This window comes from Hyperolius riggenbachi, chromosome 8 (genome assembly GCF_040937935.1).
Source record: "Hyperolius riggenbachi isolate aHypRig1 chromosome 8, aHypRig1.pri, whole genome shotgun sequence".
NCBI classification, from domain to species: domain Eukaryota; kingdom Metazoa; phylum Chordata; class Amphibia; order Anura; family Hyperoliidae; genus Hyperolius; species Hyperolius riggenbachi.
The window spans coordinates 18,330,504-18,398,227 of NC_090653.1; the positions used below are offsets into that span (position 1 = coordinate 18,330,504).

The 67,724-nt window shown below is 45.2% G+C and overlaps 1 protein-coding gene across 3 annotated transcripts; it reads right to left on the bottom strand.

Annotated features, from left to right (window-relative positions):
• Positions 1-218: 218 nt before the first annotated feature.
• On the bottom strand, positions 219-56,184 carry ZNF711 (zinc finger protein 711). Of its 3 annotated transcripts, XM_068250043.1 has the most exons (10): positions 56,032-56,184; positions 44,539-44,642; positions 42,702-42,706; positions 35,177-35,704; positions 33,434-33,589; positions 29,717-29,866; positions 26,348-26,485; positions 20,464-20,511; positions 5,910-6,050; positions 219-2,471 (listed from the first exon to the last, which is right to left on the bottom strand). In XM_068250043.1, the coding sequence occupies exons 2-10, from the start codon at positions 44,631-44,633 to the stop codon at positions 1,291-1,293; spliced, it is 2,442 nt and encodes an 813-aa protein (XP_068106144.1). In that variant the 5' UTR covers positions 44,634-44,642; positions 56,032-56,184; the 3' UTR covers positions 219-1,290. The 3 variants fall into 3 exon arrangements, with proteins under 3 accessions (XP_068106144.1, XP_068106142.1, XP_068106143.1); XM_068250041.1 differs by lacking the exon at positions 42,702-42,706 and having other exon boundaries at positions 44,527-44,642; XM_068250042.1 differs by lacking the exon at positions 42,702-42,706 and having other exon boundaries at positions 221-2,471.
• Between the last annotated feature and the right edge of the window lie 11,540 nt (positions 56,185-67,724).

The window sequence follows — 67,724 nt, forward strand, 5'->3', positions numbered from 1 at the left end:
AGTGTGTGGAAAATTATTGATGATGAACCGCACATGTCTAAGGTGACTGCATGTTGGGCTCCACGTCTGCTAACCCCTTTCCACGAACAAACAAGGCGTGGTCTTTCAAGACAGATGTTGACAGAGTTGGAACAGGATGAAGAGGATTTTTTGGGCCGGGCACCATTACTCTTCAAATACAGGAACTTAATCACACTGCCAGCCTCAATCTTTTTCATCTCACACTTTAGGGCCTGTTTCCACTATCGCGAATCTGCATGCGTTTCCTGCATGCAGATCCGCACAGCCAATACAAGTGAATGGGACTGTTTACACTTGTCAGTTTTGCTGTGCGTTTTTCTGTGCAGGATTTTTCTGCACGGCAGAGCCCTCAGAATTCGCCTGCGTGTGGAATGCAGGCGAATCGCACGCAATGTGTTTAATAGGGAAATCGCATGCGTTTTCCCCATGCGTTTTTTGCCGCGAATTCGCATGCGATTTCGCATAGGTACCCATGTTAATTCACACAGGCAGTGACATGGTTAAAATCGCATTACCCTAACATATGCGAATTCGCATGCGAAATCGCGACAAAAACGCATGCGATTTCGCCTGCGGTCATTTGCCGGCGATTCCGCAACGCTATAGTGGAAACGGGCCCTCACTCACTTCTGGCACCATCTGTAAAGGAGAGAATGAGCTGATTTTCTAAATATCATGCACTTAGGGACCAATGAGGACACTGACATAAGTTCATCAACACACCATAATAACTTGTGGGTGATAATAAAACTTTATGATACCCCCTTGTATACAAAATTCAACTGTGATAAAGTTTAACTTAAAGTAAATGAGAACTGAAAAAAACATAAAAACAGATACTGTTTTTTGTTTTTCTGATTTACATTAGCTTGAAGTTCCATTTTAAAAAAAGTGTGATGACTTACGTAGATGGGCGAGAGGAAGCGCGGGATTACAATAAAATGGGTACAAAGCACATAGAACTTACTTAGTGACGACATTAAAATGCAACTGCGTTGGAATCTCTCGACTGCTGTTGATAACTGAGTGAAAATTGCATGAGGGTTACACATACAGCCCCTGAACTATTGCACAATGCCACACATTTTTCATTGCATCGAAAGGAGTTTTCAGGATCGTTATTTTCAGCCACACTTCTGAGAATCGCTTGCGCATTCTGGACCAGAGGGGGCCGCCATGTTCCCTTCCGTCCCTCACACAAACAGTGCTACATATTCTGCTGTGCAGCTAGTCGCCATCCGCGAGTTTTTAAAGCGTGACCCTCCATAATTACAAGATGGCCTCTTTGTGGTGGCGCATAATATGCTGATTCTTCTCGGACGGGCGACGGAACCCCTTCTTGCAGAATTCGCAGCGGTGCGGGTAGTCCTTGGTGTGTATGGAAATGACGTGGCGCTTGAAGCCGGAAGCGTCCGTCGTGCTGTATTCACAGTACTGACACTGGTAGACCTTTTTGCCGCTGTGCGTTTTCATGTGCTTCTTGAGCTCCGGCTGCAGGCGGAAGCAGCGTTTGCATTTCTTGCACTTGAAGGGCAAGTCTTTCGTGTGAACGGACAGGATGTGGCCGCTCAGGACGAAGGGGTCGGAGGTGTCGAAGTCGCAGTGTCGGCACTGGTGGACCTTCTTACCTTTGTGGGTCTCGTTGTGTTTCTTCAGTTCGGAGGGCCGGTGGAAGCCCTTTTCGCACACGTCGCACTTGTGGGGGAAGTCCTTGGTGTGGACGGAGATGACGTGACGTTTCAGGTCGCTAGAATTGGTGCTCTTGTGGTCGCAGTGCGGGCACAGGTGAGTTTTGTGGCCCTGAAAGAGCTCCGTGTGCCGCAGGAGTTCCTTCTCGTCGGTGAACGCCTGGGGGCACTGCTCGCACTTGAAAGGCAAGTCCGTGCCGTGGCGGCTTTTGATGTGTGTCTTTAAGTTAGACTGGTCGGCGCAGCGGAATTCGCAGAAGTGGCATGCGTAAGGTTTTTCGCCCGTGTGGGTCCTAAGGTGCTTCTTAAGCTCGGAAGGGTGTCTAAAGCCCTTGCCGCATTCGACGCACACGTGGGGGAAGTTCTTGCTGTGGACGGCCAGCAGATGGCGGTTGAGGAGCCCCTGCTCGGCTGTCTCGTAGTCGCAGTATTTGCACTTGTGAACTTTGGGTTCTTTGTCCCGCAGGATGAGTTTGTTGGAGCTTAGCGGGCTGGCCTCCCGGTAGCGCCGCGTATACTCTGTGAACTCGTGGGTCTTGTCCACTTTGCTGGTCAGTTTATGGCCCTCCAGGTGGTTGTGGAAGTTGACCTTCTTGTTGGTGGTGAAGTCGCAGTCTGTGCATTGGTACTTCTTCTTCATCATCATGTGGTCCGGATGGTTCTTCATGTGTCTCTTAAGGAAGCCCCGAGACTTAAACTTCTTCCCGCAGATGTGACACGGGTACACGGTCAACGGCTGACCATCGGGACCGATGATGACAGCTGGGAGGGGTGAACAGAAGGCAAGATTATTGGAAGTCACACATACTGCAGCTACATTTCATCAAGTAGCATAGATCAGCACCAGGGCTGTGGAGTCGGAGTCGGGGCAATTTTGGGTGCCTGGAGTCGGAGTCGAAAAAAAATGCACCGACTCCTAATGAATTTAAACTGTAATTAAAATAGAAAATATGATACAATTTTCTATTTCTCAGATAATAGTCATCATAAATAATTTATACATACAGTAATAGCTGTGCTTAGTCCACAAAAATGAAATAAACCAATCAAAATTAGTTACTTGTGCTGCTTGAATAAAGCAGTCCCCATATTTTTAAGGTCAGATATACATATCTGATTGTGACTGTATATATGATATGTACACAGGAATCTCTTATATATACTAAATAACATCTATGCTGTAAGAATAAAGCCTGATGTGTAGCCGTGTCACTAATACAGATTGTCAATGAGATGGAAATAAGTCTGCATTGATTCTGATTTATGCAAATGTATGCATTCCCTTTGCTGATGAAATCAAATAATTTGATATGTTGTTAAAATTTGGTTTGGTGACTACGAATTAAATGGTACCTGAGAAGGATGAAAAGAAAAGTTTTATACATACCTGGGGCTTCTTCCAGCCCCCTTCAGGCTAATCAGTCCCTCGCTGTCCTCCACCACCTGGATCTTCTGCTATGAGTCCTGGTAATTCAGCCAGTCAGCGCTGTCCAGCCGCATGCCGCTCCCACAGCCAGGAGCATTCTGCACCTGCGCAATAGGGCTGCGCAGGTGTAGTACACTCCCGGCGGCGGAGTGTGTGCATGCGCACTACGCCAGACTGGCTCAAGTACCTGGACTCATAGCAGAAGATCCAGATGGCGGAGGAGGACAGCGAGGGACTGATTATGATTAGCCTGAAGGGGGCTGGAGGAAGCCCCAGGTATGTATAAAACTTTAATTTCATCTGTATCAGGTTTACTTTGTTACACAGTAGTACTATACTCTACATATGCACTCCCCACACAGCTGCAGGGAATCCACTGAGAATGCTGTGCACATTGAACACAGAGGTGTTGTCTGTCACCCATAAACCTGGTTCAGATTGTGCATGAAGAATGTGTAATAGAGGAAGAATCTCCTCATTCCCCTGCAGAGTACCTGCACATCACCCTTACATGTACCCACAGTTACATTGCCTAGTGCCTGATAGATGTTCTTTGTTCCGGTCTGTACCTTTTACAAGTACTCTTACCGAGGACTAGTTTTAGTCTGACTAAAGGGAATAAATATGGCAGTCTCCATGTCCTTCTCACTTCAGTTGTCTTTTAAAATTCCTAAGCGTTGGCAGTTAAGAGACGAATTTCATGTTACATACTTTCAATCAACAAGATTGTAATATGCAAATTAGAGGAGTCGGAGTCGGTGGAATCCTAAACTGAGGAGTCGGAGTCTGAGTCGGAGTCGGTGGATTTTTGTACCGACCCCACAGCCCTGATCAGCACACACTGCAGTTAGTTTACTATCAGTACAGGAAAAGTAACAGCGTAAACTGTACATAATGGAAGTAGCAGAGATCAGCACACACTGTAGCCAGTTTACTATCAGTACAGGCACAGAGTAACAGCTTATACTGTACATACTGGAGGTAGCAAAGAAGCACACACTGCAGCTAGTATACTATCAGTACAGGTACATAGTAACAGCTTATACTGTACATACTGAAGACAGCAGGGAGTAGCACACACTGCAGCTAGTTTACTATCAGTAGAGGGACAGAGTAACAGCTTATACTGTACATACTGGAGGTAGCAGAACAGCACACACTTCAACTAGTATACTATCAGTACAGGCACATAGAAACAGCTTATACTGTACATACTGGAGGTAGCAGAGATCAGCACACACTGCAGCCAGTTTACTATCAGTACAGGCAAAGAGTAACAGCTTATACTGTACATACTGGAGGTAGAAGGAATCATCACACACTGCAGCTAGTTTGCTATCAGTACAGGCACAGAGTAACAGCTTATACTGTACATACTGGAGGCAGCAGAGATAAGAACACACTGCAGCCAGTTTACTATCAGTACAGGCACAGAGTAACAGCTTATACTGTACATACTGGAGGCAGCAGAGATCAGCACACACTGCAGCTAGTTTACTATCAGTACAGGCACAGAGTAACAGCTTACACTGTAAATTCTGGAGGCAGCAGAGATCTGCACACAATGCAGCTAGTTTTACTATCAGTACAGGCACTGCTTATGCCAAAAAGATCAACAGGATAGCCAGGCAATGTGTATTGTTTAAAATGAACTATATACAGCAGCCTCCACATCCCTCTCAGTTTAGGTGTGCTTTAAAGGACAACTGAAGTGAGAGGGGTATGGAGGCTGCCATGTTTATTTCCTTTTAGGCAATACCAGTTGCCTGGCAGCCCTGCTGATCCTCTGCCACTAATACTTTTAGCCATATACCCTGAACAAGCATGCAGCAGATCAGGTGTTTATGACATTACTGTCAGATCTGACAAGATTAGCTGCATGCTTGTTTCAGGTGTGATTCAGCCACTACTGCAGCCAAATAGATCAGCAGGACTGCCAGGCAACTGGTATTGGTTAACAGGAAATAAATATGGCAGCCTCCATAGTCTTCTCTCTTCAGTTGTCCTTTAACAGGAAATAAATATGGCAGCTACCATATCCCTTTCACTTCAGGTGTCCTTTAAAGGGGTTCTCTGGTATGTTTAAAAAAGCTAGAACTGCAGCTGTAATGTCCCGTGCCGTCCTCCTATGATCCTCCGTTCCTCTCCACTGGTTTTATTCGGCATCTGATCCAACTGTGCGTGCTCGCTCCCGCGCGCGTCATCGGGTGCTTACTACGCAGGCGCAGTACAAGTAAACTACGTACTGCACCTGCACAGTAAGCTCCCGATGACGTGCACAGGAGCGATCACTATTCCTCTATTTAGACAAATAATAGACCGGTGCCGGCAGCAGGGAACGGAGGAGGACGGCGCGGCGGGACATGACAGCTGCAGGGGCCGATAGAAGCCCCAGGTAAGTGTCTGTTTTAGCTTTTTTAAACATACCAGAGAACCTCTTTAACACTGGTACCCAGAGGATGATGGGAGTGATGACAGACTCCACCGTGTACACCCAGAGGACATAGGTGTACAGGTGCGTACATATAAAATTGGTGCAGCCAAATTTACGCACAGGGTGAAGCTGAAAGACAGCTCGCCCTGCGCCTGCTGAGAGTCTTGGGTGGCGTTAATGCATCTTGGGGGTGGGGAGGAGGGGGAACGACACATAATTCAGGCACCGGCTATTGCCAGCGGCATAGTCACCTCATTTTTTTCAAATTCACTCTACGGCCTATGGTGGCGCCCAAATCATTGGCGCAACTCTGCAACCAAACCATCTCGGTACAGGTTACCTGTCTGCCACTGCCTGGCGTCCCCTCTCCTTCTCTTCTTGGCTTTCTGCTTGAGGGCTCTGCTGGTGGCGATGGAGTCGCAGATCTGCAGATATTGCGTGGCTGCGCCATTCTTTGTCTCCAGACGAGATTCCACGTTTCCTGATGGATAAAGAAGGACTATGGTCATAGAGGGATGACAGAAGGCATACAATTGGTTTTCTCTGACCCCGCCCCCTCTGTCCATAATGAGCGACTATCAGCATCATTATAAAAAGGCTGAGCACAGTGAATGTGGAGTAAGGGCTAGGTACCACTAAAAATTGGAAAACGCTAAAAAACAGCAATTTAAAGAGCGAAATGGCGTGCGCCACGTTTGCGAATTCGTCAAATTGCAATCACTCCTGTAGAATCATAGCCACACTAGTGAAGACATTTCAGTATCACCAGCGTTTCCTAGAAAGCGGAAAACATACTGCAAGTCCTCTAGTGTTGATGCAGGAAAAAGAGAGTTGGACATTTGGACGCTGCTGGGCGTGGCCATAGGCTGTAATGTGAATCATGGCTATGGCGGCACTTAGAGGACAATTTGGGAGCTGGCAAAGGAGGGAAAAAAACAGCGCATTACGGCCGCCAGCAAAAGCTGGCAGCCAAATTACATCTTTCCCCGATTCCAAGGCAGCCTGGAGGGGGAATAGTAATTAACGCCCCCGATACTTGTGCAGGAGCACGGTGAGCCGTTTTACGGCTTCTCCCTGTGCCCAAATTTCCTGGTGCCGTTTTTGGATGAATGCCTCTAGTGTGCCCCTGGCCTTAGGCAGGGTTCACACTTTCCTGAGTTCCGCAGCACAGAATGCAAACAGCCACACACCGAAAAACGTGTGATTTTTTTTGTTCACGTCGTTTTTTTTTTTTTCACATCATGCGCATTCTTTCTATATTTTACACTAGCTGATTGCCCGGCGTTGCCCGGGTATGTATTTGGCTGGTGTTGGCTCCGCCTACTTTTTCTAACCCTAACACATAATTACTCACCGACCAAGTTTGTGAGCTTTGCGGTCTTTGGTATCAATAATCTGCATTGAAATGAAACAAATCTGATTGGCTGTGTGTGGCTCCACCCCTCTTCTGAATTTGAACCCCAGTCACACAATAACCAACTGTACCAGGTTTGAGGCCTGTGCCATTAACAGTTCAAGAATGGTAGCAATTAAATATTCCCCTTGAAAAGCAACAGGTGAAGTTTGATTCACTTTTGTAGGCTCCACCCACTTTTCTGAATATTAATCCCAGTAACCAACTGTGCAAAGTTTAAAAACCCTGGCATTAACAGTGTAAGAATGGCTGCAGTTTACATTTTCCCAGTGAAATGTGTATTTGTCTCCACCCACTGATGACCCGGCGTTGCCCGGGTATGTATTTGACTGGTGTTGGCTCCGGCCACTTTCTAACCCTAACGCACAAACACTCAATGACCAAGTTTGTGAGCTTTGGGGTCCTTGTCATCAATAATTTGCATATTCCCATAGAAATGAAACAAATCAGATAGGCTGTTTGTGGCTCCGCCCCTCTCCAGCATTCAAACCCCAGTCACCCAATGACCAACTGTAGCAGGTTTGAGGCATCTGCTATTAACAGTGTAAAAATGGCAGCAATTTAAATATTCCACTTGAAAATCAACAGGTGAATTTTGATTGGCTATTATAGGCTCCACCCACTTCCCTGAATATTAATCTCAGTCACCCAGTGACCATCTGGGCAAAGTTTGAGAACCCTGCCATTAACAGTGTAAGAATGGCTGCAGTTTATATTTTCCCAGTGAAATTTGGTTTTGGTTCCGCCCACTATTTGTAACCTAGACACACAGTCACTCAATGACCAATTTTGTGAGCTTTGGGGTCCTTGGCATCGATAATTTGTACTTTCCCATGAAATGAAACAAATCTGATTCACTGTTTAAGGCTCTGTCCCCTTTTCTGAATTTGAACCTCAGTGACCCAATGACCAACTGTACCAGGTTTGAGGCTTGTGCCATTAACAGTGCAAGAATTGCAGCAATTTTAATATTCTCCTTGAAAAGTGACATGTGATTTTTGATTGGCATTTTTAGGCTCCACCCACTTTTCTGAATATTAATCCCAGTCACCCAGTAACCAGCTATGCTAAGTTTGAGAACCCTGCCATTAACAGTGAAGAAGGGCTGCAGTTTACAATTTCCCAGAAAAATCTGTTTTTAACTCCACCCACTTTTTATAACCTTGACACAGTCACTACTCAATGACCAAGTTTGTGAGCTTTTGGGTTCCTGGCATCAAAATTGTGCTAATGGAAGCAGTTTATCCAGCAAAGAAATCTGGTTCTTTTTGGCTCCGCCCCTTTACTGAATTTGAACCCCAAACACTTAACAACCGACTGTAGCAGGTTTGAGGCCTCTGCTATTAACAGTGTGAGAATGGCTGCAGTTTCAATATTCCCCTTGAAAATCAATAGGTGAATTTTGATTGGCTCTTGTAGGCTCCACCTACTTTTCCGAATATTAATCCTAGTCACCCAGTGACCAACTGTGTGAAGTTTGAGGACCCGGGCATTAACAGTGTAAGAAAAGCTGCAGTTTACATTTCCCCATGTAAAAAGTTAGTTGTTTTTGGCTCCGCCCACTATTTCTAATCTTGACATACAGTCACTTAATGACCAAGTTTATGAGCTTTGGGGTCTTTGGCATCAATAAGTTGCATTTTACCTTTGAAATTAAACAAATCTGATTGGCTGTTTTTGGCCCGCTCCCTTCAGAATTTAAATCCCAGTCTCCCAGTGACTGACTGTAGCAAATGTTAGGCCTCTGCTATTAAGAGTGTATGAATGGCAGCAATGTTAATATTCCCCTTGAAAATCAAAAGGTGAATTTTGATTGGCTGCTGTAAGCTCCACCAACTTTTCTGAACATTAGTCCCAGCCACCCAGTGGCCAACTGTGTCACGTTTGAGAACCCTGCCAATAACAGAATGGCTGAAATCAATCTAACAAATCTGATTGGCTGTTTGTGGCTCCACCCCTTTAGTGCATTTGGACCCCAGTCACCCAATGACTGACTGTATCAGGTTTGAGGCCTCTGCCACTAACAGTGTAAGAATGGTAGCAATGTGAATATTCCCCTTGAAAATCAATAGGTACATTTTGATTGGCTGTTGTAGGCTCCACCCACATTTCTGAATGTTCATCCCAGTCACCCAGTGGCCAATTGTGTAAAGTATGAGAACCCTGCAATGTAAAAAATGAAGTTGTTGGCACCGCCCACTTTTTCTAACCTTGACATACAGTCACTCAATTATCAAGTTTATCAGCTTTGGGTTCCTTGGTATCAATACTTTGTATATTCCCATTGAAAAATAAACAAATCTGGCTGTTTGTGGCTCTGCCCCCTTCCTGAATTTGGGCCCCAGTCACCCAGTGACCAACTGTACCAGGTTTGAGGCATCTGCTTTTACCAGTATAAGAGAATGGTAGCAGATGAAATATTCCCTTTGAAAATCAAATGGGGAATTTTTATTGGCTGTTGTAGGCTCCACCCACCTTCCAAAATCTTAATCTGTCACCCAATGACCAACTGTGCAAAGTTTGAGAACCCTGCCATTAACGGTGTAAGAATGGCTGCAGTTTATATTTTCCCAGTAAAAGTTGTTTTGGCTCCGCCCACTTTTTGTAACCTCAACACAGTCACTCAATGACCAAGTTTGTGAGCTGTCAGGTTCCTGGCATCAAAAATGTGTGAATGGAAGCAGTTTATCCACCAAGGAAATCTGATTGGCTGTATGTGGCCCCGCCCCTTTAGGGAATTTGGACCCCAGTCACCCAATGACCGGCTGTAGCAAGTTTGAAGCCTCTGCAATTAAAAGTGTAAGAATAGCAGCAGTTTAAATATTCCCCTTGAAAATCAATAGGTGAATTTTGATTGGCTGTTGTAGGCTCCACCCATTTTCTTGAATCTTAATCGCAATAACCCAGTGACCAAGTGTGGCAAGTTTGAGAACTCTGTGATTAACAGTCTAAGAATGGCTGCAGTTTACATTTTCCCATTTAAAATGAACGGCTGAAATTTGATTGGCTGTTTTATGATCCACCCACTTTTCCTGGATTTGTAACCTCGGTCACCAAGTGACCAACTGTGCCATGTGTGGGGACTCTGGCTTGATTACTGTGAGAATGGCAGCCTTTTACATTTTTTCCATTGACTTGAATGGGTGGAATCTGATTTGCTGTTTGTAGCTCCGCCCAGGTGTGCAGGGGGGACCCGAGACCCCCAGAACATATCATCCCAGGTAGTAAGGGATCTGTGTACCAAGTTTCGTTCAAATCGGTCAAGCCGTTTTCGCGTGATCGCGGCACATACACACACACACACATACATACACACACACACACATACATACATACATCCGATTTTATATATATAGATTGTACTGCTGTGGACAGATGCAAACGTTATTTTGTGTACGAGTGTATGTAAAAGAAAAAAAATGCATGCAAAAAATATGCCGCAATATCCATCTATCCAAGTGTAAACCTACCCATAGGCAAAGATCACACTTGTTACTGCGAAAATGTATGCAACACAAAACAAATGTGTCCCACTGACAAGGTCAGATCGCAAATTTGTCGTGTAATTTAACCACTTCACCTTGAAGAGTTTTTCCCCTTAAAAAAAACAGAGCAATTTTCACCTGTCAGCGATCCTTCCATTCATTCGCCTATTACTTTATTACTACTTATCACAAAGAAACAATCTATATCTTGTTGTTTTTTTTTGCCACCATTTAGGCTTTCTTTGGGAGGTACTTTTTGCTAAGAATTATTTTATTCTAACTGCGTTTTAATGGGAATAATAAGAAAAAAAATTGAAAAAATGTATTATTTCTCAGTTTTCGGCCATTATAGTTTTAAAATAATACATGCTACCATTAATAAAACCCACACATTGTATTTGCCCATTTGTCCCGGTTATTGCAACATTTAACATTTTCTAGTACAATGTATGGCGCCAATATTTTCTTTGGAAATAAAGGTGCATTTTTTCAGTTTTGCTTCCATCCCTAATTACAGGCCCATCTATATATATAAAATCGGATGTATGTATGTATGTGTGTGTGTATGTGTGTGTGTATGTGCCGCGATCACGCGAAAACGGCTTGACCGATTTGAACGAAACTTGGTACACAGATCCCTTACTACCTGGGATGATATGTTCTGGGGGTCTCGCGGCCCCCCTGCACACCTGGGCGGAGCTACAAACAGCAAATCAGATTCCACCCATTCAAGTCAATGGAAAAAATGTAAAAGGCTGCCATTCTCACAGTAATCAAGCCAGAGTCCCCACACATGGCACAGTTGGTCACTTGGTGACCGAGGTTACAAATCCAGGAAAAGTGGGTGGAGCATAAAACAGCCAATCAAATTTCAGCCGTTCATTTAAAATGGGAAAATGTAAACTGCAGCCATTCTTAGACTGTTAATCACAGAGTTCTCAAACTTGCCACACTTGGTCACTGGGTGAATGCGATTAAGATTCAAGAAAATGGGTGGAGCCTACAACAGCCAATCAAAATTCACCTATTGATTTTCAAGGGGAATATTTAAACTGCTGCTATTCTTACACTTTTAATTGCAGAGGCTTCAAACTTGCTACAGCCGGTCATTGGGTGACTGGGGTCCAAATTCACTAAAGGGGCGGGGTCACATACAGCCAATCAGATTTCCTTGGTGGATAAACTGCTTCCATTCACACATTTTTGATGCCAGGAACCTGACAGCTCACAAACTTGGTCATTGAGTGACTGTGTGTTGAGGTTACAAAAAGTGGGCGGAGCCAAAACAACTTTTACTGGGAAAATATAAACTGCAGCCATTCTTACACCGTTAATGGCAGGGTTCTCAAACTTTGCACAGTTGGTCATTGGGTGACAGATTAAGATTTTGGAAGGTGGGTGGAGCCTACAACAGCCAATAAAAATTCCCCATTTGATTTTCAAAGGGAATATTTCATCTGCTACCATTCTCTTATACTGGTAAAAGCAGATGCCTCAAACCTGGTACAGTTGGTCACTGGGTGACTGGGGCCCAAATTCAGGAAGGGGGCAGAGCCACAAACAGCCAGATTTGTTTATTTTTCAATGGGAATATACAAAGTATTGATACCAAGGAACCCAAAGCTGATAAACTTGATAATTGAGTGACTGTATGTCAAGGTTAGAAAAAGTGGGCGGTGCCAACAACTTCATTTTTTACATTGCAGGGTTCTCATACTTTACACAATTGGCCACTGGGTGACTGGGATGAACATTCAGAAATGTGGTTGGAGCCTACAACAGCCAATCAAAATGTACCTATTGATTTTCAAGGGGAATATTCACATTGCTACCATTCTTACACTGTTAGTGGCAGAGGCCTCAAACCTGATACAGTCAGTCATTGGGTGACTGGGGTCCAAATGCACTAAAGGGGTGGAGCCACAAACAGCCAATCAGATTTGTTAGATTGATTTCAGCCATTCTGTTATTGGCAGGGTTCTCAAACGTGACAAAGTTGGCCACTGGGTGGCTGGGACTAATGTTCAGAAAAGTGGGTGGAGCCTACAGCAGCCAATCAAAATTCACCTTTTGATTTTCAAGGGGAATATTTACATTGCTGCCATTCATACACTCTTAATAGCAGAGGCCTAACATTTGCTACAGTCAGTCACTGGGAGACTGGGATTTAAATTCTGAAGGGAGCGGGCCAAAAACAGCCAATCAGATTTGTTTAATTTCAAAGGTAAAATGCAACTTATTGATGCCAAAGACCCCAAAGCTCATAAACTTGGTCACTAAGTGACTGTATGTCAAGATTAGAAATAGTGGGCGGAGCCAAAAACAACTAACTTTTTACATGGGGAAATGTAAACTGCAGCTTTTCTTACACTGTTAATGGCCGGGTCCTCAAACTTCACACAGTTGGTCACTGGGTGACTAGGATTAATATTCGGAAAAGTAGGTGGAGCCTACAAGAGCCAATCAAAATTCACCTATTGATTTTCAAGGGGAATATTGAAACTGCAGCCATTCTCACACTGTTAATAGCAGAGGCCTCAAACCTGCTAAAGTCGGTTGTTAAGTGTTTGGGGTTCAAATTCAGTAAAGGGGCGGAGCCAAAAAGAACCAGATTTCTTTGCTGGATAAACTGCTTCCATTAGCACAATTTTGATGCCAGGAACCCAAAAGCTCACAAACTTGGTCATTGAGTAGTGACTGTGTCAAGGTTATAAAAAGTGGGTGGAGTTAAAAACAGATTTTTCTGGGAAATTGTAAACTGCAGCCCTTCTTCACTGTTAATGGCAGGGTTCTCAAACTTAGCATAGCTGGTTACTGGGTGACTGGGATTAATATTCAGAAAAGTGGGTGGACCCTAAAAATGCCAATCAAAAATCACATGTCACTTTTCAAGGAGAATATTAAAATTGCTGCAATTCTTGCACTGTTAATGGCACAAGCCTCAAACCTGGTACAGTTGGTCATTGGGTCACTGAGGTTCAAATTCAGAAAAGGGGACAGAGCCTTAAACAGTGAATCAGATTTGTTTCATTTCATGGGAAAGTACAAATTATCGATGCCAAGGACCCCAAAGCTCACAAAATTGGTCATTGAGTGACTGTGTGTCTAGGTTACAAATAGTGGGCGGAACCAAAACCAAATTTCACTGGGAAAATATAAACTGCAGCCATTCTTACACTGTTAATGGCAGGGTTCTCAAACTTTGCCCAGATGGTCACTGGGTGACTGAGATTAATATTCAGGGAAGTGGGTGGAGCCTATAATAGCCAATCAAAATTCACCTGTTGATTTTCAAGTGGAATATTTAAATTGCTGCCATTTTTACACTGTTAATAGCAGATGCCTCAAACCTGCTACAGTTGGTCATTGGGTGACTGGGGTTTGAATGCTGGAGAGGGGAGGAGCCACAAACAGCCTATCTGATTTGTTTCATTTCTATGGGAATATGCAAATTATTGATGACAAGGACCCCAAAGCTCACAAACTTGGTCATTGAGTGTTTGTGCGTTAGGGTTAGAAAGTGGCCGGAGCCAACACCAGTCAAATACATACCCGGGCAACGCCGGGTCATCAGTGGGTGGAGACAAATACACATTTCACTGGGAAAATGTAAACTGCAGCCATTCTTACACGGTTAATGCCAGGGTTTTTAAACTTTGCACAGTTGGTTACTGGGATTAATATTCAGAAAAGTGGGTGAAGCCTACAAAAGTGAATCAAACTTCACCTGTTGCTTTTCAAGGGGAATATTTAATTGCTGCCATTCTTGAACTGTTAATGGCACAGGCCTCAAACCTGGTACAGTTGGTTATTGTGTGACTGGGGTTCAAATTCAGAAAAGGGGTGGAGCCACACACAGCCAATCAGATTTGTTTCATTTAAAAGCAGATTATTGATACCAAAGACCGCAAAGCTCACAAACTTGGTCGGTGAGTAATTATGTGTTAGGGTTAGAAAAAGTAGGCGGAGCCAACACCAGCCAAATACATACCCGGGCAACGCCGGGCAATCAGCTAGTAATTTATAAAGTAGCAGTAATAATTCCGCTTTACATACATATTAAAAAAGTTCAGTCCCTAAAGTAACTATTTATGTATTTTTTTAAATTTGTAATTTAAAAATAAATAAATTGGTAGCTAGTGAGAAGTGTGTGAGGTCATGGGTTAATCTATATATATAAAATCGGATGTATGTGTGTGTGTGTGTGTGTGTGTATGTATGTATGTATGTGCCGCGATCACGCGAAAACGGCTTGACCGATTTGAATGAAACTTGGTATACAGATCCCTTACTACCTGGGATGATATGTTCTGGGGGTCTCGCGGCCCCCCTGCACACCTGGGCGGAGCTACAAACAGCAAATCAGATTCCACCCATTCAAGTCAATGGAAAAAATGTAAAAGGCTGCCATTCTCACAGTAATCAAGCCAGAGTCCCCACACTTGGCACAGTTGGTCACTTGGTGACCGAGGTTACAAATCCAGGAAAAGTGGGCGGAGCATAAAACAGCCAATCAAATTTCAGCCGTTCATTTTAAATGGGAAAATGTAAACTGCAGCCATTCTTAGACTGTTAATAGCAGGGTTTTCAAACTTGGCACACTTGGTCACTGGGTAAATGTGATTAAGATTCAAGAAAATGGGTGGAGCCTACAACAGCCAATCAAAATTCACCTGTTGATTTTCAAGGGGAATATTTAAACTGCTGCTATTCTTACACTTTTAATGGTAGAGGCTTCAAACTTGCTACAGTCGGTCATTGGGTGACTGGGGTCCACATTCACTAAAGGGGCGGGGCCACATACAGCCAATCAGATTTCCTTGGTGGATAAACTGCTTCCATTCACACATTTTTGATGCCAGGAACCTGAAAGCTCTCAAACTTGGTCATTGAGTGACTGTGCGTCAAGGTTACAAAAAGTGGGTGGAGCCAAAACAACTTTTACTGGGAAAATATAAACTGCAGCCATTCTTACACCGTTAATGGCAGAGTTCTCAAACTTTGCACAGTTGGTCATTGGGTGACAGATTAAGATTTTGGAAGGTGGGTGGAGCCTACAACAGCCAAACAAAATTCACCTTTTGATTTTCAAAGGGAATATTTCATCTGCTACCATTCTCTTATACTGGTAAAAGCAGATGCCTCAAACCTGGTACAGGTGGTCACTGGGTGACTAGGGTCCAAATTCAGGAAGGGGGCGGAGCCACAAACAGCCAGATGTGTTTATTTTTCAATGGGAATATACAAAGTATTGATACCAAGGACCCCAAAGCTGATGAACTTGATAATCGAGTGACTGTATGTCAAGGTTAGAAAAAGTGGGCGGTGCCAACAACTTCATTTTTTACATTGCAGGGTTCCCAAACTTTACACAGTTGGCCACTGGGTGACTGGGATGAATATTCAGAAATGTGGGTGGAGCCTACAACCGCCAATCAAAATGTACCTATTGATTTTCAAGGGGAATATTCACATTGCTACCATTCTTTCACTGTTAGTGGCAGAGGCCTCAAACCTGATACAGTCAGTCATTGGGTGACTGGGGTCCAAATTCACTAAAGGGGTGGAGCCACAAACAGACAATCAGATTTGTTAGATTGATTTCAGCCATTCTGTTATTGGCAGGGTTCTCAAACGTGACACAGTTGGCCACTGGGTGACTGGGACTAATATTCAGAAAAGTGGGTGGAGCCTACAGCAGCCAATCAAAATTCACCTTTTGATTTTCAAGGGGAATATTTACATTGCTGCCATTCATGCACTCTTAATGGCAGAGGCCTAACATCTGCTACAGTCAGTCACTGGGAGACTGGGGTTTAAATTCTGAAGGGAGCGGGCCAAATACAGCCAATCAGATTTGTTTAATTTCGATGGTAAAATGCAACTTATTGATGCAAAAGACCCCAAAGCTCATAAACTTGGTCATTAAGTGACTGTATGTCAAGATTAGAAATAGTGGGCAAAAACAACTAACTTTTTACATGGAGAAATGTAAACTGCAGCTTTCCTCACTGAGGCGCTACACCTGCTATTGCTGGAATTCTGTTTTGTCCCCACGTTTATTGCCTGATGAAGCGGGCTCGGCCTGCGCAACGCGTTGCATTTTTGGGGTACTATATAATAAATGTGATTGCTACTTTTCAGACAGTCTTTCGTGTCTGCTTTATGGAGGTAAGTCCACCACTTCCTCCTAGCAAATTTTAAAAATTGTATCCACTTTTATTCTGCTGCCGCCTCTGTTCTCCTACTGCAGCTTTTCTTACACTGTTAATGGCAGGGTTCTCAAACTTCACACAGTTGGTCACTGGGAGACTAGGATTAATATTCGGAAAAGTAGGTGGCACCTACAAGAGCCAATCAAAATTCACCTATTGATTTTCAAGGGGAATATTGAAACTGCAGCCATTCTCACACTGTTAATAGCAGAGGCCTCAAACCTGCTACAGTCAGTCGTTAAGTGTTTGGGGTTCAAATTCAGTAAAGGGGCGGAGCCAAAAACAGCCAGATTTATTTGCTGGATAAACTGCTTCCATTAGCACAATTTTGATGCCAGGAACCCAAAAGCTCACAAACTTGGTCATTGAGTAGTAAATATTCAGAAAAGTGGGTGGAGCCTAAAAATGCCAATCAAAAATCACATGTCACTTTTCAAGGAGAATATTAAAATTGCTGCCATTCTTTCACTGTTAATGGCACAAGCCTCAAACCTGGTACAGTCGGTCATTGGGTCACTGAGGTTCAAATTCAGAAAAGGGGACAGAGCCACAAACAGTGAATCAGATTTGTTTCATTTCATGGGAAAATACAAATTATTGATGCCAAGGACCCCAAAACTCACAAACTTGGGCATCGATTAGTGACTTTGTGTTCAGGTTACAAAAAGTGGGCGGAACCAAAAACAAATTTCACTGGGAAAGTGTAAACTGCAGCCCTTCTTACACTGTTTATTTCAGGGTTCCCAATCTTTGCCCAGATGGTCACTGAGTGACTGAGATTAATATTCAGGGAAGTGGGTGGAGCCTATAATGGCCAATCAAAATTCACCTGTTGATTTTCAAGTGGAATACTTAAATTGCTGCCATTTTTACACTGTTAATAGCAGATGCCTCAAACCTGCTACAGTTGGTCATTGGGTGACTGGGGTTCAAATGCTGGAGAGGGGTGGAGCCACAAACAGCCTATCTGATTTGTTTAATTTCTATGGGAATATACAAATTATTGATGCCAAGGACCCCAAAGCTCACAAACTTGGTCATTGAGTGTTTGTGTGTTAGGGTTAGAAACTGGGCGGAGCCAACACCAGTCAAATACATACCCGGGCAATGCCGGGTCATCAGTGGGTGGAGACATATACAAATTTCACTGGGAACATGTAAACTGCAGCCATTCTGTTAATGGCAGGGTTTTTAAACTTTGCACAGTTGGTCACTGGGTGACTGGGATTAATATTCAGAAAAATGGGTGGAGCCTACAAAAGTGAATCAAACTTCACATGTTGCTTTTCAAGGAGAATATTAAAATTGCTGCCATTCTTGAACTGTTAATGGCACAAGCCTCAAACCTGGTACAGTTGGTCATTGGGTCACTGAGGTTCAAATTCAGAAAAAGGGACAGAGCCACAAACAGTGAATCAGATTTGTTTCATTTCATGGGAAAATACAAATTATTGATGCCAAGGACCCCAAAACTCACAAACTTGGGCATTGATTAATGTCTTTGTGTCCAGGTTACAAAAAGTGGGCGGAGCCAAAAACAAATTTCACTGGGAAAGTGTAAACTGCAGCCCTTCTCAGGGCCCGTTTCCACTATTGCGAATCTGCATGTGTTTCCTGCATGCAGATTTGCACAGCCAATACAAGTGGATGGGCCTGTTTCCACTTGTCAGTTTTCCTGAGCGTTTTTCTGTGCAGGATTTTTCTGCACGGCAGAGCCCTCAGAATTCGCCTGCGTGTGGAATGCATGCGAATCGCCGTTAATGTATTTAATAGGGAAATCGCCTGCGGCTTTGGTATGCAAATTTTCATGCAAATTCGCATGGAAATCAATGGAAAAGCACACCGGCACTGCCATGGTTAAATTCGCATACAGCGTCATCCATGCGAATTTTCATGCAAATTCGCACGAAAATTCGCAAACAGCCGCATGCAAAATTCGCATCCGCATGCGAATTTTTACCGCGGCGATTCGCACCGCACAAGTGGAAACAGTGTAAGGGCTACACTGTTTATGTCAGGGTTCCCAATCTTTGCCCAGATGGTCACTGAGTGACTGAGATTAATATTCAGGGAAGTGGGTGGAGCCTATAATGGCCAATCAAAATTCACCTGTTGATTTTCAAGTGGAATATTTAAATTGCTGCCATTTTTACACTGTTAATAGCAGATGCCTCAAACCTGCTACAGTTGGTCATTGGGTGACTGGGGTTCAAATGCTGGAGAGGGGTGGAGCCACAAACAGCCAATCAGATTTGTTTCATTTCAATTCAGATTATTGATACCAAAGACCGCAAAGCTCACAAACTTGGTCAGTGAGTAATTGTGTGTTAGGGTTAGAAAAAGTAGGCGGAGCCAACACCAGCCAAATACATACACGGGCAACGCCGGGCAATCAGCTAGTTTTAAATATAAAAATAAGGAAAAAATATGTTCTTTATTGAAAGAAAAAAAATGTAGATGTAATTTTACCTTTTGGCCACAAGATGTCCTCGGCGCTCACTTTCTCATGCTAATATTAGCAAGCACAGAGGGAGTTACGAGTGGACGGGTTATGTGAATGGCGAAGCTGTCTAAATAGGCGGCTGTGGTCATTCACACTGGGACTTGGATGAATTAATTGATCTAGCGGCTACCGATTGGCAGTATCGAGCGTGGGGGGTGAGCGGGAACGCGCGGCGGGGAGGGATGTAGTAGCTATGTCCCTGCACAGAGCTGTGCCATTTTGCAGGAATGTAGTTACTCGTCCCGGCAGAGGGGAAGAGGTTAGGCATGTAAATAAGGTTCCAGAAAATTTGGGCACAGAGTAGAGCCGAAAAACGGCTCACCCTGCTCATGCAAAAGTCCCAGCGGACTATTACTATTCCCCCTCCAGGCTACCATGGATTCAAGGGTAAGATGTATTTATTCCCTTTTAAACAATGCACATTGCCTGGCTGTCCTGCTGATCCTCTGCTTCTAATACATTTAGCCACAGCCCCTGAACAAGCATGCAGCAGATCAGGTGTTTCTGACATTATTGTCAGATCTGACAAGATTAGCTGCATGCTTGTTTCTGGTGTGATTCAGACACTACTGCAGCCAAATAGATCAGCAGGACTGCCAGGCAACTGGTATTGTTTAAAGTGAAATACAAATAGAAGCCTCCATAACCCTCTCACCGGGGGTTCCTTTTAATGCACTGGAGAACATATTAGGAAGGGCGGGAACACTCCAAGATCAGCGGCCAACCAAGAAATGTATAATCCCAGCAGATGAGCCCCCCCGCCTCACTCCATCTGTCTCTGAAATACTACAATTGGGTGGATCAGAGTAGGCAATAAGTGATGGGTATGAGTGACAGGGGGGAGGGGGGGGGACGGGAGGGAACAAGAGGATTTATGCTTAGCTGGGGCTTCCCCCAGCCCCTGGTCAACAACTTTGGTGTCCTCCTGCGTCGATACGGCTTGCTGCTGCAGCCGCATTTAAGTCAGAGGCCCAGGGGCTAATGTGCATGTGCTGTACTGGGTCCTGCAGCCCCTCCATGGCGGCCCCGTGGCCAGGATTGTTGTGCGCATGCGCAGTAACAAGTCTGTTCAACTGCCCATATGCAGAACGCTCCTGGACTTGGGAGCACGATCGAGGAGGCACACAGCCAGGACAGCGCATGCGCAGTAGCCAGCGACTCAGCCAGCTTGCGGACTTTCATTTGGCAGACTATAAGGGGGTGGATAGAACCCCACTAATAATCCTCCTGTTCCCCCGTCTCAGGTACAATTACATTAGGAAGGGTTGTGGCCTCACCGGTCTCCTGCCAGTCTCCGTACTTCCGTGGTAGCTCTCTCTCCTCTCCTGCAACACAACAACAAACAGTTACACAGGCCGATCAAAGGCACAGATCTATTCCAACAGTTTTTCCTTCTTAATAATCTGAAATAATAATAATCTGAACATTTGTATAGCGCTTTTCTCCTGTCGGACTCAAAGCGCTCAAGAGCTGCAGCCGCTGGGGCGAGCTCAAGAGACCACCCTGCAGTGTTAGGGAGTCTTGCCTTGAACTCCTTACTGAATAGGTACTTGACCTAGCCAGGATTCGAACCCTGGTCTCCCATTCTTATTTTCTGCCTATTTAATCACAATCAGAAAAAAGCAGTAATCGGCGTGTTTTGAAAGTATCAATGTTTTCGGCATATAAAATGCACTTTTTCTCCCCCCAAAAAAGCATCTTACAGTTACATGCCAAATGCAGTGAGTCCCGACTTACGAACGCCCGCTGATACGAACCGCCATCCTGCCGTGATGCCGGGGACTCATGTGTAGTTTCAAGCAGCACCGGCTCACCTAATCCAATGACTGCAGCGGGGATCAGACACCTCTCCTCTCCCGCACTGCTCCCCTAGTGCTGGCCTCTGCTGATGATGCGATCACCAGAAGCCGGCACTAAGAAGTAGCAGAGGGGACACATGGGGAGCGGAGGGGACACATGGGGAGCAGAGATTTATACTTAACTGGAGCTTCCTCCAGGGGCTTTGCTATTAACCGATAAAATCAGCACCATTGATTTCAATGCAATTCACGAAACTGTTTGTCAAGGAACCATCAGAAGTTTGAGAAAATTTTCACTAGAATGCCAGAGGTGTTCTCAGTCATCCCTACACATAATCACTGAATCCTGCAGCACATCCTCTGCTGTGTTTGCTGGGTTGTATCAACTGCAATTAAGGTGGCCATACATTTATCGACTTAGCGGCCAATCGACCATCCAATTCAATAATTGCATGGCTGGAAAGTGTACTGGTTAAAGGCTCTGCCTCTGACACAGGAGACCTGGGTTCAAATCTCGGCTATTCCTGTTCAGTAAGCCTGCATCTATTCAGTAAGGAGACCATGGGCAAGACTCCCTAACACTGCTACTGCTTATAGAGCGCCCCTAATGGCTGCAAATCTCTTTGAGTCTGCTGAATGCTCTGTGTCAATAATTATTATGGAATCGGATGAAAATCAGTGCTGCCAAGTGGATACCGGATGAATAATGCAACCAGTTTCGGGGTGTGCATGTCGATCGGACGGCAAGATGTTGGGCCGTCGTGGTGGATCGGGTGCGCGGCGGTAACGGCAAGGGATATCGGGACGATGTCTCCCCTAATGTCAAATCAAACACAATCTATTAATCCACTTGGTAGCTTTATGAAAAAACAGGTTTGATTAGAACCGTCGCCTGTTAATTTGGGCACGGAATATTACAAAAAATCAGGGCTGTGGAGTCGGTCCAAAAATCCACCGACTCCGACTCCTCAGTTTAGGATTCCACCGACTCCGACTCCACGACTCCGACTCCTCTAATTTGCATATTACAATTTTGTTGATTAAAAGTATGTAACATGAAATTCGTCTCTTAACTGCCAACGCTTAGGAATTTTACAAGACAACTGAAGTGAGAAGGATATGTAGACTACTATATTTATTCCCTTTAGACTAAAACTAGTCCTTGGTAAGAGTACTTGTAAAAGGTACAAACCGGAACAAAGAACATCTATCAGGCCCTAGGCAATGTAAGTGTGGTTGCATGTAAGAGTGATGTGCAGGTACTCTGCAGGGGAATGAGGAGATTGTAAACAGACAACACCTCTGTGTTCAATGTGCACAGCATTCTCAGTGGATTCCCTGCAGCTCTGTGGGGAGTGCATATGTAGAGTATAGTACTACTGTGTAACAAAGTAAACCTGAGACAGATGAAATTAAAGTTTTATACAAACCTGGGGCTTCCTCCAGCCGCCTTCAGGATAATCAGTCCCTCGTTGTCCTCCTCCACCACCTGGATCTTCTGCTATGAGTCCAGGTACTTGAGCCAGTCAGGCGTAGTGCGCATGCACACACTCCGCCGCCAGGAGCATACTACACCTTTGCAGCACTATTGCGCAGGTGCAGAATGTTCCTGGCTGTGGGAGCGGCATGCGGCCGGACAGCGCTGACTGGCTGAATTACCAGGACTCATAGCAGAAGATCCGGGTGGTGGAGGACAGTGAGGGACTGATTAGCCTGAAGGGGGCTGGAGGAAGCCCCAGGTATGTATAAAAGTTTACTTTTCATCCGTCTCAGTTACCCTTTAATTTGTAGTCACCAAACCAAATTTTAATAACATATCAAATTATTTGATTTCATCAGCAAAGGGAGTGCATACATTTGCATAAATCAGCATCAATGCAGAATTATTTCCATCTCGTTGACCATCTCTATTAGTGACACGGCTACACATCAGGCTTTATTCTTACAGCATAGATGTTATTTAGTATATATAAGAGATTCCTGTGTACACATATATACAGTCACAATCAGATATGTATATCTGACCTTAAAAATACGGGGACTGCTTTATTGAAGCAGCACAAGTAACTAATTTTGATTGGTTTATTTCATTTTTGTGGACTAAGCACAGCTATTACTGTATATATACATTATTTTTAATGACTATTATCTGAGAAATAGAACATTTTATCATATTTTCTATTTTAATTACAGTTACAAATTCATTAGGAGTCGGAGTCGGTGCATTTTTTCCCGACTCCGACTCAGACTCCAGGCACCCAAAATTGCCCGACTCCACGACTCCGACTCCACGACTCCGACTCCACAGCCCTGCAAAAAATTATCATATTTGTAATATCTCGCTGCTCTCCATTACCTCTTCACAATAACAACCTGTCTCTCTACACCCATCACTAACCTCTACCCTATCACCTAAATGTGGCCATACCTCAGGCAACTTAGCAACCGACTGACCATCCCATTCCATGATTATTATCCAATCGAATGAAAATTAAGTTGCCAAGTGTATGCCCAAACGACTATGCAACCAATTTCAGTCCAAAGTCGTTTGCATTAATCGGTCTCACATGCTGCAAGATGTATGGCCGACCTGCTTGATCGAGTGCGCAGGACAAGCAACAAATGTGACTAATTCCCCGAGGCTGTCCCCTCCAATGTGCACCCCCCTGGTGCCCAGTGCACTACACATTACCTGTCTCTGAGCGTACTCCTTGCTCCATACACTTGCCCCGTATGCCAGCCCCGGCGTCATGTGACTTTTATTCCTAACCTCTCACACTAATCTGCCTGCCCTGGCGTCATGTGACTTTTATTCCTAACCTCTCACACTAACCTGCCTGCCCCGGCGTCATGTGACTTTTATTCCTAACCTCTCACACTAACCTGCCTGCCCCGGCGTCATGTGACTTTTATTCCTAACCTCTCACACTAACCTGCCTGCCCCGGCGTCATGTGACTTTTATTCCTAACCTCTCACACTAACCTGCCTGCCCCGGCGTCATGTGACTTTTATTCCTAACCTCTCACACTAACCTGCCTGCTCCGGCATCATGTGACTTTCATTACTAACCTCTCACACTAACCTGCCTGCCCCGGAGTCATGTGACTTTTATTCCTAACCTCTCACACTAACCTGCCTGCTCCGGCATCATGTGACTTTCATTACTAACCTCTCACACTAACCTGCCTGCTCTGGCATCATGTGACTTTCATTACTAACCTCTCACACTAACCTGCCTGCCCCGGAGTCATGTGACTTTTATTCCTAACCTCTCACACTAACCTGCCTGCTCCGGCATCATGTGACTTTCATTACTAACCTCTCACACTAACCTGCCTGCTCCGGCATCATGTGACTTTCATTACTAACCTCTCACACTAACCTGCCTGCTCCGGCATCATGTGACTTTCATTCCTAACCTCTCATACTAACGTGCCTGCCCCGGCGTCATGTGACTTTCATTACTAACCTCTCACACTAACCTGCCTGCTCCGGCATCATGTGACTTTCATTCCTAACCTCTCACACTAACCTGCCTGCCCCGGCGTCATGTGACTTTCATTACTAACCTCTCACACTAACCTGCCTGCTCCGGTATCATGTGACTTTCATTCCTAACCTCTCACACTAACGTGCCAGCCCCGGCGTCATGTGACTTTTATTCCTAACCTCTCACACTAACCTGCCTGCCCCGGCGTCATGTGACTCATTACTAACCTCTCACACTAACCTGCCTGCTCCGGCATCATGTGACTTTCATTACTAACCTCTCACACTAACCTGCCTGCTCCGGCATCATGTGACTTTCATTACTAACCTCTCACACTAACCTGCCTGCTCCGGCATCATGTGACTTTCATTACTAACCTCTCACACTAACCTGCCTGCTCCGGCATCATGTGACTTTCATTCCTAACCTCTCACACTAACCTGCCTGCCCCGGCATCATGTGACTTTCATTACTAACCTCTCACACTAACCTGCCTGCTCCGGCATCATGTGACTTTCCTAACCTCTCACACTAACGTGCCGGCCCCGGTGTCATGTGACTTTCATTACTAACCTCTCACACTAACCTGCCTGCTCCGGCATCATGTGACTTTCCTAACCTCTCACACTAACGTGCCGGCCCCGGTGTCATGTGACTTTCATTCCTAACCTCTCACACTAACCTGCCTGCTCCGGCATCATGTGACTTTCATTACTAACCTCTCACACTAACCTGCCTGCTCTGGCATCATGTGACTTTCATTCCTAACCTCTCACACTAACCTGCCTGCCCCGGCATCATGTGACTTTCATTACTAACCTCTCACACTAACCTGCCTGCTCCGGCATCATGTGACTTTCATTCCTAACCTCTCACACTAACGTGCCGGCCCCGGTGTCATGTGACTTTCATTCCTAACCTCTCACACTAACGTGCCGGCCCCGGTGTCATGTGACTTTCATTACTAACCTCTCACACTAACGTGCCGGCCCCGGTGTCATGTGACTTTCATTCCTAACCTCTCACACTAACCTGCCTGCCCCGGCATCATGTGACTTTCATTACTATCCTCTCACACTAACCTGCCAGCCCCGGCGTTATGTGACTTTCATTCCTAACCTCTCACGCTAACCTGCCGGCCCCGGCGTCATGTGACTTTCATTCCTAACCTCTCACACTAACCTGGCAGCCCCGGCGTCATGTGACTTTAATTCCTAACCTCTCACACTAACCTGCCAGCCCCAGTGTCTTGTGACTTTCATTCTTGACCTCTCACACTACCCTGCCAGCCCCGGCGTCATGTGACTTTCATTCCTAACCTCTCACACTAACCTGGCAGCCCCAGCGTCATGTGACTTTTATTCCTAACCTCTCACACTAACCTGCCAGCCCCGGCGTTATGTGACTTTCATTCCTAACCTCTCACACTAACCTGCCGGCCCCGGTGTCATGTGACTTTCATTCCTAACCTCTCACACTAACGTCCCGGCCCCGGTGTCATGTGACTTTCATTCCTAACCTCTCACACTAACCTGCCGGCCCCGGTGTCATGTGACTTTCATTCCTAACCTCTCACACTAACCTGCCAGCCCCGGCGTCTTGTGACTTTCTTTCCTGACCTCTCACACTAACCTGCCAGCCCCGGCGTCATGTGACTTTCATTCCTGACCTCTCACACTAACCTGCCAGCCCCGGCGTCATATGACTTTCATTCCTGACCTCTCACACTAACGTGCCGGCCCCGGTGTCATGTGACTTTGGCTACAGCGTAGCCGAGCGCATTACTGTTTGTTACGCCTTCCCTGCCGCTATACCCTCTTATGCCATTCAGCAAATATGGCTTTTCCCCTGTATTAAAGCATAACACTGACCGTATGCAGCCGCCCAGGCCACAGGCACAAAGGTCTTGCTAATCCCGGAATCTTCTGCCTGGGCTTCCGACAACGACGTGGCTTCCTCCTCCCCTACAATCACTTCCATGTACACTTCATCCGCTATTTCTGCACAACCTGAAGACACAATATTCATCTAGTCAAAACCCTAAAATATCAGGCTTATACAGTATACAAGCAAATTAGTGCCGGCTGGGCCCGTGCATGTCCACAACTAAGCATCAAAACAAACTTAAAGCGAAAATAAACTTATGATATAATGAATTGTATGTGTAGTACAGCTAAGAAATAGAACATTAGTAGCAAAGAAAACAGTCTTATTGTTTTCCAGCACAGGAAGAGTTAAGAAACTTCAGTTGTTATCTATGTAAAAGAGCTTCTCTGAGCTATTTGACCCATTTGGGTTGAATACAGTCCTGTTTTTTGAAGTACTTTAACAGCCAAGAAACAGTACGAGGCAGCTTGACATAAGGTTTTACTGCAGGAAAGTTCAAAGGGTCATTATTTCTGCTTTGTTTTATAGCTTAAAATACAGTGTGGTTTCTGAACTGCAAATATGACAGAATGATGCAATGTTATAACCTAAAAAAAAGCTATATAACTGAAAATAAAAAAGTGAGATTCTTTTCTTTGCTATGAATGTTCTATTATTTATTTATTTAATTTATAAAAGTGCCAACATATTATGCAGCGCTGTTATTATTCATAATTGCCCATATAGTTTATTATATCATACGTTTATTTTTGCTTCACTGTTGTATATGTGTGTATAAGATTCTTAGTTACACATATCTAACTATATGACCAATTGAACATTAAGAATGAGGGCATTTTATGATTAGATTATTACAGTATATTTATAGTATATGAATAATGCAAGTTGTATGCAAATTTATGAATGTTCCCAGTTGTATGCAAACTTATGTTTTTGCTTAAAGGACAACCAAGATGACATGATGAGATAGACATGGGTATGTACAGTGCCTAACACACAAATAACTATGCTGTGTTCTTTTTTTTTCTTACTCTGCCTGAAAGAATTAAACATCAGGTATGCAAGTGACAGTTTCTGTCCGGGTCGGACTGGGTCAGACTACAGCATAACCCTTACTGATAAGTAATTACAGCCATAAAAAACACCTTCCTGTCAGTAAATGGCTTCTGAGAGAAGGAAAGAGATAAGAAGGGTCAATAATTAATAGATTTGAGCTCTGGAATACTTCAATCAAGGTGTCATTGAGCACAGAAAATTAAACAGTAAAAACTTAAAAACTAGATTTAACCACTTCAGCCTACAGGGTTGAGATTTTTTTTGCATCTGAGCAACATTCATTTGCTAATAACTTTATCACTACTCATCACAATGAATTGATCTATATCTTGTTTTTTCCGCCACCAATTAGGCTTTCTGTGGGTGATACATTTCACTGAGAATTAATTTATTCTAAATCTATTTTAACAGGAATATTAAGAAAGAAATGGAAAAAAAATCGGCGCTAGTCTACTTTAGGGGACCCACCGCAAATCCCCATAGAGGATTTGAGCTGTGCTGATTTTCAGCACAGCTCAAATCCTCTATGGGGATTTGCGGTGGGTCCCCTAAAGTAGACTAGCGCCAAAAAATCATTATTGCTCAGCTTTTGGCCATTATAGTTTGAAATTAATACATGCTACCGTAATTAAAACCTATGTACTTTATTTACCAATTTGTCTCGCTTATCACACCATTTAAATTATGTCCCTATCACAATGTATGGCGCAGATATTCAATTTGGAAATAAAGGTGCATTTTTTCAATTTGCGTCCATCACTATTTAGAAGCCCATAATTTAATAAATCATATTGATATACTCCTTTGACATGAATATTTAAAAAGTTCAGACCCTTAGGTAACTATTTATGTTTTTTTTTTATTATTATTGTAATTTTTTATTTTATTTTTTATTAAAACTTGTATGTGGGTATTTTTTTGGTGTGGGAGGTAAACAGGGGATTTTAAAAGTTTTAAATTGTATTTATTCAATTCAAAGTGTATTTTGGTGTAGTTTGCTATTTGGCCACAAGAAGGCCACAGTCAAAAAGTCCTGGGAGCGATCGATCTCGCTCCCAGGAAGAAGTATGAAGACGGGGAACTTATTGATCTCAGAAAAGCCGCAGCGTCTGAAGAGACAATGTTCGTCCAGTTAGGCTGAAGTGGTTAAATATAAAATAAAACTGTGGGATAGCTTACAAAAAAAAAAAAAAAAAAAAAAATATTTTTAGGAGAAGGAGGACAGATACACTTGTTCTTCTCATCAGTTCATTTTCGCTTAGGATGTCCTTTAATTACACTGACTGTATGTTAATTTAACACTAAAGATGGCAGCACACTATAGAATATTTTACATTCCTTTTAAATGTAAGAATTAATATAAATGTTTTTTGACTGATTGTAACATTTGAAAATATGATCAATCACACACGTGTTTAATTTTTCCCCAATTATGAAAAAAAAATAAAAATGAAAACCCTTAGAAAATGTCCTGGGTCTATACATAATGAAATTGACAATCCACCCTACACCATTCAATTTTCATAAAAATGATCAGAAAAATCCAACACTCCTGACTGACTTACATACACGGAGCGTTTTATGCGCCGGATCGAGCCAGCGGCTCGATGCCGAAGCGTCACCGCTCGGATATTATCAATCGAGCCATCAGCGGCTCGATTGATAAGGAAGAAACTGCTCGTGTATGCTTAGCATTACATATATATAAAAAAAATTCAATCAGATTTCTCAAACAAATAATAAAAAAAAAATACTGTTTTTATTAATTTGCTGTAATTAGAGCATGTTATTGTATTCTGTGGGGCCAGATAGATTGAGAGCACCACTTAATTATTAGGTTTATAATCTGCAATTTATGAATGCGAGTTTTTTTTTTTTTAACTTACAAGGGGAAGGGTGGATTAAAGTGTATATGAGGGGAACATTAGGGCGGTGTAAGATTTCATCTGTATTAGGGCGAGGTGTGTGTAGATAAGTGGCCACTCCCACAGGGTGGGCACTCTGAAGTGTGGGAAACTCCCACAGGACGTGGTTAGCTGAGGGAAGTGGATATGACATCATAAGCAGTCGCCCGCCAAGTCTATTTTCTTAGAATCAATACTTACTGCTTGGTTGGATATAATATATGTATAGGGATATAGGGATTATGGCTTGATTTATACAACCGGTGAAAATGTAAACTGTCTGTTCTACCCATGGCAACCAATCAGATATCAGGAGTCATTCAGACAGAATGGTGTTGCCATGTGTGACAGAGACACACCCCTCTCCCCCGCATTTGTAATAATCACAGTTACCGATCTCATCATCATCCTGGGACGTATCCTTCACAGTCATGTAGACCATCTTCTCCCGCGGCACGCGCCCCAGTCCGCTCTGTTCTAGAACGCTGGCGGCGACGGAATGACCGTTCTGGAAGTCGCTCTCTGTCACAATTTCTGTTCCTCCTAAACAAGCACAGGACAAAACAGTCAGGAAGAGGGCATGGCACCATAGACATGTGTGATGTCTCTAATACAAGCATAAAGCTGGCCATACACTGGCCCGATTTGCGGCCGTTTCGACAGCAGATTCGATCACTGGGATCGAATCTGCTGCCAATGGTTCGCGCTAAACGCACCCGCCGATGAAATCGGATCGGTCCGTCGTTCGCGCCGTGCGGAAAAATACCGTCGATCGCCCGCGGGTAGGGAGCGCGTCGCTAGCGGCGGCCGATGCGATCAGGTATACATTACCTGACGCTGGCTCCCGGGCATCCTCTCCGCGCTGCACCGCACCGCTCTGTTTCTGCTTCCATCCCGGCGTACATTAACTTCCTGTGTCACTCCAGTGACCAGGAAGTTCAAATAGAGGGCGCTCTATTTGAACTTCCTGGTCACAGAGTGACACAGTGTACGCTGGGATGCGGTGCAGCGCGGAGAAGACGCCCGGGAGCCAGCTTCAGGTAATGTATAGGGGGGGGGGGGGGGCAGGCGGCAGGAGCAGCTCAACAGATTGTGATCGGTTTCAGGCTGAAACCGATTCACAATCTGTTTGCAGTAAAGGCAGCCATACGATCCCGCTCTGATCAGATTCGATCAGATAGGGATCTGTCAGCTGGTCGATCTAATGGCAAATCGACCAGTGTATGGCTACCTTAAGGGTCAGTTCACACAGGCAACTGACGGCGTCCATCATTCACCCCTAGTAAACCTCTGACTATAGTAACCTCAGTCCCCAGGTCTCGGCCATGTACCTATATAATTATACAATGTATGATAAATCCTGTTACAGTAACCTTCTGATATAGTAAAGTTCTTGGCCAGGTCCTTTGGAGGTTACTATAAAGGGACTCTACTGTACTTTTATGTGCTGGAGTGGTTCAGTGCTGTGACCGGACACGTACATCAAAGAAAGGGGCATGGAAAGATTCGGGCACCCTGTAATCCCGATTGTAAAATATTGGTGTTTAATACTGATATTTTACTATTAAAGTGTAAAATATCAGTATTAAAAAACAACGTTACTATGACTAAAGCTAACTCTACTCTCACACAGAACCCTCCACTGATTTCCCCACCCCCTGCAAACTTCTTACCTGGTGCCTAACCCTAACCAAACCCCCCACAAACTTCTTACCTGGTGCCTAACCCTAACCCAAGCCCCCACAAACTTCCTACCTGATGCCTAACCCTAACCCAACCCCCGCAAACTTCCTACCTGATGCCTAACCCTAATCCAACCCCCCACAAACTTCTTACCTGATGTCTAACCCTAACCCAACCCCCCACAAACTTCTTACCTGGTGCCTAACCCTAACCAAACCCCCCACAAACTTCTTACCTGGTGCCTAACCCTAACCCAACCCCCCAAAACTTCCTACCTGATGTCTAACCCTAATCCAACCCCCCTCAAACTTCTTACCTGATGCCTAACCCAACCCCCAAAACTCCCTACCTGATGCCTAACCCTAACCCATCCCCCCCCCCCCCCAAACTTCTTACCTGGTGCCTAAACCTAACCCAACCCCCCAAAACTTCCTACCTGATGCCTAACCCTAACCCAACCCCCCACAAACTGCCTACCTGATACCTAACCCTAAACCCACCTCAAAGAGTTTCTAACTGACACCTGACCCTAAACGTCCCCCCAAAACTTCCTACCTGATGCCTAATCCTCCCTTCCCCCACACAAACATTGTGACGTCTAACCCCAAACTCACCCCCCCCCCCCCACAAACTTCCTACCTGACACCTAACCCTAATTCCCCCGTACTAATAAACAAAACCTATTTGTGCGCTCCTCACAATTAGCCTAATAACAGAATGTTACAGCTTCCCCTGGTTCGCACCTGAAAAAAGTGTGTGTGTCACTCTGCAAGTAATATGAAAGGTAAACAGGGCGCTCTACAGTAAGCAGTTAAGATTATCCTCAAACATTACATGAACACAGTCAAACATGAAAATGACCATATATTAATGTCCCTGATGTTGAAATCAAATAACAGTCCACAGGTTTCTTCCTCCAGACCTATTTAGTACATAGGTGACCTCCAACAGTTCCTGAGTATTATAGTAACAGTATACGCTCACCAGATTCCACAGCTGCCCTTCTCAGGATCAGCCAAACACGCTTCTGGACAAGCCAGTATTCTCTCGATGTCCCAGCCTTTTCCTCCTCAGCAGGCCGTGCAAACATAAGAGACAAAAAAGCTCCAATAGTGTGATACTGTATGGTTCAAATCTGCTCCATTGCACCAGTGCTCCCAAAGAACTGATATCGGCACCCTGTGCTCCACCACCAAATAATCAATAAAGCCTCTCACCACATGAACTGGCTGACCCAGCACAGACCAGCATCAATCACTTTTGCCGCTTGCATCAAGCTTAAACTTTCGTTGACAGCCTTCCTATAACTCAAACAGGGCCATACATAGTGTAAAATCTTCTTTTATTAAAATGATTAAAACGTAGTGCACGGCGTGGCCTGAGGAGCGAGGGACGCTGAAAGAGCTCATAAGGATTTTATATGCGCATTGATTCTACTATATTGTAAGTGCACTACGTTTTAATCATTTTAATAAAAGAAGATTTTACACTATATATGGCCCTGTTTGAGTTCTAGGAAGACTGTCAACGAAAGTTTAAGCTTGATGCAAGCGGCAAAAGTGATTGATGCTGGTCTGTGCTGGGTCAGCCAGTTCATGTGGTGAGAGGCTTTATTGATTATTTGGTGGTGGAGCACAGGGTGCCGATATCAGTTCTTTGGGAGCACTGGTGCAATGGAGCAGATTTGAACCATACAGTATCACACTATTGGAGCTTTTTTGTCTCTTATGTTTGCACAGCCTGTGGAGGAGGAAAAGGCTGGGACATCGAGAGAATACTGGCTTGTCCAGAAGCGTGTTTGGCTGATCCTGAGAAGGGCAGCTGTGGAATCTGGTGAGCGTATACTGTTACTATAATACTCAGGAACTGTTGGAGGTCACCTATGTACTAAATAGGTCTGGAGGAAGAAACCTGTGGACTGTTATTTGATTTTAACATCAGGGACATTAATATATGGTCATTTTCATGTTTGACTGTGTTCATGTAATGTTTGAGGATAATCTTAACTGCTTACTGTAGAGCGCCCTGTTTACCTTTCATATCCTAATTCCCCCCCAGCCGCCAATCGCTGACCCCTTCCCCCGCATTACCCCTCAATGCTGATATTTTAATAGACGTCTATAGCGGTGCCCAAACCTCCAACACTAGCGGCGCCCGAATTGCCTGCTTTGGACTGGACAGGTTGTAAGTTTGGGCACCACCACTCATCTACCCTATCTTGCAGAGGTTGGCTTGCCTACAGCAGACTGGCACACCACACTGTATATATATATATATATATATATATATATATATATATATATATATATATATATATATATATATATATATATATATATATATATATATATACTGCATATATCACAATAACTGGATGTTTGAACATAAAACACAGCACGGACTGAATGCAGCAGGACAGTTACTGACCAATTTCCACATCATCGTCTGCCTCTGCTTTGAATATGTAAACTTTAATGACTTCAGAGCCGAATCCGTCTTCCTTGCCGTCCCCGTGGGTCACCTCTGTGCTGATCTTCAGCGGGGTGCTGCCAATACGTTCCAACTTGTCCCCAACGTCATCCACTGCATGAAACAGACAACAAGAACATCCACTGCATAAAACAGACAACAACGTTATCCACTGCATAAAACAGACAAAATCAACCAACGTCATCCACTGCATGAAACAGACAACAACGTCATCCACTGCATAAAACAAACAACGTCATCCACTGCATGAAACAGACAACAATGTATAAGTATAGGTGCCCAGTACAGATAGGCAAGTATAGGTGCCCAGTATAGGTAGCTAAGTATAGGTGCCCAGTATAGGTAGCTAAGTATAGGTAGATAAGTATAGGTGACCAGTATAGGTAGCTAAATATAGGTGCCCAGTATAGGTAGATAAGTATAGGTGCCCAGTATAGGTAGCTAAGTTTAGGTGCCCAGTATAGGTAGCTAAGTATAGGTGCCCAGTATAGGTAGCTAAGTATATGTGCCCAGTATAGGTAGCTAAGTATAGGTGCCCAGTATAGGTAGCTAAGTATAGGTGCCCAGTATAGGTAGATAAGTATAGGTGCCCAGTATAGGTAGCTAAGTATAGGTGCCCAGTATAGGTAGCTAAGTATATGTTCCCAGTATAGGTGCCCAGTATAGTAATCACTTACCTCCCTCCAGCTCCAGCGGTGGTGTCTGTGGCTTGTCCCGGTCTTCCCTCCTTCAGCCGCGGCTCTTACTTCTTCATGGAGGGTGGACGGGCGTGTCCAAACGTGGCCATGTCCCATGTCCAGATGGCAAACGTGGCCATGTCCCATCAAATTCTGCTGCCGTGGCTGCTCGCAACCAATCAGGTTAGGGATGGGGAGGGGATATGTGCAGCTGAAGGGGAAAGGTGATCTATCGGTGGATTGCAATCGACCTATAGGCACCCCTGTTTTAGATGGTGGGATGAACCTTTAAACGGGAACGTGCACGAGCTGCAGTTTTCAATATTGACACTTTGGGCACAATTTTGACATTCTTCACTTAGGGGTGTAGTAATTGCCACGAGTTTAGACATTAATGGCTCTGTGAGGAGTTCATTTAATTTAATAACCTCTTAGGTACCTGTTAGAAGCTAGTGGGGAAAGTCACCTAAGCATGGCATGTGTAAACTTACTTGGAAGTTAATGTAAGCTGTGGCAATTAAATAGAATGTTAAAAAAGACTAATATACAGATTCAGAGCAGAATCAGAGCAAGCAGAGGCAGTATAACAAAACATGTACATCTGAAGGGATGTCGGGATGCCCCGCAGTGCCCTCACTGCACGGAATAGCTTGTAACGAGCTGTTACTGCAAAGGTTCTTGTCAATGGGCTTCGGTAATTTACCGCACTTCTATCGCACCGGTGAAAATGTTACCCAATGCGGCGGTATTTTCCCGACAAGATTTTTCTTTTGCACAGCCATTTATGAACGGACCCCAATGTGTCAAAGTGTCATATCTTCAGTATTGCCCCATAAAAACCTATAATAATATCTTTACAAAATATGTTCGAGGGGATACTAACTTTTGTGGGATACCGTATGCTTGCTGATTTTGGGCTGGGGGTGGCATATATGCTTAATGGTGTCTAAAAATCTATTAAAAGCAATAAGGAATCAGTTCTGTTGGCTGGGATCTGACTTACACGAGATCATCAGATAGTCTTCTGAAGGGCCTTTTAAGTCCTCCTCTTCCTCCTCAGCTTTGACGCTCAGAGATGACCCAGATGGAGCTTGAATGATGGTATCCGGATCACAGCTGGCCACCAGAACCTCCTGGGAGACCATGGTGGGCGAGTGAGAGCCAGACCCACCCTCATGGACCACCTGGGCTAACTGACCATCAGCGTCTGTAACAAGGTCAGCCACAAACACTTGGTCAGGCACGGAGACAGTTTCGGTGATGATATCGGACTCTAGAATGTTATGGTCATCGTCTAACTCCTCCTCAATTGCCACATCCGTTTCCAGGACGGCCTCAGGAACAATGACGTTCTCTGTAACGATGTCCGCCTCGGTGATGATCTCCGAACCCTGCACCACCTCTTCTGATAACTCATCATGTTCCAGCGTGATCTCATCATCTGTGATGACATCGGAAACCAGGACACCCTCTGGGACTGACACAACAATGTGGTCCCCATCGATGTGGGCTGTGCCAGCCATCCCAGCCACTGTGGGGACAATCAGAGACAAGAAAGAACATTACCAACTTCACCAGAAGTCTACATCATCACATTGTATTATTACATAGCCCCGTACAAAACATCCACTGTGGTCTATGTATGCCTACCTATCTAGACAGTAATGTCCAACTCCAGTGTTCGAGGCCCATATCCATGCCAGTTTCTAGGATGGACAGAGAAATGGAGAAGTGTGGTCTACTTGATGATTCACTCCCATCAATTCATTTAAACTGCGCCAAAGATGTGTGAGGACCTTGGCCCTTGAGGACTGGAGTTAGAACTGATCTAGACCAATAATAAACAGTCATACCATGCGTACTTGAAAGAGATGTTCCCTAAGGAGAGGGAACACTACAACAGACAACACCACCGAGAACCACTTATCTTCAAGCCGAGTGGGCTGACCCATTTCACAGAATCCGATGCTTATACTAACTTAACCCTTTCGGGACTGGCTGCCTAACCCCCCCCTTAAGGACCAGGCGATTTTGCTAGGGTGGGCGGTGCGTTGGGGGGTCAGGCAGTCGGATCCCTGGTAGGTCTAAGCTGGGCATGGTGTCCCCACTGTGGCCAGGTGTCACCCATAGTGCAGGCAACCTTTACTCACCTCCCAGCACCCCTCCGCTCTGGCTGGTATCCCCGCTCATACTGCCGCTCAATTGCGGGTCTCGGCTTGATGACGTCATCAAGCCGGGACCCGACACTTACATCAGAGCCAGCGGGGATGCTGGCCAGAGTGGAGGGGAGCAACGATCACTGGGGAAAGGTCAGGAAGGTGAGTGGATCCTCTTCCCCCCTACAGCCGCAGCTCTAACAGTGATCACTACTATCCTCCGGCGATCGTAGTGATCACGTGATCAGGAGCCAAGTGCGATGGCTCCTGATCACTGAGGGGAGACGTCAGCTGTCATATGACAGCTTCATCTCCCCTCTCAGGTGCGCACGATCGTGGCGGGGCGCTTCGTTTACTGCGATGTTGAATCTACGTCCAGTCAGAGCGGCAGCATCACCTGCTGGACGTAGATTCGTACTGCGTTGGTCCCCATCTGATTAATAGTGAAATACTACCCCAGATTGGGCTCCCGTTTTTTCCTGTGTTATACTTTTTTGTTTGCGCATATCAGAGGTTTAGCCTAGGCTGCTAGTTATGCGGAATTCTCCTCCCACGGAGCATTCTGAGAGATCAGAGATCTTTCCTACTGGCTTCAGGACTCTCTGTAAACAAACATTGTACCCAACAGGACAAAATATGTTTCCACCTGTGAAAAATTTCAGATTTTATTATGGCCACACCCTAAACAAATTATAAATGACCACTGGAAAAAAAAGCAATTTTATTACATAGTTTTCACTACAGGCCCTCTTTCACTTAAGCTGGGAATACGTGGTTCGTTTTTGAGGTGATTAGATGGTTCGATAGATAATTTCCAACATGTCCGATCTCCCTTTTGATCCTTTCGCCGCTCAATTTCTGATAGAAGTGAATGGAAAAAGATAAGAAAAACAAGCGGAAGAGAATTGACTGCAGAATCGAGCGGCAAAAATGATCGAGAGGAGAATTGAGCGCCAGAAATGAACTGTGTATTCCCAGCATTACTCAGATATAAAATCTATGGCAGTCTTCAGCATTCTCTATCACTGGCGGGGCTCAGATGATATCCATATATACAGATACAGAGGTAATAGGATGAGAGCGTTACATGGTGCAAAGAATGAGCAGGAAATCCGCCCTCTAATACTGCTAATCTTATTTACAGTCACCAACCAAAGCCCCTTATCCAGTGATGTCACACCCATCTGTACAGCGACGCTGCACTGCAGGACAGACCCAGAGCTCTCCGCTGTGTTATCTGATAGCAACGCAAATCATCCGCACGCCGTTTAAAGGACCACTGTCGCAAAAATATATGTAAACACATGCAAATAAGAAGTATGTTTCTTCCAGAGAAAAATGAGCCATAGATTACTTCTCTTCTATGTTACTCACAACAGGTAGTAGAAATCTGACATTACCGACAGGATTTGGGCTAGTCCATCTCTTCATGGGGGATTCTCAGCATGGCCTTTATCCTATACAATAAAATGCAAGTGTCCCTGCGTCAACTGAATGGTTGTGTGTCCCTGTCTTTTTTGTACTGAGCATGTGCGCAGCCAGGGCAGTTAGGACACAGGACCGGATCTGACAGTTTGCTGTGTGTGGTTCACAGAGGTTCTCATTGCATTGTGGGAAATAACAGCTTTTTCCAACTGCCAAGCAAACAGCTCCCTGGCCTAGTGCACACCAAAAACTGCTAGCAGATCCGCAAAATGCTAGCAGATTTTTTAAATGGTTTTTCTTCTTTTTCTGTAGCGTTTCAGCTAGCGTTTTGCGGTTTTGTGAAGCGTTTTTGGTGTAGTAGATTTCATGTATTGTTACAGTAAAGCTGTTACTGAACAGCTACTGTAACAAAAAACGCCTGGCAAACCGCTCTGAAGTGCCGTTTTTCAGAGCGGTTTGCGTTTTTCCTATACTTAACATTGAGGCAGAAATGCCTCCGCAATCCAAAATCTGCAGCAGCCACGGAGTATGCGTTTCTGCAAAACGCCTCCCGCTCTGGTGTGCACCAGCCCATTGAAATACATTACCCAAGCGGATCGCAAACCGCAGCCGAACCGCTCTGGTGTGCACTAGGCCCCTGTGTGCATATACTTCAGACAGTGGTGGGGAACGAGCAAGAGGGACGCGTATGGGCGCGCATTGCGGGGGTAGCTGCTGTGTCCTAGCGCCCGTTTTTTAATGGGCGGGCCTTTTTACAAGGTATTTATAAAGACACTCCCTGAAAACGATTTATACAAAGATGCTGGCCAGTCTCCCTGCTCGCTGTACAATTTTTTGGCAGTTGCCACTCACTAAGGCTATGTTCAAACTATAAATCGCCAACACTATTTCACGCGCTGAGCAATGTTTTGCAATTTTTGAAATTGCCTTTCCCTATGCTTTATAAGCGCGTTTCTAAGCGCTTTTGCAGAGCAAATTTTTTTTTCACTTCCTGACGTCAGTACAATGTATTTATTCATAGAAGCGCCCAGGAAATCGCCATACAAAGAGCTTTTTCAAGCACTTTGTGATTTCCCTATACCTGCCATTATACCAAATTGTCCCAGAAATGGTACAGGCAGCACTTTGGGAAGCGGATCGCAATCGAACCGCACATATGTGAACACTCTCATAGGGAATCATTGCACAAGTGCTTTAAGGCCCCGTTCACATCACAAACGCGGATGGCCATGCGTGCGGAACGCAACGCATGAGAATGCACGCCATCTGCGTTTGTGTGCGTTGCGTGGCTGATCCCATCACTGAAAAGTGAATGGGACAGCCACGCGTTTTTACAAAAAATGCGTGCAGCATGCGTTCCCGGACCGCACAGGTCCGGAACGCATGCAGTGTGAACATCAGACAGTGCACTCTATGCACTGTCTGATGTCATGCGTGTCGGCCACCTGCACGCGTTTCCAAAACGCGGCTGGAAACGCGTGCAGTCTGAACGGGGCCTTAGGGGGAGATTTTCAAAATCGCCGGCACTTAAAAAAACCTGAAAACGGGTGAACAAGTCCTAAGTGCTTTTGAAAATAAAGAAAATCCAGAGAACCCCCCATGAGGAGATGGGCTGGTCCAAAATCTGTTGGCTCAGATTTCTACTACCTACTGTAAGAGACAGCAACATAGGAGAAAAGTAATTAATGGTTCATTTTATTCTAGAAGAAACATACTACTTATACTAAGAGTATATGTTATATGTATATTTAAAATGTTATTATTATTTTACGACAGAGCTCCTTTAAATGATAAACACATCTGATGCTTTGCTCTGCAGTTTTATCATTCACTCTTCACCTGTGTGTGTTAGGCCCGGTTCACATTAGCGTTCCAGGTCCGGCTTCCCCGGACCCGGAATGCTCCGTACACAGCGGATGGTGAACGGATACATTGTTAATCAATGTATCCATTCACACTCGTGCGCCGTCCAGATCCGGATCCGATCCAGGAACGCAGCTCCGGGACGGTCCGGCTTTTTTTCCAACATGCGCTATTTTTCAGTCAGTCCCGGTGCGGCTGCGGACCCGGGCCGGATCCTGACCCTTCGCATGCGGCCATGCTGTGCAATGGGAAACGGATGTCTCCCATCACACTGGCAATAGGACCGGATGCTTCCAGCACCGGTCCTATGCCACTTGGGGGGCCCGAACTACACGCCGGTATCCCCCCATGCTTGCGGTGCCTTTCCGGCACTGCAATGTATCTAGTTCCGGCTACTTTATTGTAGCCAGAACTGATACATTCATCCGGCGCAACTTGTGGCCAGCGCAGAGACCCGTACGGTCTCTTTGCGGCCCCCGGACCCAGAATCCCGGACACTTGCGGACTCGAACCGCAAGTGTGAATGGAGCCTTACTCCTGAATTACCCAGAATCCAGCGTTCTTCACAGAGGAAGTCTACAGTACTAAAGGGCATGCGGAGACATCATTTGTTATATATTCCTATTGAGTGGCCATTTTTTTATTTGCTACATTAGATTGTTTGTAAGCAGGGCTGTGGAGTCGAGGAGTCAGAGTTGGAGCAATTTTGGGTATCTGGAGTCGGAGTGGATGGTTTACAAACTGCGAAGTGAGATGATTTTTATACAGACTCCACAGCCCTGTTTGTAAGTGGTTACGCTCCTGCTCAATGTAGCTGGTGGATAATTTGCCTCGCTTGTAGGATCATTATATAGGCCCTGTTCGCAGAGGTGCGTTGCGGCATAAAGGCCGCTTTCTAATGCAGCTTGCCGCACTGCAATGCACAACCTACGCCGCGTGTGCAGTGTGGCGGGTGTGTTGCAGTATAACGGCGTGACAGCATCATAACGCACTCTATACAGTGTGTGTCACTGCAAAACGCGCATGTTAACAGTAAAAGTGAAGCATACTTTTCATTCACTGTATGCTTCACTGTACCTCACTGTATGCGACATGCGTGGTTAACTTTCATTGCCACTTTCCTATTCCGTTCTTGCTGTTACACAAAATGCAATGCAATGGCCACTGTGAACATAGCCATAGTGTTATGGCACCCACAGATTTACAGTGTATATAAGTGCAAGCTAGCCAGGCAGGTCTTAAAGAGACACTGAAGCGAGAATAAATCTTGCATTACACGTTCGTTTGAAGTGCAGCATACTGTGCGTTCTAGCGGCTTAAGCCGCGTTAGACTGTTTGCACATGCTCAGTATGGGTGAATTTTTTTTATTTTGTGGGAGGAGAGGAGGTGGGGAGAGGCCACTACGTAGCCAGGCACATGGCTACTTTATATTCACTGCACTTGCTTCCAGGAGCGGCTGCTGATTGGCTGGTGGGACCACGTGATGCGGAGAGATCCGCTCACGTGGTCTCCGCAGCGCATCCGACAGAGCAGGTGCACCAAGAGCTGCTTTTAACGCGGCTCTTGGTAGCGTCCTGCTCCAACCCCACCAGGCGTTCTGTTAGGGGCACGTTATGCGCCCTATAACGTCCCCTAAACGAAACGTCCTGGTGGGAAAGTAGCCTTAAACAATACCAGTTGCCTGGCTATCCTGCTGATCCTCTGCTTCTAATACTATTAGCCATAGCCCCTGAACAAGCATGCAGCAGATCAGGTGTTTCTGACAATATTGTCAGATCTGGCAAGATTAGCTGCATGCTTGTTTCTGCTGTGATTCAGACACTACTGCAGCCAAATTGATCAGCAAGGCTGCCTGGCAAATGGTATGGTATAGAAGGAAATAAATATGGTAGCCTCCGTATACCTCTCACTTCAGTTGTCTTTTAAGCCAGTACGGATAGGTAGGCAGCAAACACAGCTACATAACGGGTTTTTAAAGTGGAAATGTTCTATCCAAATATAAAAATTATATAGACACCAGAGATTTGAAGTTTTGCCTTGTTCAGTTTTGGGCTTTAACCACTTCCCAACTGAGGGGTTTTACCCCCTGACCACCAGAGCAATTTTCACCTTTCAGCGCTCCGTCCATTCATTCGTCTATAACTTTATCATTACTTATCGCAATGAAATGAACTATATCTTGTTTTTTTCGCCACCAATTAGGCTTTCTTTAGGTGGGACATTATGCCAAGAATAATTTTATTCTAAATGTGTTTTAATGGGAAAATAGGAAAAAATGTGGGAAAAAAATTATTATTTTTCAGTTTTCGGCCTTTATAGTTTTTAAATAATGCATGCTACTGTAATTAAAACCCATTAAATGTATATGCCTATTTATCCCGGTTATAAAACCGTTTAAATTATGTCCCTATCACAATGTTTGCCACCAATATTTTAGTTGGAAATAAAGGTGCATTTTTTTCAGTTTTGCGTCCATCCCTAATTACAAGCCCATAGTTTATAAAGTAACAGTGTTATACCCTCTTGACATAAATATTTAAAAAGTTCAGTCCCTAAGGTAACTATTTATGTATTTTTTTTAAATTGTAAATTTTTTTTTTTTTTTTAATTACAAAAAAAAAAAATTGGGGAGTGTGGGAGGTAAGGAGTTAATTTTTTGTGTAAAACAAGTTTATTTGTGTGTAAAAAATGGTTAGGATGTAGTTTTACTATTTGGCCACAAGATGGCACCATTACCAATTTGTTTCATACGACCTGCAAGCGTCCTTCTGGACTCTTGCAGGAAGTAGAAAGAGGCTGGGACTTTTTTTCACAATGATCGGGCTGCTCAGCCGAGCGGCAGCAGATCATTGCGGGGCTGAGATCAACGAACGGGAATGGATTTTCCCGTTCATTGATCTCCGGGCGAGCGGGCGGCGGCGTGTTTACTAGCGGCGGGCGGCGTGTTTACGAGCGGGAGCGCGGACAGCGGCGGGAGTGCGCAGAGTACGGATTTCTCCGTCCCTGGGGGTGAAAGGATGGAAAAAGGGGCGGAGAAATCCGTACGCGCGGGGGTAAAGTGGTTAAGAAACTCCAGCTGTTACTGTATCTATGCAAGAGAGCTTCTCTGAGCTCCACAACCAAATTGGTCGCTGATTTCTGGAGCACTATACATCAAAGGAACAGTGACAGACAGCTTCAGATAAGGTTCAGTGAGAAGAGTTCAAAGGGTCATTAGTTCTGCAAACCACATTCTGTATTTTAAACTATAATGGTAGCCATACATGGTACAATAAAAACGTTCGATTATCCCGTTTATTCGATCTAAATGACCGAATCGAAAGAAAGTTGGAAATATTTTTTTTCGATCAAGAAATTCGAACGATTATCCCGTTTTTTCGAGAAAAATCAGATCGGACATGCTGGAAAAATCTTTATATACGATCTAACGGAATAATCGAACTAAATTATCTAATCGAAAAAAAAAAATGAAAAATTGTACCATGTATGGCCACCATAAGACAGAGCAAACTGCAAATATGACAATATGATGCAATGCTATAAAAAAAATGCTATATAACTGAAAATAAATATATGGACTCTTTTCTTTGCTGCTAATGTTCTATTCATTATCTGTACTACACATTCAATTCATTATATCATAAGTTGTTTTGTTTATTTTTCGATTCAGTGTCACTTTAAAGAGAACCCGAGGCGGGGTTCTTACAACGTAATCCCCACACAGAGGTTGGGTCTGCCTATAGAGCCCAGCCTCTGTTGCTATGTAGCTTCCTCCAAAGCCCCCCCTGCGCGCCGTGAGACCCCATTAATCATATCCGCACTGTCGACACGCAGCGTGTCGCAGCACGCTGTGTTTACCTCAATAATGTCAGTCTCGCAGCTCCCCGCCTCCTGAATCGCTCCGGTCCCCGCCCACGTCCCTTCCCTCGCCGCTGATTGGAGGGAAGGGACGCGAGCGGGGACCGGAGCGATTCAGGAGGCGGGGGAGAGCGGAGACTGACATTAGAGAGGTAAACACCGCCGCACAGCGCGGCTGTGATTAATGGAGTCTCGCTGAGCGCAGGGGGGGGGGGGGGGGGGGGGCTTAGGGGGAATCTGACTAGCAACAGAGGCTGGGCTCTATAGGGAGACTCAGCCTCTGTATGCGGATTGCGATGTAGGAACCCCGCCTCGGGTTCTCTTTAAGGACAAATATGTTTATTAGGTATGCACACTTAGGCCCCGTTTCCACTACAGCGGCGCGATTCCGGTGCAGAAACCGTGTGAACGAAACCGCATGCGCTTGTATGTGTTTTTTATGCGAAAACGCTCGCGGTTTGTGGTATGCAATTTTAACCATGTCAATGCCAGTATGCATTGACATTGGTTCTTAAACAAAAACACACGCGAAAACGCAGAAAAAAAAAATCGCAAGACTAAAACGCTTGCAATTTTCCAATTAATTACATTAGCGGTGAATCGCGCGCATGTGTGCGGCGAGCGAATTTTGAAGGTTCTGCTGTGCAGATTTTTTTCTGCACAGCAAACCGCACGGGTTTTTAGTGTAGTGGAAACAGGCCCATTCAGTTACATTGGTTATGCATTCTGCAGAAAACGCATGCAGATTCGCTGTAGTGGAAACGGGCCCAGTATTGCTTAATTACTGGAGCTAATATGGTTTAGGTGAGCCAGCCAGAAAGTCCACAGGGAACAGTTCTCCAATCACAGCAACATCTACAACTTGAAGCATTCCAATTGGCCAAATATTGTGGGAGTATTATTGCTGCAACCTATCAGAAACCTGAAAGTCCCAGAGGCCACCCAATCACGTTAGTGGAATTTTCCAATAGCCTTTCTTTCTGGGTCACCTAAACCATACTAGCTCCTCACTGCTCCACTCTAGTGAACGTTCACCAATGTCCACTTTACCTGGCCACTTACCGAAGTCCTGCATGATCAGAGCGTGGGGCATTTTGGGGTCCTGTGTCTGCAGGTCCAGGCCTGCCCCTCCCGGATCCATGGTACGTCCCGGTCATTGACAGAACCTGTAAGAGACACACCTCTCGATGAGAAGAGGAAGACCACATGGCATGGATCAGGAGAGATGGATGGGAATGTCGAGGGAGGATGTAAACGACAGGTTGCTACATTGTATCTTTTATCTACTGATAGTGATCGAAAGGGATATTTGACCTGCTTTCTGGAACCACGACTTACAGACAAGCACGGGATCAGTTCAAACTATACACACTATACATTATTATTCAGTATGAGTTAGTACGCTGTTGGCAAGTTGGGACGTAGGGCGAGCCGAATGACGGCTCCCCCTGCTGACATTAAACTCCCCAGGGGCGTTAAAGAGGAACTCCAGTGAAAATAATGTAATAAAAAAGTGCTTAATTTTACAATAATTATGTATAAATGATTTAGTCAGTGTTTGCCCATTGTAAAATCTTTCCTCACCCTGATTTACATTCTGGCATTTATTACATGGTGACAATTTTTACTGTTGGCAGGTGATGTGGCTGCTGCTTGCTTTTTTGGCAGTTGGAAACAGCTGTTTCCCACAATGCAACAAGGTTCACAGACAGGAAACTGCCAGGAGCACCACTGTCCTCAGTTTCCTGTGGGAGGAGTTTCACCACAATATCAGTCATACAGCGCCCCCTGATGGTCTGTTTGTGAAAAGGAATAGATTTCTCATTTAAAAGGGGGTATCAGCTACTGATTGGGATAAAGTTCAATTCTTGGTTGGAGTTTCTCTTTAACCACCCTGGCGTTCTATTAAGATCGCCAGGGTGGCTGCGGGAGGGTTTTTTTTAAATAAAAAAAAAAACTATTTCATGCAGCCAACTGAAAGTTGGCTGCATGAAAGTCCACCAGAGGGCGCTCCGGAGGCGTTCTTCTGATCGCCTCCGGCGGCCAAAAGTAACACGGAAGGCCGCAATGAGCGGCCTTCCGTGTTTTGCTTACTTCGTCGCCATGGCGACGAGCGGAGTGACGTCATGGACGTCAGCCGCCTCCGATCCAGCCCTTAGCGCTGGCCGGAACTATTTGTTCCGGCTGCGCAGGGCTCAGGCGGCTGGGGGGACCCTCTTTCGCCGCTGCTCGCGGCGGATCGCCGCAGAGCGGCGGCGATCAGGCAGCACACGCGGCTGGCAAAGTGCCGGCTGCGTGTGCTGCACTTTATTTCATTAAAATCGGCCCAGCAGGGCCTGAGCGGCACCCTCTGGCGGTAATGGACGAGCTGAGCTCGTCCATACCGCTAAGGTGGTTAAAGGACCACTATTATGAAAAAAGTAGGCAATAGAATCTGACAGAACCGACAGGTTTTGGGCCAGTCCATTTCCTTCTGGAGGATTCTCAGGGTTTTCTTTGTTTTCAACAACATTTCATGAACAGCAGTTTAACTGCCAAAATAGTAAGATACCCGCCGGCCTCCCTAATCACTTGCACACTATTGTGTTACACTTTGCAACTGCTGTTCAGGAAATGCTGTTAAAAACAAAGAAAACCCTGAGAATCCCCCATGAGGAGATGGACTAGTCTAAAACCTGTCGGTTCTGTCAGATTCTGACTACTTTTTTTTGCAATAGTGGCCTTCTAAATACTATTCCTCCTCCGAGTTGTCGTAACTCAGAGGGAGGAGTAATTTGGGGTTGCCAGAGCCCCGAATTACTCTTATGTGCCCCGAGCAGCATAACATTGCTGCTATGGGGCACTTGATTTTGGCGGCCAGTACTGAGTGCCGTGCACCAAAACCACCTGCTTCACCAACATCTTCCCAGTGATGTACAGAGTATATTGTCTTGTTACTAAGGCCCGGTGCACACCAAAACGCGCTAGCAGATCCGCAAAAATGCTAGCAGATTTTTAAACGCTTTTTAAAATTTTTATGAGCCATTTTTCGGATTACTGCTGCAGATTTCAGTGTAGCATATTTCATATATTGTTACAGTAAAGCTGTTACTGAACAGCTTCTGTAACAAAAACGCTTGCAAAACCGCTCTGATCTGCCGTTTTTCAGAGCGGTCCCCTTTTTTCCTATACTTTACATTGAGGCAGAAACGCCTCCACAATCCAAAAAATGCCTCACCCCGGTAGGATTCGTTTCTGCAAAACGCCTCCCGCTGTGGTGTGCACACCCCCATTGAAATACATTACCCTAGCGTATCCGCGGCTGCAAATATGGCCAAAAAGCCGCTCGGTGTGCTCCAGTCCTTACTGTCCCTCAGAGGAGCTCAGAATCTAATCCCTACCATAGTCCTAAGGCCACATACACACGTCAGACCATAGTCTTTTGAAAATGAAAGATCACAGACCAATCTTACCACCCTTCATGTAGTATGAGAGCCATACTCTACACAGTCTATTCTATGGAGCTGAACTCCCCATCAGACAGAAATCTTTGCAAGATGCTGCACACACAGATGCTGTACAGACACAAAAGATCAGTATCTGCAAAAGATCTGTTCCTGCCAAAAATCCATTCCTGCAAATTGCAATGATAGTCTATGAGATCTGCAGATCATCATACACACATGATTTAACTGACATTCATCTGCAGATCAGATCCACCAGGATGGATTTTCAGATCTGCAGATGATTGCTTGATCTGCAGATGAATGTCAGTTAAATCATGTGTGTATGATGATCTGCAGATCTCATAGACTATCATTGCAATTTGCAGGAATGGATTTTTGGCAGGAACAGATCTTTTGCAGATACTGATCTTTTGTGTCTGTAGTCTGTACAGCAAGTGTGTGTGCAGTATCTTGCAAAGATTTTTTTCTGATGTGGAGTTCAGCTCCATAGAATAGACTGTGTAGGTGTGGCTCTTATACTACATGGAAGGGGGTAAGATCTCTGTCTGATGGGGAGTGCAGCTCCATAGAATAGACTGTGTAGGTATGGCTCTCATACTACATGGGAGGGGGTAAGATTTCTGTCTGATGGGGAGTGCAGCTCCATAGAATAGACTGTGTAGGTGTGGCTCTCATACTACATGGAAGGTGGTAAGATCTCTGTCTGATGGGGAGTGCAGCTCCATAGAATAGACTGTGTAGGTGTGGCTCTCATACTACATGGAAGGGGGTAAGATTTCTGTCTGATGGGGAGTGCAGCTCCATAGAATAGACTGTGTAGGTGTGGCCCTCATACTACATGGAAGGGGGTAAGATTTCTGTCTGATGGGGAGTGCAGCTCCATAGAATAGACTGTGTAGGTGTGGCTCTCATACTACATGGAAGGGGGTAAGATCTCTGTCTGATGGGGAGTGCAGCTTCATAGAATAGACTGTGTAGAGTATGGCTCTCATACTACATGGAAGGGGGTAAGATTTCTGTCTGATGGGGAGTGCAGCTCCGTAGAATAGACTGTGTAGGTGTGGCTCTCATACTACATGGAAGGGGGTAAGATTTCTGTCTGATGGGGAGTGCAGCTCCGTAGAATAGACTGTGTAGGTATGGCTCTCATACTACATGGAAGGGTGTAAGATTTCTGTCTGATGGGGAGTGCAGCTCCATAGAATAGACTGTGTAGGTATGGCTCTCATACTACATGGAAGGGTGTAAGATTTCTGTCTGATGGGGAGTGCAGCTCCATAGAATAGACTGTGTAGGTGTGGCTCTCATACTACATGGAAGGGTGTAAGATTTCTGTCTGATGTGGAGTGCAGCTCCATAGAATAGACTGTGAAGGTATGGCTCTCATATTACATGGAAGGGGGTAAGATTTCTGTCTGATGGGGAGTGCAGCTCCATAGAATAGACTGTGTAGAGTATGGCTCTCATACTACATGGACGGGGGTAAGATTTCTGTCTGATGGGGAGTGCAGCTCCATAGAATAGACTGTGTAGGTGTGGCTCTCATACTACATGGAAGGAGGTAAGATTTCTGTCTGATGGGGAGTGCAGCTCCATAGAATAGACTGTGTAGGTGTGGCTCTCATACTACATGGAAGGGGGTAAGATCTCTATCTGATGGGGAGTGCAGCTCCATAGAATAGACTGTGTAGGTGTGGCTCTCATACTACATGGAAGGGGGTAAGATTTCTGTCTGATGGGGAGTGCAGCTCCATAGAATAGACTGTGTAGGTGTGGCTCTCATACTACATGGAAGGGGGTAAGATTTCTGTCTGATGGGGAGTGCAGCTCCATAGAATAGACTGTGTAGGTGTGGCTCTCATACTACATGGAAGGGGGTAAGATTTCTGTCTGATGGGGAGTGCAGCTCCATAGAATAGACTGTGTAGGTATGGCTCTTATACTACATGGAAGGGGGTAAGATTGGTCTGTGATCTTTCATTTTCCAAAGACTATAGTCTGATGTGTGTATGAGCCTTTAGGCTTCTTGCACACCAAGACGTTGTGTTAGGTGCCACGTTAAGGTCGCATAACGTGCACCTAACACAAGTATGATGCTGCAAGAGCCGACGGTAGAGTGAGCCGCGTTAGGCGGCTCGATTCCTATAATGTCTCCCAGAGTGGCGCTGATTGGCCAGCGGGACCACGTGATGCGGAGCGAGACACTCCGCATCACGTGGTCCCGCCGGCCAATCAGCTGCCGCCAGTGCAGTGAATATTAAGTAGCCATGTGCGCGGCTACTGTAGCTGGCTCTCCCCGCCTCCTCTCCGCCCCCCACTGCGCATGTGCAAACAGTCTAACGCGGCTATAGCCGCTCCAACGCCGTAGCATGCTGCACTTTGCGGAGAACGTGCAGCATTACATGTAACGCAACGTGGGCTGTGTGAACAGCCCACTTGTGTTACATTGCTGTGCGTTGGGGGAGCGTTACAGGCGCACGCGTCTTGGTGTGTAAGCAGCCTTAGTCTATGTATCGTCTAGTGCAGCCTTTCTCAACCTTTTTACCCTGGAGGAACCTGGCAAATAACTTTTGGATGTGATATTATAATTGGGATGATGTCTTTTTTATATTTATCCAGGAGAAAGACTAAAAAACCTTTAGGTCCTTTTTGATGTGATCCACTTCACTTCAAAACAACTCACTTCATTTGTTAAAGGGCTATGATATAAACATAAAGCACAAAGTCTTGTAGATCTTGTAGATAAACAGGAGCACTCCTGTTTATAGCTGCTTGGTGATCTTGACACCTGCCATCAGGATTATGTGATATGTGTCTGCTTTGTCAGACCTAGTTTCTGTCATATTTCTCGCTCCTGCCATGTATTGCCTACAGGATATATAGAAAGTGCTTATACAGTGGCCTGATGAAGGGCATTAGATGCCCGAAACGAGCGTGTCGTTGCCAATTGATTTTTTGCTGACAGCCTTTTTTTTTTCTTTTTTTTTTTTTACAAATTATTGAAATTCCTGTGATTATTCATGCAAATGAGGAGCATCCTGCAGAGACCTCCTTTTTTTAAGAATTTTGTAATTGTGTCAATAGATTTTGGATATTTTTGTACCACAAGATCTACAAGACTTTGTGCTTTATGTTTATATCAAAGTCCTTTCTACAAATGAAATAACTTTTGGATCTCAAGGAACCCCTGTAAACAATTTTTTTATCTCGAGGAACCCTTGCAGTAGGCATGGCCTTTAAAGGTAGGTGAGGCTGTTTTTTTTTTACTAGCCCCTATTACATTGTCACTTACTATACTGCCTCCTTATCCTAGTGTATGTATCGTAGTCTAGGGCCAATTTTTAGGCTGCTTTTACAGTGGGACGATACAGGCGCAGGTTAGAGCAGCCTGTAACGCACCCCACCGCACAGCAATGAAAAATCAATGGGCTGTTCACAGTGCCCACGTTGCGTTACAGTGTAACGCTACACGTTCTATGAAAGTGTGGCGTGCTGTGCGTTATACTCGTATTTGGCTGTGTTAGACTGGTTGCACATGCTCAGTAATGTTTTTTTTTTTTTTTTAAATGTGCCGCATGTGCCGTTTTCATTCGATCAGTATGCGTCAAAAAATACGCATCACGTACGCATCAAGAGACACATAACGCAGTGCAATGTAATGTCCAACTTCAAAGCTAACATGCGTTGCGTTAGGGGCACGTTATGCGACCTTAATGTCGCACCTAACGCAACGTGTTGGTGTGAAAGAGCCCTTAGGGGGAAGCCAATTCACTTATCTGTATGATTTTGGGATGTGGGAGGAAACTGGAGTGCCCGGAGGAAACCCACACAGACACAGGGAGAACATGCAAGGGTGAGAGAGAGAATCACTACGCCACCATGCTGCCCAACTACACGTCCAATCCTAACAACAGTCTTTTGTGAGTGATGAATATGATCTACCTTTTACTTGTAAACTGATCTTGTTGAGTTCAATACAATATACTTCTACAGTATGTATCCACTGATGATATATTTGAACTGTTTAACAGTCAAATCGCTCAAATGGCTGGAATCTGAGGGTCAAACAGTGATATAGACAATTTCATTTATTCTATGCAACCTTTATAATAATCATTAGTTAATTCAGTGCTTTATGCTAAGGGAATATGAACAACAGGCATGTACAGTATACATAAATAAAATAAACATAATATTTATGTCCTGAAATATTATTTCACAACGACGTGATGATCACAGCTGATCCAATGTACGATTTAGCTGTGTGAAGGACTACAGGTCCTTCTCAAAAAATTAGCATATTGTGATAAAATTCATTATTTTCTGTAATGTACTGATAAACATTAGACTTTCATATATTTTAGATTCATTACACACAACTGAAGTAGTTCAAGCCTTTTATTGTTTTAATATTGATGATTTTGGCATACAGCTCATGAAAACCCAAAATTCCTATCTCAAAAAATTAGCATATTTCATCCGACCAATAAAAGAAAAGTGTTTTTAAAACAAAAAAAAGTCAACCTTCAAATAATTATGTTCAGTTATGCACTCAATACTTGGTCGGGAATCCTTCTGCAGAAATGACTGCTTCAATGCGGCGTGGCATGGAGGCAATCAGCCTGTGGCACTGCTCAGGTGTTATGGAGGCCCAGGATGCTTCGATAGTGGCCTTATGCTCATCCAGAGTGTTGGGTCTTGCGTCTCTCAACCTTCTCTTCACAATATCCCACAGAGTCTCTATGGGGTCAGGTCAGGAGAGTTGGCAGGCCAATTGAGCACAGTAATACCATGGTCAGTAAGCCATTTACCAGTGGTTTTGGCACTGTGAGCAGGTGCCAGGTCGTGCTGAAAAATGAAATCTCATCTCCATAAAGCTTTTCAGCAGATGGAAGCATAAAGTGCTCCAAAATCTCCTGATAGCTAGCTGCACTGACCATGCCCTTGATAAAACACAGTGGACCAACACCAGCAGCTGCCATGGCACCCCAGACCATCACTGACTGTGGGTACTTGACACTGGACTTCAGGCATTTTGGCATTTCCCTCTCCCCAGTCTTCCTCCAGACTCTGGCACCTTGATTTCCGAATGACATGCAAAAGTTGCTTTCATCCGAAAAAAGTACTTTGGACCACTGAGCAACAGTCCAGTGCTGCTTCTCTGTAGCCCAGGTCAGGCGCTTCTGCCGCTGTTTCTGGTTCAAAAGTGGCTTGAGCAGGGGAATGCGGCACCTGTAGCCCATTTCCTGCACACGCCGGCTCTTGATGTTTCTACTCCAGACTCCGCAGGTCCCCCAAGGTCTGGAATTGGTCCTTCTCCACAATCTTCCTCAGGGTCCGGTCACCTCTTCTCGTTGTGCAGCGTTTTCTGCCACACTTTTTCCTTCCCACAGACTTCCCACTGAAGTGCCTTGATGCAGCACTCTGGGAACAGCCTATTCATTGAGAAATTTCTTTCTGTGTCTTACCCTCTTGCTTGAGGGTGTCAATGATGGCCTTCTGGACAGCAGTCAGGTCGACAGTCTTACCCATGATTGCGGTTTTGAGTAATGAACCAGGCTGGGAGTTTTTAAAAGCCTCAGGAATCTTTTGCAGGTGTTTAGAGTTAATTAGTTGATTCAGATGATTAGGTTAATAGCTCATTTAGAGAACCTTTTCATGATATGCTAATTTTTTGAGATAGGAATTTTGGGTTTTCATGAGCTGTATGCCAAAATCATCAATATTAAAACAATAAAAGGCTTGAACTACTTCAGTTGTGTGTAATGAATCTAAAATATATGAAAGTCTAATGTTTATCAGTACATTTCAGGAAATAATGAACTTTATCACAATATGCTAATTTTTTGAGAAGGACCTGTAGGTTCTCATCTCCAGTGGTGTCCAATATACAGATGTAAACAAAAATATTGACACCCTTGCATTCATGGCAGAGAACACACCACTTCTCCCAGAAAATTGTTGCAGCTACAAAAGCTTTGGCATTGTTGTGTGCATTTTTTTGGTGCCACTGAAAGAACACAAAAGTAGACAGCCCCCCCCCCCCCAAAAAAAAAAAACTGTCACATTCTACACATTCCTTATTAATGAAATGTCTTTTAAACCGCTGACAAACATGAAAATAGTCGTCTACTACTTTTTGTAACTTTTTCGGTTTCATGCTGGGCATACACGGCTCGATTTTGTCGCTCGATTCTCCCGTTCGATTGTTTTGCCGCTCGATTCTGCAGGCAATTCTTTTATCTTCCGCTGCTTTTTCTTATCTTTTTCCATTCACTTCAATCCGAGCGGCGAAACGATCGGGCGGGAGATCAGACATGTCGGAAATGATCTATCGAGCCATCTTAAAGGCGTTCTTTCGCGAAAAAAGTAGGCAGTTAAAAAATGTGACAGATGACAGGTTTTGGGCCAGTCCATCTTTTTAAGGAGGATTCTCAGGGCTTTCTTTGTTTTCAACAGCATTTCCTGAACAGCAGTTTAACTGCCAAAATAGCAAGATACCCGCCGACCTCCCTAATCACTTGCACACTATTATGTCAGTTAGATTTTGCAACTGTTGTTCAGGAAATGCTGTTGAAAACAAAGAAAGTCCTGAGAATCCCCCTTAAAAAGATGGACTGGCCCAAAACCTGTCATCTGTCACATTTTTTAACTGCCTACTTTTTTCGCGAAAGAACCCCTTTAATGGCTCAGAATCGAGCCGTGTACTCCCAGCATCAGAGTGCCGAAAGGTTATTTTAATCAGAAGATGAAAAATAACCTACTAGGCAAAAAAGTGAATTGAATAATGGCAAAAATAGCCTAGGCAAAATTACCGGCACCTTATTAAAGTGGACCTGTCTTCTTGCACAGGACAGAAGGAAAACACAGAGAAATGCACCCTGTATGTATTTAGAGTTTAGCCTCTCTAATTCCCCCTCATTTGTGACTAATCACCACTTTAATTTGATCTCTCAGCTGTGTCAGCTAGCTGCCGCAGCAGATAAGCTCATTTGAAAGCACAGGATGTTAACAATATGTCTGCTTCCATGAAAGCAGGGAAAGCTGTAATAAATGTTTTCCTTTAAAAGCTATTATGCTGTTGCTTATCTTATACCGCTTTAAGCTTGTGCAAAATAATTGTATTTCAAGCATGTGACAGTGGTGACAGCCCCGCCACTGTCACATTACACCGATCCTTCGCTCACTGCACTGGCTACCTGTAAAATTGAGAATATTCTTCAAGATTGGACTGTTGACATTCAAATCCCTGCACAATCTGGGCCCTGGATACATGAAGGACTTGCTGACGCTTCACCACACCTCTCACAACCTCAGATCAGCAGGATCCATAAACCTGGTCACTCCCAGAGTGCACCTCAAAACCTTTGGAGACAAGAGCTTTCTGTCATGCTGCCCCTACCCTTTGGAACTCCCTACCACACCAAGTAAAGGCAACCCCTTCCCTGGAGACATTCAAATCCAGACTGAAAAGCCACCTTTTTTGTTGTTGATGTTAATCTGAAAAGCGAAAGGATGTCATTTAGTGGTGTAGGGATCCGCAGCTACTTTGGGGTCCGCAGCACTGGGGGCCTGATTCGCGCAGTGAAATGGGGGTCTGCGTGGGCCCCGTTCAGACCTGCAGGGGGCCCGCAAGGTGCAGAGTATGGTAGCGAGTGCATAGAATAAGTGCTCCACCTACCTATACTGGGGGGCATTTTACCTACCTAAACTGAGGGGTCCTTCTGGTTACCTATATTTGGGAGGCTACCTCTGGATACCTATACTGAGAGAGGGGACTACTTTCCGATACAAATACAGGGTGTCATCTCTGGCTTCCTATTTTAGGGGGGCTACTTACACTAAGGGGGCACTACCTTTGGGGGTGGGGTGGCTTCGGCTACTTAGATTTGGTGTGTGGGATTTGTAGAATGACGTACTGTATGTGGTGGTGGCAGCTGGTAAAGGGGGGGGGGGGGGTGTAAATTGTCCTAGGGTTATTGATGTGATCAAATGTGTTGATGGGTAGTCAGCGTGATGGGTAAGTGGGAAGTTGGTGGAGGTTGGTGCAGGTTGGGTAATCATTGATATCTGGTCAGTGATGGGAGAGGGTATATGACAGATCCTCAGTATCAGTGATGAGGTGGATAGGGATGATGGGAAAGGGGGATAGAGGGATGCAGGTGATGGGGGCAGTAATGGGGGAGGAGGATAGAGGGATGCCGGTGATGGGGACAGTAATGGGGGGGGAGGATAGAGGGATGCCGGTGATGGGGAGGGGGATAAAGGGAATGATGGTGATGGGGGGCAATGATGGAGGTATTGATGGGGTAGTTAGGAGGGAGGGATAAAGGGATGCAGGTGATGGGGGAGGATGTTGGTGATGGGGGGCAGGGATGGGAAAGGGAGATTCAGGGATGTAGGTGATGGGGATAGAGGGATGCAGGTGTGGGGGGCAGTGATGGGGAGGGAGACTGAGGGGTGCAGGTGATGGGGGAGGGAGACTGAGGGGTGCAGGTGATGGGGGAGGGAGACCGAGGGGTGCAGGTGATGGGGGGGGGTTGTGGTGGGGGAGGGAGACTGAGTGGTGCAGGTAATGGGGGGGGGGCAGTGATGGGGGAGGGAGACTGAGGGGTGCAGGTAATGGGGGGTTGTGGTGGGGGAGGGAGACTGAGGGGTGCAGGTGATGGGGGGGGGGGGGGGGGGCAGTGGTGGGGAGGGAGATTGAGGGGGGCAGGGATTGGATTGTATAGGTAAGTGTGGGTGGTGCAGGTGGGGTAATTGGTGATATCTGGGCAGTGATGGGAGAGGGTCTATGACAGGTCACTATCAGTAAGACTAAGGAGGTGGATAAGGATGATGGGGGGAGGGAGTAGAGGGATGCAGGTGATGGGGGTCACTAGTGGAGGAGGGGGATATATAGGGATGCAGATGATAGGGGAAGGGAGGGCTGATGTGGGACACTGGTGAGAAGGATGCAGGTGATGGGGAGGATAAGGATAATGGGAGGTAGAGGGATGCAGATGATGAGGACGGATATGGATGATGGGGTCACTGGTCAGGGGTGAGAAGGATGCAGGCGATGGGTGGGGCGGATATGGATGATGGAGGGTCCGGCAGGAATCCTCACATGTGACCGCCGGTGTCCGCCATCTTCCCCCCGGTGTCCGGTGCGGCCTCTCGTCCTCTCCCCGGGGCTGCGGCCTGTCCGGGCTTCTCCGGCTCCTCCCCCCTCCCGGTACGTCACCGCCGGCCAGAGCGTCCTCCACACCGGGGCTCCTCCCCTCCCGGCACTCCAGGCTGCTGTGCGGTTACCATGGAGACAGCGGCCTCCTCCTGTGCAGGCCTCAGTCTGGGCCTGTGTGACCTGCCTGCTGAGCCTTGTAGTCCTCCTGCTCCCCCCTCCCTGTGTGTGACCTGCCTGCTGAGCCTTGTAGTCCTCCTGCTCCCCCCTCCCTGTGTGTGACCTGCCTGCTGAGCCTTGTAGTCCTCCTGCTCCCCCCTCCCTGTGTGTGACCTGCCTGCTGAGCCTTGTAGTCCTCCTGCTCCCCCTCCCTGTGTGTGACCTGCCTGCTGAGCCTTGTAGTCCTCCTGCTCCCCCTCCCTGTGTGTGACCTGCCTGCTGAGCCTTGTAGTCCTCCTCCCTTCCTGTGTGTGACCTGCCTGCTGAGCCTTGTAGTCCTCCTCCCCCCCTGTGTGTGACCTGCCTGCTGAGCCTTGTAGTCCTCCTGCTCCCCTCCCTGTGTGTGACCTGCCTGCTGAGCCTTGTAGTCCACCTGTGCCTCTAATACTGTTAGCCATAGCCCCTGAACAAGCATGCAAAGCAGATGTTTCTGACAAAAATCTGACAAGGTTAGCTGCATGCTGCTTTAAAGCCATATATAGAAATAAATGCACATTTAGGGCTCATAAACGAACGTTTATGAAGCTCGCTGCATCATGTCGCATTGGTGGAAACCCTGCGAGGGAAATGCTATGGGGAAACGCATGCACTGGCCAATCTCAAAGACACGCTTTTCAAAAAGCAGAAAAAGATGCACGTAGTGAAAATGTGGTCTTGGGCCTCGTTCCCATTGCGTTCCGATAGCGTGTCCGTTCGCGTTGGGCGCTTTTAGACACTTTTTTCCATTTCCCGGCAATTTCTGTGTGCTGGGCGTTTTTGCTAAGCGGTTTTCCAGAGCGCTTTTTTTAATTCACTCCCTGACGCAAGTCAGGAAGTGAACTCTTTGATTCGGGAAAGATTAAATACAATGTATTTATTCTTAAAAACGCGAACGCAATTGATGCACAAAGCGATTTTGTGACGTTTCGCATTTTTCCTATACCGTCCATTCAGGGCAAATCGCCCTGAAAATGGTCCAGGCATCGCTTTAGTCGTTGGAAAGCAAACAGAATGCCCCAGTGAGAACTATCTCATTGGAAAGCATAGTGTAAGCGCTTTTAGGGCGATTTGTAGAAATCGCACGCGCTTAAAAAATCCAAAAAACGCCTCTAGTGGGAACGAGCCCTCAGACTGCTTTTTGAAAAGAGTGTGCTTTCACACAGGGCTTTGGAGTCGGTACAAAAATCATCTGACTCCAACTCTGACTCCTCAGTTTAAAGAGAACCAGAGCAGAAGAAGGTGAAAGATTTTATACATACCTGGGGCTTCCTCCAGCCCCATAAGCCTGGATCGCTCCCACGCCGCCGTTCTCCGCTGCCTGTATTCGCCGGTACCGGGTCCCGTACTTTCGGCCAGTTGGCGGAAGCACGCGTCAATTTTCCGCATCACTGGTGCTTTCTCCTTATCCTTACGCATGCGGCGCCTTACTGCGCAGCCACATGCGTAAGGGTATGAAGGGAGCCCCTGTGTATGCGGACAATTGGTCGCGTCCGCCAGAAGTGACGGGACCCGGTACCGGCGATAAAGGAAGCGGATGATTACGGCGTTGGAGCGATCCGGGCTTATGGGGCTGGAGGAAGCCCCAGGTATGTATGAAATCTTTTTAATTTTTTTTCCTGTCCTTCCTCTCTGGTTCCCTTTAAGAAACCACCGACTCTGACTCCAGGTACCCAAAATTTCTCTGATTCCTCGACTCCGACTCCTTCGTCTAATTCTTACCAGGGCAGTGAAATTGGTACAAAAATCATCCGACTCCCGACTACTCCGTTTATTGGAACCACCGACTCCAGGTACCCAAAATTACTCCGACTCCACAGCCCTGCTTTCACATAGAACATTCATCATTTTGCTCCCATTATTGTGTTGGGATGCAGTGCGTTTGTGAGAGAAACTCATGAATTTATCGCTATTGATGTATTAAAAGGCGCGTGCACTGAAGACCACACACCCATAGTGTGATGCAAGATCAGAACCATTGTCTGTGAGCTTTGAGACGTGGTGCAGTTCGTGGCCAGCGTAGAATAAATACCTACAACAAATGTTGCTTACAGAACTAGCAGTCCACCTCACCCTTTGAAGGCATCTCTACTGCTGCATACACACTTGAGATAAAAGTCTTTGCAAAAGGCAAGATCACAGACCAATTTTACCCCCTTCCATGTAGTATGAGAGCCACACCTACACAGTCTATTCTATGGAGCTGAACTCCCCATCAGATAGAAATCTTACCCCCTTCCATGTAGTATGAGAGCCACACCTACACAGTCTATTCTATGGAGCTGCACTCCACATCAGACAGAGATCTTACCCCCTTCCATGTAGTATGAGAGTCACACCTACACAGTCTATTCTATGGAGCTGAACTCCCCATCAGACAGAGATCTTACCCCCTTCCATGTAGTATGAGAGTCACACCTACACAGTCTATTCTATGGAGCTGCACTCCACATCAGACAGAGATCTTACCCCCTTCCATGTAGTATGAGAGTCACACCTACACAGTCTATTCTATGGAGCTGAACTCCCCATCAGACAGAGATCTTACCCCCTTCCATGTAGTATGAGAGCCACACCTACACAGTCTATTCTATGGAGCTGCACTCCCCATCAGACAGAGATCTTACCCCCTTCCATGTAGTATGAGAGCCACACCTACACAGTCTATTCTATGGAGCTGAACTCCCCATCAGATAAAATCTTTGCAAGATGCTGCACACATTCAAAAGATCATTATCTGCAAAAGATCTCTTCCTGCAATAGATCCATTCCTGCAAAATGCATTCATAGTCTATGAGATCTGCAGATCATCATACACATCTTGTTTAACAGACTTCATCTGCATATCTGGCAATCATCTGCAGATCTGAAAATCCATCCTGGTGGATCTGATCTGCAGATGATTGCCTGTTAAACAAAGTGTGTATGATGATCTGCAGATCTCATAGACTTTGAATGCATTTTGCAGGAATGGATCTATTGCAGGAAGAGATCTTTTGCAGATAATGATTTTTTGAATGTGTACAGGCCTCTTTGTGTGCAGCATCTTGCAAAGATTTTATCTGATGGGGAGTGCAGCTCCATAGAATAGACTGTGTAGGTGTGGCTCTCATACTACATGGAAGGGGGTAAGATTTCTGTCTGATGGGGAGTGCAGCTCCATAGAATAGACTGTGTAGGTGTGGCTCTCATACTACATGGAAGGGGGTAAGATTTCTATCTGATGGGGAGTGCAGCTCCATAGAATAGACTGTGTAGGTGTGGCTCTCATACTACATGGAAGGGGGTAAGATTTCTGTCTGATGGGGAGTGCAGCTCCATAGAATAGACTGTGTAGAGTATGGCTCTCATACTACATGGAAGGAGGTAAGATTTCTGTCTGATGTGGAGTGCAGCTCCATAGAATAGACTGTGTAGGTGTGGCTCTCATACTACATGAAGGGGGTAAGATTTCTATCTGATGGGGAGTTCAGCTCCATAGAATAGACTGTGTAGAGTATGGCTCTCATACTACATGGAATGGGGTAAAATTGGTCTGTGATCTTGCCTTCTCCAAAGACTTTTATCTCAAGTGTGTATGCAGCAATAGCCTTACCAGCAGTCAGCGGATCTCTCTCCACAGAGAAGGCAATGAAATTATAATGGACATGAATGTGTTGGATAGTGAAATGTTAAAATGGGTGCCACATAGACGCCCATAGCTACAGCAGCACTCAGGAGGGTAATATGTACTCCAGTGGTATCTGATAAATATTGGGGTTAGGCTGCCCGTGTCTGTTATTCAGCGGCAAAGGAAGCAGTTGTATCAGAGCAAGCTGGGTTTGGTAGCTTAGTGTTAGGTATACACTGGGTTGGGGGGGGGGGGGGGGAATTGGTCAGTTGGGGGGGGGGGAAATTGGTCAGGGTAAGCTGGGGGGGGGGGAGGGTTGATTAGAGTTGAGCATTGAGAGGGCGGGCTCATGATGTGAAAGTAAATAAAGGTGGCCACACCCCGTACAGTTTTTTAAAAATTTATTTTCAATTCAAGATTTACAATCCATTTTTCTGATTCATTGCAACATTTGAAAAATCTGACCAATGCACCACACGTGTGTTCAATTTTTCCCTAATTACAAAAAAAAAAAAGATTGAAAACTCTGAAAAAAAAAAATTGCTTGCGTCTCTACACTACAAAATTGTCAATCTACCACCCACCTAAAGCTACATACACACGGGGGACAATTGTCCCCCGTTGCATGCGCGCACGCGAACAGGGAGCGACAGCTTCCTGCCGGCGACAGCTGTCCACACGTCTCGCCAGAAAGGCAGAGACGCGGCGGAAGCTGTTTGTGAATGGAGCATCCCCCGGCCGGATGCTCCATTCCCTCGCGTAGGTCTCCTGTCGCTAGCCCACATACTCACGCGGGACTAGCGACAGTTCCGGCGAAGTTGCGGCGACAGCTGTAGCCGGCGATTGAACATGTCAATCGCCTGGCGACAGCTCCGACGGGCGACGGTTCGGGGCGCGCGCGTCATACACACGGGCCACCTGTCGCCGCAACACGCGCGTGCCACGTGGCTGCGGTGACGGCCGTACCCCGTGTGTATGGGCCTTTACAATCTTGCAAAAAATTGATCGGAAATTTCCGCCACTTCGATTGAGAAAAACGGGAAATCTGATCGGAATTTTCACTTGAATAACAGAAACGCTTTCGATTGTTCTGTACATATGATCGTTTTTATGGAATTGCTGTAAAATCAGATCATTTTATTGTGTTTAAAGGGACACTTAAGTCAAACAAAAAAAATGAGTTTTACTCACCTGGGGCTTCCAATAGCCCCCTGCAGCTGTCCGGTGCCCTCGCCGTCTCCCTCCGATCCTCCTGGCCCTGCTGGCAGCCACTTCCTGTTCCGGTGACAGGAGCTGACAGGCTGGGGATGCGAGTGATTCTTCGCGTTCCTGGCCACAATAGCGCCATCTACGCTGCTATAGCATATATCATATACCACATAGCAGCATAGAGGGTGCCAGGGGCGTAGCAATAGGGGTTGCAGAGGTAGCGACCGCATCGGGGCCCTTGGGCCAGAGGGGCCCCATGGGGCCCTTCCTCAACCAAAACATTAGCTGTTTATTGGTCCTGTGGTGGTAATAATCACCTCTATAGATGCTTTGAATCGTAGTAATCATTAACAAACTGTTCCCCATCCGATTCTTGCACCTCTAATACTATGTATGACCAAGGCAGGTTTTGTTGCGCCGTATCAAGTGTTATATATAGAGTGCTGGGAGGGGCCCCATGTAAAACTCACACCGGGGCCGATAGCTCCAAAGCTATGCCACTGGAGGGTGCTAATGTGTCTGGGAATGCGAAGAATGACTCGCGTCCTCAGCCTGTCAGCTCCTGTCACCGAAACAGGAAGTGGCTGCCGGCGGGGCCAGGAGGATCGGAGGGAGACAGCGAGGGCACCGGACAGCTGCAGGGGGCTATTGGAAGCCCCAGGTGAGTAAACCTCATTTTATTTTGTTTGCCTTAAGTGTCCCTTTAATCACAAGGTTAGGCCACAGTAAAATGTCAGTAAAGGTAGCCGATATTCTGCTATCGGAGTAATTCAGCGATTCATAGTAGAATATTGGTAATTTACTGATATTGTGCTTGCCACTATCTACCAAATTCCCAAACTCCCATTTTAGATGTACGCATCTATCTGTGTTGGCTGCATCAAATATGAAAACTGCATCGCTCCCATTAGCAGCTTCCCTTTTCCATTTTCAGCCTCCTTTTCATATACAGCAACCCTTCTGCCATATCTGGTCTCCGTGGAGCAGCAGCTGCCTTAACCACCCTGGCGTTCTATTAAGATCGCCAGGGCGGCTACGGGAGGGGTTTTTTTTAAATAAAAAAAAAACTATTTCATGCAGCCAACTGAAAGTTGGCTGCATGAAAGCCCACTAGATGGCGCTCCGGAGGCGTTCTTCCGATCGCCTCCGGCAGCCAGAAGTAACACGGAAGGCCGCAATGAGCAGCCTTCCGTGTTTGGCTTCTCCTGTCGCCATGGCGACGAGCGGAGTGACGTCATGGACGTCAGCCGACGTCCTGACGTCAGCCGCCTCCGATCCAGCCCTTAGCGCTGGCCGGAACTATTTGTTCCGGCTGCGCAGGGCTCAGGCGGCTGGGGGGATCCTCTTTCGCCGCTGCTCGCGGCGGATCGCCGCAGAGCGGCGGCGATCGGGCAGCACACGCGGCTGGCAAAGTGCCGGCTGCGTGTGCTGCTCTTTATTTGAGCAAAATCGGCCCAGCAGGGCCTGAGCGGCAGCCATCGGCGGTGATGGACGAGCTGAGCTCGTCCATACCGCTAAGATGGTTAAGCTAGACCTGAACTCTTGCACAGGACAGAAGGAAAACATAGAGAAATGCACCCTGTATGTATTTAGAGAGCTTAGCCTGTTTAACTACTTCACCACTGAGAATTTTTTTTCCCCTTCTGGACCAGAGCAATTTTCACTCCTCCCTTTCATTTGTCAATGGGCTTGATTCACAAAATGGTGCTAAGTGTTAGCACACCAGTGCAAAGCCACTTTGCATGTGCTAACATGCTTTGCGTGTGTTAACTAGGGTGCTAAGTAGTTAGCACATGTAAACTACTTAGCACTGTAGTTAGCACATGCAAACTATTTAGCACCCTAGTTAGCACGGTGCTAAGTAGTAGTTTGCATGTGATAACTATGGTGCTAAGTAGTTTGCATGTGCTAACTACTTAGCACCCTAAGTAGCACTTCCAAAGCTTTTAGGTTAGAACCATTTCGTGAATCAAGTCCAATAACTTTATCCCTACTTATCGGAACAAAATGATCTATATCTTGTTTTTTTGCCTCCACTTAGGCTTTCTTTGGGTGGTACATTTGGCAAAGGATAATTTTATTCTAAATGCATTTTAATTTGAATAAGAAAAAAAAATTAAAAAATTCATTCTTTCTCAGTTTTTGGCCATTATAGTTTTAAAATAATACATGCTACCCTAATTTAAACACCTATTTTATTTGCCCATTTGTCTCAGTTATTACACCATTTAAATTATGTCCCTATCACAATGTATGATAATGATACCAATATTTTTTTTTAGGTTTGCTTCCATTACTAATTACAAGCCCATATTTTTAAAAATAACTGTAATATACCCTCATGACATACATATAAAACAAGTTCAGTCCCTAAGATACTGTATATTCCTGCGTATAAGACTACTTTTTAACCCTTGAAAATCTTCTGAAAAGTTGGGGGTCGTCTTATACGCCGGGTATCATTGATGCTGGGTGATACCCCCTATCCTGTTACCGTCTCTCAGATCTTGCTGCTAAGGACTGTAGTAAAGCGGCGCAGGCGCATATGTGTGAGATCTGAGAGGCAGAGAGGGTAACTATTTATGTTTTTTTTTAATTGTCTTTTTAATTTGTTTTTTTTTAATGCAAAACTTTTATGTGAGTGTTTATGAAAGACTGTGGGAGGTAAGGAGTTAATTTTTAATTGTGTGTAGTATAGTGTGTGCATGAAAAAAGGGCCCGGCTGGATAATGAAATGGCGAGGGTGGATAATGAAATCTTAATAACTATAAATACTGTTGTCAAACTTGGTTAACGATAAATACAGTTTTAAAAACAGCCGGGAGATAATAACGAAAAAATAATAAAACAGCTTAACCCAACCCTACTCTCAAACAGAACCCCCCCCTGGTGGTGCCTAAAAGTAACCACTCCCCTGGTGGCGCCTAAACCTAACCCCCCGGTGGTGCATAACCCTAAGGCCCCGTTCACACTGCACGCGTTTCCAGCCGCGTTTTGGAAACGCGTGCAGGTGGCCGACACGCACGACATCAGACATTGCATAGAGTGCAATGTCTTGTTCACACTGCATGCGTTCCGGACCTGTGCGGTCCGGGAACGCATGCTGCACGCATTTTTTGTAAAAACGCGTGGCTGTCCCATTCACTTTTCAGTGATGGGATCAGCCACGCAACGCACACAAACGCAGATGGCGTGCGTTCGCATGCGTTGCGTTCCGCATTTGTGCCCGTCCGCGTTTGTGATGTGAACGTGGCCTAAGACTCCCCCTGGTGGTGCATTACCCTAACCACCCTCCTGGTGGTGCCTAACCCTAACCCCCCCTGGTGTTGCCTAAAACTAACCGCTGCCTGGGTGGCGCCTTATCACACTGAAATGATCTATATCTTGTTTTTTCCACCACCATTTAGGCTTTCTTTGGGTGGTACATTTTGCTAAGAATTATTTTATTCTAAATTCATTTTAACAGGAAGATTAAGAAAGAAATGGAAAAAATTCATTATTTCTCAGTTTTTGGCAATTATAGTTTTAAATTAATACATACTACCGTAATTAAAACCCATGTATTTTATTTGCCCATTTGTCTCAGTTATTACACAGTATTATATTAACATACTCTCTTGACATGCATATTTGAAAAGTTCAGATCCTTAGGTAACTATTTATGTTGTTTTTTTTTTTTTTAATTGTATTTAAAAAAAAAAACATTTTTAATTAAAATTTTCTTTGGGTAATTTTTGGTGTGGGAGGTAAACAGCTAATTTTAAATGTAATATAATGTATTGATTTATTAAAAAATTTATTTGGGTGTAGTTTTACTATTTGGCCACAAGATGGCCATAGTCAAAAAGTCCTGGAATGAACGATCTCGCTTCCGGGAACTAGAATGAGGATGGGAAACTTTTTTTTTTACTCAGGAAGACGACGGCCTCTGATAAGAGGCCGTTGGTTTTTCCTCGGGGGACTTAGATCAATGAATGGGAAGTATACTCCCATTCATTGATCGGGGGGCTAATGGCAGGCGGCGGGCGCGCCTCAGGAGGCAGCAACTTCACAGTCTATATGGACAAACATATTCATCCAGATAGGCTTAAAGAAAACCTGAACTGAAAATTAAAAGTCAAAATAAGCATACACAAGTCATACTTACCTTCCATGTAGTCTACTCCTCAGTGTCTTTCTCCTGTCCCGCGTCCTGTTTGTTCACTGTGATCAAGGGAATTTTCCGTCCTCCATTTTGAAAATGGCCATTACCCATAACAGCTTTCTGGTCAGCACACAGTTAAACTGTAACATCGCCCACTTGAGCCATAGGGAAACATGGACATTGCCTGGTACATCAGTTTTCCTCTCAGCTATAACTGACAGCAACTGATATATAACTGACAGCAACTGATATATTTCAGATCTGACAAAATATTGTCAGAACTGGAAGGGATCATTGTCAGAAGAAAATGGTGAGCTTCTGAGAGGAACTGATGGCAAGGTAACTATGTAATGTTCATTTGAAGTTACCTCATGTGTTTATTTTAACCACTTAGCAACCCTTGCCACGCTTATCTACGCCCCTTTAAAATTCACCTGGGGCACAGGGGCGTAGATAGGCATCTCCTGTTTGTTTTCCCGCTGTGAGTGTTCGCGTGCGCAATCGCGTGCACGCGAATGCGCGGTCGCGTGCACGTGGATTTGCGGTCACGATCGGCACCCGTTGGTCAGCCAATCAAAGTGCTTACAAGTTTGAATGAGCACTGCCAAAGCCAATGGCAGTGCTCATTCATTCAGAATGTGTGTAAACACTGAATCAGTCACTATGCTGTTACAGTTACTGAGATCACTCGTGAGAGGATCTCAGATAACTAATACAGCATTAGTGAGTGATCAGCATCAGTTAGGTTTTTTTTTAAATAAATTTTACCCCCATTAAGCCCATTAACCCTTGCCTCCCTAAAATGTTAAAATTGCTGTGGTTTTTAGGGGAAAAACCCTGTGGTAGAGAAGTGGTTAAATATTTTTACTCAGTACAGGTTCTCTTTAAGTGGTTAAAATCTGTACATATAAACAAAATAATATGACAAAAACTATAACGTTGCAAGCTTCTAAAATGATAGCATACTTTAAAAACTGTAATGTTCTAATGTTGTTAACAATATTTATTGCGCGCCCTTCTTTCGACGTATTATGGCAGCGCCCTATTCATCCACCCTCAGACGACGCCCTTTTTTCCTTCTATCCTGGTAGTAATGCTAAGCACCTTTTTAAAATGAGGCACCTAACGATAGTACCAGATTTGGGCTAGATGAAGGCGACTGTGACTGACAAAACACGTTGCATGTACAAATAAATGTTTCCATTTGCCCTTACAGTGTTTTTAACCCCCTTGCCGGTCCAATTCCCGGCAAGGGGGCAGCGCAGCACTTTTTTAATAATTTTTTTTTTAAATCATGTAGCAAGCCCAGGGCTCACTACATGATAGCCGCTGAGCAGCGGCATCCCCTCACCCACTCCGATCGCCTCCTGGGCTTCCCCGGTCGCCATGGCGACGGGGCGGGATGACGTCACCGATGTCGGGACGTCAGAGGGAATCCCGATCCACCCCTCAGCGCTGCCTGGCACTGATTGGCCAGGCTGCGCAAGGGGTCTGGAGGGGGGGGGGGGGCCCGGCAGGTAGCGGCGAATCGGCGGCGAGCGGCAGCGATCGTAGTATGCATGCAGCTAGCAAAGTGCTAGCTGCGTGCAGTAAAAAAAATTATGCAAATTGGCCCAGCGGGGCCTGAGAAATCCTCCTGCGCAGGTTACCCCGAGCTGAGCTCGGGATAACCGGCAAGGAGGTTAATGATACAGCAATCATACATTCACTACATGCCACGCTTGGTGCACCTAATATCGTTTAGTTTCTTTTCTTAGCCACATAATAATTTCTTACATTAGAAGAATTAAATTCCAGATGTAATAAGTACATTTTTACCAGTCAGCATGATTGCTTTTCCTTGTTCCATTCTACGGTTAGTCAGGGCCGGATTTGTACTTTCGAGTGCCCTAGGCCTGCTGTCACTTTAAATCTTTATTAGAATTTTTCAAGACTAAGAACAAAATAATAGCATTGTATATCACATCTTCAGGATATATTGATAATACAAACATTAATTTTAATAGTAATTACATGTGAATAATATCTTAGTTCTATGTACATATAATAATAATATACTAATTAATTTTCATATGTAACATTTCTACTGTGGTAAGTAGTAGAATAGATTTTAGAGAGTTTTAAGGTTGAGGCCCATGTCTTGTGTATTCTTTTTAGTCACAAACTGAATCAAAAGCAATTCAATTTTTGCGTATTCTGTACCAAAAGAAAAGACCGAAACCGTAAAAATGACAGAATATAAAATAATAAAACATTTATTAGGAACTTGGCTTTTTAGATATTTATGTCACGAGGGGATATTGCTATGATTTTTTTACAAATAAAATCATCAATAGTATAAATTGAGAAAGCACAAATACAGAAAAAAAGACACCTTTATTTCCAAATACAATCTTGTCACCATACATTGTACTAGGAACATAATCTAAATGTTGCAATAACCAGGATGTTAATGCAAAGAACATTTGTGTGTTTAACTTA

What these genes read in the sequence shown, in the direction of transcription:
- ZNF711 (XM_068250043.1), bottom strand. Translation starts at nt 44,633, where the DNA reads ATGACCGGGACGTACCATGGATCCGGGAGGGGCAGGCCTGGACCTGCA. An exon ending in AGACGATGATGTGGAAATTG is followed by an intron (nt 29,867 to 33,433) that starts GTCAGTAACTGT and finishes GTGCTTGTTTAG; the next exon opens with GAGGAACAGAAATTGTGACA. An exon ending in GGCCTGGGCGGCTGCATACG is followed by an intron (nt 20,512 to 26,347) that starts GTCAGTGTTATG and finishes GTTGTGTTGCAG; the next exon opens with GAGAGGAGAGAGAGCTACCA.